The sequence below is a fragment of the Colossoma macropomum genome, unplaced genomic scaffold (assembly GCF_904425465.1).
Source record: "Colossoma macropomum unplaced genomic scaffold, Colossoma_macropomum, whole genome shotgun sequence".
Taxonomy (NCBI): domain Eukaryota; kingdom Metazoa; phylum Chordata; class Actinopteri; order Characiformes; family Serrasalmidae; genus Colossoma; species Colossoma macropomum.
Window position 1 is genome coordinate 37,852,385 of NW_023494805.1, and position 52,517 is coordinate 37,904,901.

At 39.2% G+C, this 52,517-nt stretch overlaps 2 protein-coding genes across 2 annotated transcripts; both read right to left on the bottom strand.

Moving 5' to 3' along the window:
* Positions 1 to 332: 332 nt before the first annotated feature.
* ccdc39 (coiled-coil domain containing 39) lies at positions 333 to 33,832 on the bottom strand. Its single transcript, XM_036597717.1, is given in 21 exon segments — positions 333 to 713; positions 1,224 to 1,312; positions 3,007 to 3,186; positions 6,144 to 6,284; positions 8,458 to 8,564; positions 8,782 to 8,941; positions 10,612 to 10,735; positions 12,796 to 12,827; positions 12,829 to 13,005; positions 16,593 to 16,730; positions 18,224 to 18,388; positions 20,081 to 20,275; positions 22,506 to 22,638; positions 23,016 to 23,119; positions 23,658 to 23,849; positions 26,643 to 26,771; positions 27,200 to 27,292; positions 28,658 to 28,816; positions 29,873 to 30,019; positions 31,429 to 31,548; positions 33,649 to 33,832. Coding segments are annotated over 21 exon segments (2,871 nt in total). The 5' UTR covers positions 33,739 to 33,832; the 3' UTR covers positions 333 to 517.
* A 3,820-nt stretch (positions 33,833 to 37,652) lies between these two features.
* dcun1d1 (DCN1, defective in cullin neddylation 1, domain containing 1 (S. cerevisiae)) lies at positions 37,653 to 50,447 on the bottom strand. The gene is made up of 7 exons (XM_036597457.1): positions 50,383 to 50,447; positions 46,759 to 46,972; positions 43,433 to 43,601; positions 43,161 to 43,291; positions 42,990 to 43,072; positions 41,555 to 41,651; positions 37,653 to 38,371 (listed from the first exon to the last, which is right to left on the bottom strand). The coding sequence occupies exons 1-7, from the start codon at positions 50,383 to 50,385 to the stop codon at positions 38,295 to 38,297; spliced, it is 774 nt and encodes a 257-aa protein (XP_036453350.1). The 5' UTR covers positions 50,386 to 50,447; the 3' UTR covers positions 37,653 to 38,294.
* Between the last annotated feature and the right edge of the window lie 2,070 nt (positions 50,448 to 52,517).

The window sequence follows — 52,517 nt, forward strand, 5'->3', positions numbered from 1 at the left end:
TAAATCAGTGGACTACCCCTTTAACTATGAACTAACCCTGAGCTTTTCGTGTGCAGCAGATTAGTAATGACAATAATCTAAATGACTTGCGGGAGCTGCTGTGTTTTTCCAATGTTCACAGATATTCATGAAGGTTTTCCCAGCTGAAGATTAAAAGTTGAGGCTTTTCAGTCAGATAACGAAACCAGGAATGTCTGAAGGCATGACAGCGCAATCCATAAAAACAGACTAATTTAACTTTTTAGGCCACTTAAAACATTTTTTAAAAAAAAAAGACCAGGGCAGAAAACAAGTAGTAATGCTTATTTGCATTTATTCAAATTTTATAGTCTTTTATAAGCAAACACACCCACAATGCCCACATAAACACCCACAATGCCCACATTAAACCACTTCAGTTGTTTGCATGACACTGTATAATCAAATGTGTAGAACAGTGAATGTGGCTTATCTGTAAAATATGGAGCCCTATGGTCAGGAAACAGTTGCTATAGCCCTATGGAGGAAGAGCTGCTAGTTATGGACTCTTGAGCTGACTGCTCCTGCCGCTACTACTGCTGCTGCTGCTGCCGCTGCTGTAAGAGGCTCGAGGAGAAGTGCTGGACATCAGAGGAGACGAGACGGACAGCCCCAGTCCCAGCTCCACCATCTTTACTGTGGGAGACTGCACTGCTGAGCCTCTGGGGCTGCTGCCGGCTGATGACCCTGAGGATCTAACACAGACAAGAACAATACACAATAAACATAAAGACCATTTGACAAATTCCATTCTGCTTGTACGGCATACAGAAGACGTTTATAACAGGGTTTAAGGGAGTAAGAAAAATGCATAGATGCAGTAAGATGCATCAAGACATGTTGAGCTGGAGATTCAAATGCATCAAACAAAAAATAAAAATGTATTTTAATTTTTTTAAGTCTCTAAAAAAGTATGGATTGTTTTACACAAAAAAATAAATAAAATGTATTTTTTAATTGTTTATAGCTCACTACTGTGTTAATGAGTTTGTGTATTCAGTGCACTTTTAAGAATACTTTTGAATTTTAATTTATTCGAGACTGCATGACGCACTGAATCATTTTGTAAAGAATCGTAATTAAGATGAATTGCGTGGTACAGAGATTTCTATGTGGTAGTAACTGCTTTACAAATGTGCACCGAAAAAAAGTAGAGCTGAGTAGGTGGAGATCTCTGCTGTGGAGGAATCTGTGGAGAGCTTTACCTCAGAGAGATGGAGCTGCGTGCTGAGCTTATCTTTGAACTCTGCCGACTAGATGGGGTGGAGGCAGGAGAGGGGAGGGCTAGACTCGCCTACATCGGAAGAGATACATTGATAAAAATTGACATGCACAGTAAAACTGCTGCTTCATTCTGCAATACAGTAAATTAAAAAGAGATCAAGGATCCCACGTCTATAAAGGCACACTGAGTGCGTTTCAATGCACTTAATAATCTGATAACTGCAGGAAATCAGTTTTTTGTCAGTAATCTGATCAACGCATTTACAGGCATTTGGGTAATCAGATAATGGGGAAACTCCGGGTCTGTATGAGTCAGGCAGTATTCAGATTTCTGCTTTGCAACCAGCCAATAAACTCACAGAAGAAGACGGGACATAAACATAATGTAAAACTTCATGATGCTGCTTTTTAAACACTGCGCCACTTTCATCAAGCATGTATTTGGTTTCAGCATCACTCCAAAAGTGTTTTGCTGCCGTCTTGCGGCAGCGCTGCTTGCTCCTTTCCGGCCTGTTTTCGCACATGCTCAGACTGAGAAAACCGAAAGAAATCAGAGTAAGGGTACACATGCGATACAAGAGAATAAATACGATTATTGAGCTAAAATCCAGCTCTCTTTATTGGATTTCTTAATCGGACTTTACATGCTCATTTGAATAATCAGACAATTGCAGAAATCCGATTATGATTGGATTATTGAGTACATGTAAACAAACTTACTGTTAACAAACAGTGATACGGCGGTTACACACTGAACTTGAAAAAACAACAGGAAAATGCAAAATATTCAGACGTTTTTTTGCATTAAAACTATAGATGTGACGTCGTGTTTTTCTCCGCGAAGAGTATATATATTAATAAAATGTATATTGGCAGAATATATATCAACTAAATCAAAAAAGTTCCCTTGTTCCTCACAAAATGGGCAAAAATGTGGGATGCATTCCACTTCGGAAAAGTGAGAGGAGAATGGAGAGTCTCTCCACCTCATTCAGGAGCTGAAACTTACTACAAGTGCTTTTACTCACAGATGAACTCTCAGCTGAGTCTGAGCTGATTTTGGTGATGCAGCTCCACAAAAGATGAAGCACAAAACAAACAGGTTGAATGTCTTTAAGTGCAATTAGGGTCTAATTCTTTGCTCCCAGCAGAACAGACGCTGGGCTACTGTCCATTCTGGAGAAGTGAAAGTACCATGAAGAGCTTCATCACTTCATTCAGAAGCTGAAACGTTGAGCTCTTCCACATTTAACTCAAGATGTTTGTAGCTCAGTTTGAGCTGCTTTTAGTGTTTGTGAAAAAAGTTCTGTTTGCTGAAACACAGCTGCTCCGTCATCTTGGTTGTCGCCATGCCAACAGCAAAGGCAACCATGATTGGTCAATGAGTTCAGCAAAAATCAACAGTTGCATTTTTGCCATCTGAAAAATCACGTTTGAAGTGCAAGACACTGTCAGTTATGCACATATCTGAATGAATGTACTGTCGTCTGAATAAATCACACGAACAAATCCTGTTGGGTGTGTAAGGGCCTTTAGAGTTAAGAATAGGAGCAGGACCAGGTTTAGAGTTAGAATTAAGTTTTGGTTTGAGGTTAAGAGTAGGGTTAGAGTGAGCGTTAGCTTTGGGATTTAGAGAAAAGTTGCATTTAACTGAACAGAAATTCAGCTGGTTGGAAGTGAAAACAAGGTAAGTATCTACAAAGCTTCTACAGTGGATCCTCAAAATATCGTGTTTTCCTATTTATCATCTATACAATGCACTACCTGCATGAAGTACATCTGCAACGTGGCCTGGAGGTCAGGATGCTCCTCCATGACTTCCAAAAGCATCTTATTGACAGTTTTATTCAAGTCTTTCAGATCTTTCAGCTCAATGTCCCGCTCCTCAAAGGTCTCCTCCTTGGTCTTCTTAGCTGACCGAATTTCTTTCGTGAGTCTGGAGCACTGCAGCAGAGGAACAGTGGGAATATTTCACCAAATTCAACGTATGAATGGCTTTTCAAAGCTTATCATATACAGTACTGTGCAAAAGTCAGAGACCACCCTTTATTTATTTACTTTCCAGTCAAAATGGTCAATAACTAAGTATAATATCATATTTGTGTGTTTTTTTAGTCTTCACCTTCAAACTTTTCAGGAGACTTGCTTGGTTTTTCAATGAAATCTGCAGGGTTATTTATTTTTTCACACCTCCAAAGTTCAGTCTTAGAAGTTGGTTTGGCATTTTCTACTTCTCACCATCCAAGCAATCGCACATTTAGGATGCTGCGGTCAGTCCATTGTTCTAAGAGCACCAGCAGCTTCTTTGTTTTTTATGATGTGCCTGTTTCCCTTTCTTACACTGCAAAAAATGGTATCTTGTCAAGTGAAACGATCTTTAATCTAGTCGATATATCTAATGTTTCCCATTTTGAGATGGTTGTGCACTGATTATAAGAATATTTAGCTTATTTCTAGACATTTTTACTTGTTTTAGGTAATTTTATTAAGTAAAATGACCTCACTATACTGGCAGATAATTCTGCTGGCTTCAAGCACATTTCTTACAACAAGCAAAATGATCTGCCAGTATAGTGAACTATACTAATTTTACTTAATAAAATTATTTAGAAGAGATAAAAAATGTCTAGAAGTAAGCTAAATAATCTTAAATTAAGGACAAATGTTAGATTTATTGACTATAAGATAATTTTACTTATATTATATCATCTGCTGTGAGGGCCTCTTGAACAGCTACACATCCTTTCAGACCCACAGCGCTGAGTCCTCTTCTCACAGTGGAAGGATGGACAAAAACACCTGTGGATGTTTTCAGATCTGAAGCAGCTTGATTTTCTCCTCTCTCTCAAAGATGAAAGCTGTTTATCTGATGGGGACAGTTTCCGTGTCTAGCAGGTCTTTTTACTATTTCAAATCCAGTTTTGGAAACTCTGTTAACCCTTATGCTTCCATCTAATCTCCTCAGAAATATCTCCTGAAAAATGAAGAGCCTGTACTTTTGACTGAAAATGAAATAAATGGAATAAATGGTCTGTGACTTTTGCACAGTACTGTATAATGGTGCTACTGTTGAGTCGGAGTCTGACGAGTCAAGGGAGGCTGGGGTCAGAAGCAGGTCTATAAGGGCAGAGAAGATCTAACAACATGATGATTCAGATGAGTGTGTTTAATGGCATGTGATAGGTCTATTGTCTTCAAAACAGTTTTAATCCTTTCGGAATGCCGTAACTGCATTCTGCACTGGGCGTGTGCAGTTCATGCCACAACAGAACAACTCGCTGGCGTTCAGTTTTATCTATTACATAATATTTCAACTTCAAATGAAATTTAAATGGATCATATCAGATGTTCTAAATTAAGCAATAAAACTTGTTTGTTACTTTACATACTTCTAGTGCATATTCACACATATAATGATTTTTGACTTTGTATTTGTGAAAGTATGTATTAACAAGTATAAACAAAGATATATTTAATAAAAACAAAACTGATGTGGGGCAAAATATTCAGACACCACAAATGAATAATATTAGTACTTAGTAAAGCTGTTGTTGGCTTTGAGACCTCTATGGTAAGAAGTAATTAGGTTCAATTTTGACCAATCCCTCTTGGTAAATCATCTTCAATACCCCATAAAGGATACGAGGGTCCCTCTGATGAACTTGCATTTTTCAAAATCCTCCATACCTTTTCAATGGGATTAGGCGATTGTCTAGGCCAGGCGACTGACTTCAGCCTTTTACAAGAAACTATTCTAGTTTTGAGGAAAAGTTTCCTGCTGGAGATGCAAGAAAAGCAGTTATAGCTAAACTAAAGCTTAAAGCAGAGCAGAGTAAGTCTGTGTTTTTGTTTATATTATATTTTTTAGCCTATACTAGCACATCAGCACATACTGAGACATATTTACAGCCAAGATGGTAAAATGAACATAAAATGTTATGGCTCCCAAAGTGGTTTTTGGTGAGAGGACAAAATGGTTCTTCTTAACATTTGGGTTGCCGACGCCTGATCTAGCCCATACGACTACTTCCACCTGCTTTAGAAACCAGCCTTGAGTTATTTTGGCTGTATGTTTAGGGTTGTTGTCATCTTCTTCCCTTTCTTGACCGATAAGATCGAATTCTAATCGAATATCTCCCAGGACCACATTCCACTCATGTTCCCAAGCAGCCCACATTATGATGCTCCCACCTTCATACTTCACTGCGGGTGAATGTTCACAAAGGATCCCATTTTAATTTCGTCTGACTGAGTATATTGTTCCAAAACAGAATTGTCTAAATGCTGATGTGCAAATTTAAGACGTGCATCTTTGCGCTTCTTTTTTATTTCTACTTTTGAGGAGTTTTGTGTGGGGAGGAATGGAGAAGACTGCGGCACAGTTCATTGCTAATTATTTTATGTGTGTAGAACTGTTGTTCCTGCCGCTTTCAGCTCATCCTGAAACTTTTTCCAAGTGAACTCCTTCACCTTCATCATAATTGCTACTTCCCAACATCCTTCCAGCAAATGGCAATGGCTTTTATAATGACATCAGGTCCCATTTTTATTTTCATTTTTGCAGCATTAACATGTAGAACTTATTATTTTAAACATTTACATATATGTATATTTTTAAATAATGGCTGAATACTTTTTTCCATATTAATTTTATATATTTATCTTTATAAACACTAAGTCGGAAGACATTATGTATGTAAATTCAGTAGATATATGCACTGCAAGTATATCAAGTAGCAAAAACGAAAGTGTCAACCGATAATAACACTAGTGTTCTTATCAGTTGGTTGTATTGTGGTTAAACGAGATAAAACATTACAGGCATGTTTGGTACTTGCTTTCAGTTTCCCAGCAAATAGGTTACCAATGTCTGACTGTGATAATAGTGCAGTGAGTCAGACCTGTTTGGTCACCCTGCCCAGTTTCTCTTGCTGGGAATTGAGCTCCTTGTTCAGAGAAAGAATGCATGCTTGGACGTCACCGTTTTTTTCGCTCTGTGCAGCTAACTCCTGAAGAAGGCTGTTCAGCGAGCTGCTCATGCCCTGAAAAAAAAAAAACACAGAATGTTTTGAAATGCAGATTTTAATCTGGAATTATGTGTAGTGACTGATAAAAAAGCAAGCAAAACTGGCTATGACGTGTATCTAAACTCAATTTGATATCTGACATCAACTGAAATTAAAATATTGCGTTTCAACTATTGAACTGTTTGCTTCTAGTAGTTTCTTTGATTCCGGTTTCTGATAAGTTCACTGAGGATCTTAGATGTACAAACACAGCCTCCTTCAACGTTAATGTTAATCTCTAAAGCATGGCAACAGTGTAAAGAATGTAAAGAATGTTTTTTCCTTTCCAAAGAAAACAAGACTGTGTCCGCAACCGTATCTTCTTATCAGATTCAAATCATAATAAAAGATCTCCTGTGCTTACAAACGCAAATGTGACATCAAGTGAAGGTACTGAATCTGCACTTTCAACAGAATTTGTTTAAATATTTACAACCTCAAATCAGAAAAAGTTCGGATAGTTATGTTACTTAGGTTACAGTGGTGTTTAATAGAACTTTAGGCCTTATATTTGATTATATGAACAGCATATTGTATCATGTTTTACCCCATTAATTGTATTGTTTTTTCAAAATAAACGCATTTTAATTTTGATTCCTGCAACATATTTCACAAAAGGTTGGGACAATAAAGTATTTACCAGTTTGTAATGTTGTCATTGCTTTTCACAACGTTTACAACACGTTTAGGGGCTAAAGACATCATGTGATGCAGCGTTTCAGGTCAAGTTTTGTCCCATTTTGACTGCACACAAGTTTTAAGGTGTGCAACAGTACGTGGTGTTTTGCGTTTTTAAAATGCCATTGTATTGTGTTCAAAACAGCATCCCTGACAAAAGATGTTGTCCTGAAGGCAGCATATGTTGCTCCAAACTGTATGTACTTTTTGGTAATAATGGTGCTATCACAGAAGTGTAAACTGCCTTTGCTTAGGGCACTGACACAACTCCATACCGTGACAGACCCTGGCTTTTGGACTTGTTACTGGTAACAGTCTGGATGGTCCTTTTTGTCTTTGGTCTGGAGCACACAGCATCCATTTCATCCAAAAAAAGACCTAATTCGTCTGAACCCAATACACGTTTCCTCTGTATGATGGTCCATCCCAGATGCTTCCAAGCCCAGAGAAGTCGGCGGTGTTTCTGGACATGGTTAACATAAGGTTTACTTTTGGCAGAGTGTTTTAGTTTTAACTGGCATTTGTGGATGAAACTATGCATTGTAGCGCTTGACAAATGTGGTTATATCGTTTATAAATAAATGACTGTTCTTGATGCTGAATCTTTTAATTATATGATGCACTGTCGAAGGTGAAATATCCTAATCCCTTTCCAGGCCTTTCCTGGATGCTGCTTTTGTATCAAATCATGGATACAATCACCTGCTGGTATCACCTGTTTGAAATCACGTCATTATCTTTTTATTTTACTTCATTACTAGCCCTAAATTTATTTTACAGCAGGGAAAACACAGAGCCTATATAACATCAAATTATATCATGTTGTGAATCAATTCAGTCTTTCACGAGATGCAACTGCGATGCATCTAAGAATTGATCATTTTCCCACCTCTAATGCATATGGGGCAAAACTATATAATTTTAAATGTTAGTTCAGACACATGGTACTGGAATAACATTACATTTTGCATCAGATCTCCAAATTTTAGGTGCTATGAACCGATTATGAACATACAGTCGTAGGCAAAAGTTTAAACACTCCCAGTCAAAGTACGTGTTTTAATGTTCTGTTGTTTTTCAGAGTGAAAATAAGTTAACACGTCCTCTACAGGGAACCTATATATGACATTTTGCTGCAACTTTTAATGCAAACTTTATTTATTTTCTGGGTTTAACATATTGGAAAAAGATAAAACAAAATATAATACAAAATGTGCCATGACTTTTGCACAGGCCACATTTTATGTTTTATTCTTATATTAAATTCAGCAAAAAAACTGTAATTGTGCATTGAAATGTGCAGAAGTGTGTTCTCTGAGGATGTGTTCACTTATTTCTACCTAGAAAATAAACTAAGCTCAGACAGATCAAGTGAAGGCTTAAATACAGCTGAGCATGTAATTCACTCTCTGAAAAGAAAGAAACAGCTCTTAATCCACTACAAAGAGGTGATTGACAACCTGCTACTGACCCCAATGTCTTCCTGAAGTTCCCTGATCTGCCGTCTCTTGTGTTTGTACTTCTCTTCAGCTGCTCTTTTCTGTTCATCTAACTTCATTTTCTCCTGATACTCAGGACCTACCAAAACAAGCCACAACTGTTAATGGGTTCAGCAGAGCTTACACAATTATATGCTCATCTACTGGCAGAGTTTCCAGACAAATGTTAAGCCTAGTTCTGGAATCTCCACTCTGGAATCTGGAGCTGCTTCTTGAAAACACTGGAACAAAACAGCAGCCTTTAATGATTAATTCCTTGAATAACTACAGTCAAGTAGAGAAAGACTGGGACATACTGGACTCTGTGGCCTTGCTGAAGGATTTACGGTAAGTGCCGTTCCGATTATTGACAACATGTAGCGTGTTTTCCAAGGCTTTGATCTCCTTCTCTGTTTTGCGGATCTTGGCGTCCAGCTCGTCCCCCTCACGCTGAAGCTCCTCTTTCTCTTGAGCTGCCTTTAAAAGCCAGATAAAAAACACAGTCTGAGATGTGATATGGCATAAATTTTGTTCATTTGCTGTATTTGTGCATTTATTTTTTGGGACCGTGTTGCTCTTCTACACTTTCATGGTTATTTCTGACCATACAGTATTAAAGACATCTCCAGCACTATGCCAGCAAATGGGATATGGCACTCAGTAAGCTCAATATGCATCAGCACAGTGTTAATGGAGATATTAGTCCAATAAATACAAGCAAAAACTGAAATTCTAAATATTTTATTTAAAAAATCGGTCCTATGTTTATACTGCAACAAACACAATGTGAACTGGGTGCGTTTTCATCTGTTGGGTCAAGGCAAACACATGTAAATAAAAAGAAAACAGGAAAGTCTTAGGAAAAATTGCAGCAGCTATTACTTCTGAACTCCTCTAGGGGGCAGCAGGGAGTAATGTTTGTTTGAGCTGCTGTGTCTGTCATCAGTTATGAGCTGCTAAACCATAATAGCTAAGAAACAAAAAACGTTAAACAGCCAATTTGGCCACTTTAGGCTTGTGCTTTAATAGTTGCATACAATAAACAAAAAAGACACTTCGGCCCAGTCCCATTTCTTATTATTACCCCTACCCCTCGTTTTCAAGTGTCACTTTGCCCCTTGGAACTGAGTTACAAGGGGTAGTGGTTGAAATCTTCCCTATGAAATGGGACCCTCAAATAAAAAGAACATTACTTCATTAACAGCTACCAGCGCTGCTCTGTAGGCGACACTGCCAGTCTGCAGTGACAGCAGAGGAGGGTAAAGTTCAGCTCCTCACTGCTGGGCTTTAGTTACATTTAGGGCATCATATGCCTTCAAAGAGGGGGGGGCAATTATTTATTATGGCCCACCCTTATTTCTTCAGTGGTATGAAGCTAAAGTCAGCTATTCGCCTGCAGTTCGAATATTTAAGGTAAACCATTTAAGGTGGAACGGGGAATTTAGCTAGGTACCGAGACATCAGTTATTACTTGCGATTTTTATGCTTGTTATGAAGAAAAGGATCATAATACATTGAAACAACATTAAACTAAGATAATACAGTGGTTATCGTAATTTTTTATCAGAGAAAATTCTCACATTTGTGGGTTACTTTGGTCTCTTGTTCAGCCATCTTGCCAGTTTTTCCTTTTTTCTCATAACATTATTTGGAGTGTGACTCTGAAGAACCTCTGTTTGGAGGGCCATGTAGCCCAAACACGTCGCCCTACCCTTCTATCTCAATACAACTCGGCACACCTACCCCCTAGACATGAATGCACAAAACACAGGGGTAATAGCTAAGTGGTAGGGGCAAGAAGTGAAATGGGATTGGGCCTTAAATTGTTAATCGCAATTATTCGTATGACCATTAATTATGTGCTAAATCATGATCGTAACAGGCCCACTACATACAAAATGATGGACCTAGTGATGCACCAGGCCACAGGAAAAAGCTATTGCTGCAAATTTATGTGTTGGTTTGTTGAGAGAACTAAATGGCCCACATTGACAAACTGAAGTTTGCTAGTTAGCTCAACAGCACCAACTTCACAATGAAAAAACTGCTCTTTTCTCATGTAAAAAATGGAGGAGTGATGATTGGACTCCAAAGCATGCAGTCATTTCAAACACACTTATTTGTGACTAATATTAAAGATCATCTACCTTTATAATGTAATAGGCCTGTGATTTGTCTTCCTCTCCTTCTGGCGCAGCCATTGCGATGGTCATGATCTCATATCTCTTCCTCATCTTGTCGATTTTGGACAGTCGTTCATGCACCTCAGCACTGTGAAGAGATCATTACCAACCATTGAGCACTCTGAACATCTGGACTACGTCTCCCTGGACAAAAGAATTTAGTCGCATGCATAATTTCACGTTTCTCTAAAACTTGGTTATGCCTTCAATTCAACTGTCGAAGCAGAACACAACACTGACATTCCACAATCCAGGATGACAACTGTAGGGTGTCTGTATGCAACCGGTTGAACAGACATGATTGGACAGTGCGACTGACCAACAAAATCATCAGACCTCAATCCCAATTCTCAGTTTGGAACAGCAGGTGAAATGCTAAAAGTAGGGATGGTTATTGTTAGGATTTTATCGATACTAATATCGATACTGATGCTTATCAATACTTTTATTATAACTTTTTTTATTATTATATGCATATTTTTTATTATATTATTTTATTATTACTATATGCGTATACTACTCTCCATAATTTGGTGCAAAAAAAACATAAAAAGATGTGAAAAGGCTGTGGTCATCTCTCTTCGGCTGAAAATATTAACAACCATAAGCAAAACAAACTTATTTACCATTGGCTGTCAGTTCAAACTTAGGCTACCTAGCAGTTAGCCATGCTAGCTATGGTCTACCGAATATTACTTCAGTACAGACTCAGCTTAATATTACTACCTTCCCCCCGATGAGCTGATTCAGGCTATTAAAATATCCTAATTATTCTTTTAATGCTGGTAACATTTTCTGATAAGGACATTAAGACTATCAAACTACCCTACTATCCTAGTTTTAAAGCAAAGCTGAAGTCAGCTTCCTATTCGAATGGGAAAATCTGGACAAGAGGCTGGCGAATAGGAAGCTGACTTCAGCTTCATAGTTTTAATTCTGATAGCATTTTCTGGTCAGGTGATTTAAGCTATCAAAATATCCTACCTAGAGTTTTATATACCGAAGTACCTTTCATCTTTTCATTCAGTACTTTGGTGTACACACTAGTGTTTGTGATGCCATCTATTAAAGTCACCTGAACTCATATAGCCCCAAATGAACATACTACCTCCACCATGTTTCACAGTTGGCACTTTGCCTTTTCCTTCTTTGTAAGGTTTTACTGTCTGAATTCGTACTCTGGTTTTGTCTGGCAAACAAACGAAAAGCCAAACAGCCATGAATACTTTAATCAAAGGGTGTAATAGGGCTTAAATAATTGGGCTTAATAGGAAACCACATCCTAGCTGTACTCACTTTTTGGTTCGATGACTTTCCACAGTGGAGTATGTAATTTCAATATTGTCTCTCTAACCACATCATTTTTAGTTATACGTAAGAACAACTATCCTGTTTTTCAATTTAACAGTATGTAGTCATTTTAATAAATACTGTTATAAGTCATTTGACATTTAGTGCTACTGAACAGGGATGTACTCACTTTTGTGGTTTTGTCCAACACCCTCCACTTGCAGCATCAGACATTTCCATTTGTTATTTTCACATTACATGCTTGAAATTATACAGAGTGATTCAAACAGATTCATCTGATTTCAAAGCGCCATATTCTTACAACCGAGGCGCCTAGGAACCAATCACAATCCAATTGAAAGAGGGGGTGCAACGTGATTTTCATCGGCAGTGAACCTCCAACAGCTCAGAGCGTTCGTTCTTGGTTCCACAACACTGGATGATCTCCGGAATCGCATTGAAAGAGCCGTGAGTGCAGCGACACCCGACATGCTCAATCAAGTATGGGATGAGTTTGACTATGGCGTTGATGTTGTCCGTACAGCTGGAGGAGGTTCATATTGAGACCTTGTAAAATTACATAATAACTTTATGCTCATTTAAACCATTTACAGTTTACTGCATTGTTCTGTAATGATTTACAAGTGAAATAAAGAAATCGGATGAATCTTTTTGAATCACCCCGTAAATCTTTTGTTTTTCTATGTAAGTCCAGAATACAGAACATTTTGAGAACAAAGCATAATCACAGAAGTGATAATGCACTGGTAAGGAATATCCCTGCTCACTTCAGAACCAAAACAAAACACAGCTCTGATCTACACAGGTCCAGGCCTGCCATCTGTCACTCTGCCTCACCTGAGTCCTTGTCTCTCCTGATCGGTGACTTTTGAGCTGCTTGGTGAGCGTTTCCTTGTGCACGCGGATCTCCTCCTGCCGCTCCTTCATGGCCGCCTGTAGCTGCAGCCGCCTCTTCTCCAGAGAGAGAACGCCGCCCGCCTTGTTGTACAGCAGGTCCCGTAGCCGCTTCACCTCCAGCCTCAGGATGTTATCTTCCACCATATTGTCCTAATGCAGGGAAATGGTTGCAATGGGCTTTATTTCAGAAGAGCTGGATGTTGAGCTGCTTTTTCTGGCTTTGCTAAACCATCCACAACTGATGTGGTCTTAAGAAAAGTTCAGAGGACGTACTGTCGGGGTTACGGGGGAACTAAACTGAACTAAACTATTTATATATTTAAATAAAGACTATTTATATAAACACTGCTATTTATAAAAATGGACAGAATGGACAGCAACAGGAAAGAGCGAAGCACAACCTAAGTACTTTGTTTTTTTGCTAGATTAGTTAGATTAGTTGTGTTTAATCCAAGCAATCTACACACCTCTGCGGCAAATGTAAACCATTTGTAAATAATTCAACAGGAAGTGAAATAAGTACAAACATTACAGTGGCAGTGTTAATAAGGGACAGCGGGACACAAACTAACACATAACGTAGCTAAACGGTCTCAATTTGATGTCAATTTGGTCATATTCCTAAAATCCCATAGTAACGTCATCTGGGAATTTCCACAGCAGTCGGTGAGATTTCTGAAAATCTATCATGAAGACTGTTTCAATGCCATATAACTAACTTACTTACTGCAAGTGTTTTTTTTTTTATTACTGAGTTTCGTATCTAAGTCACAGAATTCACACCTATTATTTTACTCACTCTCTCGGTGGCTGTAATGTAGCACCATTTTGAAGCATGTAAACAATTAAAAGTGAGAGCTAGCCAGGCTAAAGTTCAGCCTCCACATGGCAGGGTTAGTTTTTCTGTAGAGGGATATGGATTCTCTCATTATTTAATTTGAGAGGTTTAGCTGTAAGACTTTACATTACATTAAAACTGCCTCCACCATGCGGAGGCTGTACTTTAGCCTGACTGGCTCTCACAGTGTGAAGCCAAGTCAAGTTTATTTATATAGTGCTTCTTACAACAGATGTTATCACAAAGCAGCTTCACAGCATATCCGGGCCCAGGCCCTGGTCCGCATCACCAAAGGTGACAGTGGCAATAAACCTTCCTAAGAGCAAGGGGAAGAAACCTTAGGACAAACCAAGAGCGGAACCTATCCTTCTCTAGTCAACACTGGATAGCAAAACAAACAGACAAGACAAGAGCAACATGAACAGAGGACAGGAATTATCAATGAATATTCAACATTGAATATAGAGAAAAAGAAAAAAGAAACCAGAAGTATTAAGTATTAATAGAGAGGTATTAAGATTAACCAATGACAACTGATGACTACAGTTTGTGGCCTATCATAGTAATACTGAGAAAGAGATCTATGAAAATCAGTCACTGTTATGAGTGAAGACCACCTCTGCTATATTACAGACACCATGAGAATGATTAAAACAATCTAGGTGTAAATTCCGATGTGAGTTACAGCAGCAGTTGAGGTGAGGATACAAGGTGATCAAAAACAGGTTCTATTCGAACCTGTTCAGCTACATAAAATATTCCTGGTATAATTTACCCTACAGCAAAACGTCATGAGCTTTCTGGAAAAAAAAAAAAAATGCTGACTGGTTTCAATCAAAGCAAAGAGCATATTGGTGGAAGATGGCTGCAAATAATGTGGACGAAAATGTGTAACTGAGGCTGAGCAAACGTCTAAACAGTCAAGTGGAAGTTAAGCTTTCAGTTGTCAGTCTCATAAATATTAATGTTCTTCTCAACAGCAGGCTGCATCATGACAGGTCATGCATGAAAGCTGAGGCTTCCGGGAATTTAATGACCAGCATTCGTCCCATGAAATCTAAAGTGTCTGGGACACGTATGGGAATTTCCTAATCTTGTGTGTGCAGCTCCAAAAACACCCCAAATATGCATTGTCTGTGAGATTTACATGGCTGATCATGCGCGAAGGTGTCTGGACATTTCTGTAAGTTTATTTTGACCTAAAAATACTTACACAAAACTGTGATTTATTAACGGGACGTTCCGTTAATTCCAATAACAATTCATATTTCTATTACACCACTGTTTTGAAACAACACGCACAAGCTTACTCTCAAATAAAATGAAATCATTGTGTTTGAAAATAATTAAGCAACATATTATTTAGGTTAACCTTTATTAACCCCACAACGGGGAAATTCACCTCCACATTTAACCCATCCGTGCGGTGAAACACCCACATACACACTAGTGAACACACACACACACACACACACACACACACACTAGGGGGCAGTGAGCACACTTGCCCGGAGCGGTGGGCAGCCCTATCCACAGCGCCCGGGGAGCAGCTGGGGGTTAGATGCCTTGTTCAAGGGCACTTCAGTCATGTACTGTCAGCTCAGGGGATCGAACTGACAACCTTCTTGCCACAAGGCTGGTTCCCCACCCTCCAGCCCATGACTGCAAAATTATTATATTATGTATGGACGAAAATCTGTTTGGAATAGTTCAAAATGATAGATCTTTTAATATTCCTTCCATTTTTCTGTGAAAGATTTCTATTTATGGAACCTTAAACCCATGATCACTAAGACCAGGGAAAGTCCCCAACATTTTCTACAAAGAACCACTTCCCTCTCAAAATTAACCATGAATAAGTTCTGGTATTTGGATGTGGGTTTGATATAGATAACATATAGATTATGTCACTATATTTTACAAAGTCTGCATGTGTTGGGCAGTGGTGTATAAACTGCTTACCTGCAGAATATGTGCTAAAACCTTCATTACACTTCATCACACTGAAAGCTACCAGAACAGCTAGGGCGATTAAAAAGGCACTTTATGAATGACTAGTTGAGATGGATTTTGGACAGATTGAAGACATTTTAGTAAATGCCTCAAGTGAAATTGTACCATTGAAATCAGACCATTTATATGAAAGGTTATTTGTGCTTTGTTAATGGGCATGTTAGGTTTCCACATTGCGTTAAATCTTACATGTATTTTCGTACATTTTAAATAGCGTCTTTATTGTCAGTTCTGGATATTAAATTAAAGTGTGTTCCTTTTTCAAATAAGCCATGTTAGTCATTTAATATGGTATTTGTTGGTCACTTTTAGTTTCAGATTAACTTTGAAATGAAATGAAGGTTTCAGGCGAGGAAAAAGGGAGTATTACTTTAATTAAAACATTATTTCATGCTATTATTATTATTCTTATTGTTCTTACTATTATTATTATCATCAGCTCATAGATCACATTAAAGTCCTAAATATGAGCTTTGATTGACACTAAATTATAACGAGATAATCAGTAACTTTAATGATGTAGCTACTATTAGACATTATAATAGTTAATATAGATTCAGTGGTCGACGAGGAGAAGTATTTTGGTTATAAATGAACAGAGAATAAAGTTTTAAGCAGCAAAAGAACGAGCAATGAATGACATTCTCAGGGGGTTCTTGAGGTGAGTGGGAGTGTCTTGCTGTCCGTAAATTCCAGTGTCTGAAAAATAGTTTTTTCCGAGCATGCCTGGCAACGTACTGAAGCTGTGGCACCTGCTAAATGTGGCCTACATGTCCATAAACTGAGCATTTCGGGTCATTTCTGGCGCTTCGTGAAGTGATACAGAAAGTAAAAGTGTTGATCTACACTCAAGTTAAAATCTGAAAAGCGAACATAGTTGTGTCACCTGTTTCTTAAGTCGCAGTTTCTTCAGCTCTTTGTCAGAAGTGTCATTGAAAAGATGCAGTTCTTCGATCTTGGTGGTCAGGTCTCTTTCTTCTGCTCCTGTCTTCTCTGTCTCTTTTCTCAGACAGCGGATATCATCCTGAAAATATGCATTCGATATTGTAAAGAGCAAAAAAGCTGCGTTCTCATACATTTAAACAAACATATCAAGCTATAAATTCTTTAATTTAGACTTTCTGGTCAAGTAATAGAGAATTCCTCTTTATAATCTGCAGTTATGAAAATGGTCCAATAGAATCTACAGTGATAAACAGCTGCACATAAACTTTTCTTACTAGTCATCTGATACAGTGGCTTAGGAACATTGTTTGAGGTTTAACCTTTTCAAAAAAGCACCTGAGGGTGATTCTTCTATAAGAGGAACTTTCGTACCTCCTGGGTAGGTTTTCAAAGAATCTGAAACGGTTCCTGTTATTATAAAGGTGTACACCATATAGCCAAAAGTTACTACTTAGTAAGTTACTACTTAATAAGTTCAGGTGTTTCAGCCACACCTATTGCTAACAGGTAGAGAAAATCAAGCACAAAGCCTTGCAGTCTCAATAGACGCTGGCAGTAGAATGTATTGAACTGAAGAGCTCACTTACTTTAAACATGCCGCTGTCATAGGACACCACCTTTTGAAATTTCTGTCCTGCTAGATCTGCCCTAGACAACTGTAAGTGCTATTACTGTGAAATGGAAGCGTCTAACAACGAAGTGGTAGACCATGTAAACACACAGAGTGATGAAGCGCACAGTGCCTGTCCTCTGTTTCATCACTCAGAGTTCCAAACTACCTCTGGAAGCAACATCAGCAAAAATGTGCATTGGGAGCTTCACAAAATGGGTTTCCACGGCTGACCAGCTGCACAAAAACCTAACAGTGAAGTTTGGTTGAGGAAGGATGATGGGCTGGGGCTGTTTTTCTGGGTTTGGGCCCCTTAGTTCCAGTGAAGGGTGATGTGAATGCTACAGCATACAAAGATATTTTATATGCTTCCAACTTTGTGGCAATTATTTGGGGAAGGCCCTTTCGTGTTCCAGCATAACCGAGCCCCTGTGCACAAAGCGAGGTCTATAAAGACACGGTTTGATGAGTATTGTGTGGAGGAACTCCAGTGGCCTGCACAGAGCCCTGACCTCAACCCCACTAAACAAATTGGACGTTGATTGTGAGCCAGGCCTTGTTGTCCAACATCAGTGCCTGACCACACGAATGCTCTTTTGACTGAATGGGCAAGAATTCCTCCAAAATGTTGTGGAAAGCTTCCCAGATGGGTGGAGGCTGTTATAGCTGCACAGGGGGAGGCAACTGCCTATTAAACCTCATGATTTGGGAATGATACTTAAACTAGAGTATAATAACATAACTGAATACTGGTTAACACTGACGTATATGAAGTCTACAGCCCAACTGAAGAATCACTTTTAAATTAAATTTAAAGAGCAGTGAATCCCAAGCCTACACTACTGCTCTCAGTTCAGTGCTGTGAGAAATGATTATAGTATAGACTCCCAACTTGGTGCTCAGCATCACTGTACAACAGACACTGTTACCAGTTTCTGTCTTTTTAGCTTTGTTGGCCTCACCTGGAGCTTTTTGAGCTGTGAGGTGAGCATGCTAGCCGTCTTCTTCTTCTCCTCCAGAGCCTTGCTGAGCTCAGAGGTTCTCTTTTCCAGAACCTGCTTCTCTTCCGTGTTCACCTCACCCCTCAGACGAGCCATTTTCCTCTCCAGCAGCTGGATCTGGAAGTCCTGAGGAGAAGAAAGAAGAACACAGATGCAAAACTTAGAAGAGGATGCTAGCAAATCATAGGTCACTTCTGAATCACAGTGACCAGAGCCAGCACAGTACTGCTTTTTAATTAATGCTGGGTCTTGAAAGAAAAGGGTAATTGGAATAAAAATTGAATAGAATGTGAGATAAATGATGGTATATGAGGACAGCTACAGTCATTGACATCTCTACAGGTTTGGTAAATATCCAGCTGTCAGCAGAGGTGGACGATATGGCAAAATGTAATAATATGTTGCTTGACGTTTTTTTACAACTCATGATATGTCATGATATTTGTTTTTTTGTGGCATCTCATAAGTTAGAACAGACAAAGCAGTGCCACGTTTTAAAAATACTACCAAAAACTATTAATCCATTTACTTGTATTCAACACTGCACACACTGTGCCGCACTAAATCCAATCAAACAAGACTGATTATGCTCTCTTTTTAATGACTTGCAGTTAAAGTGCTGACTACATCCATGATATGCTCAGAAGAACCTATTGTGACATATTGTGATGTAATGTTATCATGATAACGGTAAATACCGTCATATCGTCCAGCTCTAGCTCTCAGTCTGGTCTCAAAGAACTGGCATGGCATAAGTGGCATCCTGTAAACCCCAAATAAAGAAATACACTATTTGGGCAAAGGTATTGGGACACACTTCTTAATCACTGAATTCAGGTGTTTCATTCAGTCCTGTTGCCACAGGTGTATAAAATCAAGCACCTAGCCATGCAGCCTGCCTTTACAAACAATTGTGAAAGAATGGGTCACTCTGAAGAGCTCAGTGAATTCAAGCGTGGTGCTGTAATAGGAAGCCACCGTTGCAACAAGTCGTTTTGTGAAATGTCTTCCCTCCTAGATGTTCCATGATCAACTGTGAGAGGTATTATTGAAAAGTGGAAGCGTTTAGGAACCACAGCAACTCAGCCACGAAGTGTCAGACCACGTAAAGTTACAGAGCGGGTCGCTGAGTGTTGAGGAGCATAGCGCATAAAAGTTGAGTTCAAACCTCCTCTGACATTAACATCAACACAAAAACTGTGCACTGGGAGCTTCATGGCATGGGTTTCCAAGGCCAAGCAGCTGCATGAAAGCCGTACATCACCAAGCACCATGCCAAGCGTCAGACTGAGTGGTGTAAAGCGCCGCCGCTGGACTCTGGAGCAGTGGAAACGAATTCTGTAGAGTGATGAATCACACTTCTCTGTCTGTCAGTCTGATTGACGAGTCTGGGTTTGGCGAATGCCAGGAGAACGTTACCTGCCTGACTGCATTGTGCCAGCTGTAAAGTTTGGTGGAGGAGGGATGATGCTATGGGGTTGTTTTTTAGGGGTTGGTTTAGGCCCCTTAGTTCCGGTGAAGGGAAATCTTAATCTAAACTAACGACATGCCATACAGAGTCACAAAGCACTTAAGCATGTCTATTTGAGATTACTTAACAACTCGAAGCTGTTTGAGACAAGCATGTGATAATTTAAGCATGCAGTTTATTAGCATGTAGTGCTAACTTGTAGGGCCCATTATTTGTCCGCTTCATTAGCTTATTAGCTTCAGCGCAAAGCTAAAGAAGCAGCACCTAAGTCAAAGTCAAAGACTTGGCTGATTGACTACATTTTACTGCGGTCAGTATGGACATTTGGAGGGGTCCCGCTCTCTTACCTGATTGTAGATGATCTCTTGTTGTTTGAGAGCGTGTTGGTCCAGTTTGCTGAGACGACTGTCCAGGTTGGAGAGAGCGGCCCGGCTGCCTGAGAGCTCCGCCGTGGCGCTCTTCTCTTTCGCTCTCAGGGTCTGGAGCTCCTGGCTCTTCCGGAACAGGAGCTCACGCTGCCGCTGCAGCTGGGTATCGATCTCCTGCACATGCAGACACACACAGCTCACATCTCAGCTCAGCTCAGCAACCACTGATTAACCCTTACAAAGGTTGTAAGAGTGTTATTGGTTAGTTCAAACACAACATTTTAAATTTGATTTGATACGACACAAACAAGGTGTGCTTGAATAAGTGTCATGTGGTCGTATGCTAATGTTAATATGTTACCGTTTGCACCCTGCGCACAGCTTAAATGCATGCAGTTACACAATAGGGGTGTAAAGATGCACACATCTTCAGGTTTGATAATGAGTTTCAATTCAGAGGCCTAAATTCATTCGATTTTCAATATTCTGTGTGTTAAAAGTGTCTTTCACTGCCCTTAAAAAATAAACCCAAAATGTAACAACCCCTAGAACGGTTTTGTGATTTAAGTTCAGCGCAGACCTTTGAGTGTGAGTGTGTGCAGGAACGCAGGAAGGTGTTTTAAGATGGGGGCGCTGAAATTTTAAGCAGCATATACGTGACATAAAAAAACGATGTCATGCAAACTGATTTACCTTTTTCTATTTCATCTCTTTCACAATTCACACCAAACAGAACATGTCATAAGGTGTTATTACAAGGTAAGAGATGACAATACACACATATATACACTTTGTTAGGAACACCTGCGTGTATCTACACTCATTTTCTATTTTATCAACTCCACTGACCATATTGGTGCACTTTATAGCTCTGCAGTTACAGACTGTCTCCATCTGTTTCTCTGCATACTTTGTTAACCTGTTCTTCAGTGGTCAGGACCCCCCCAGGACCCCCACAGAGCAGGTACTATTTGGGTGGTGGATCATTCTCAGCACTGCAGCATTCTCAGCTCGGTGAGTGTATAAATACACATAGGGACACAACAGACCGCTGATACAGATCCTCACTCTGCTCTCTCATTCTGGACAAGCTTTATGCAAATGAACTGAGGACCAACCAACCAGATTGTTTATATGTGATGCATTAACTGATTTTGTCATGCCCACCGTCATGGTATGAGACTTAACACCGGAAGGTGCACTGAGCCAGACATATACATACATACATCATCTAAGCCACTTAACCTTCTGGGTCACGGTGGGGTGCTGGAGCCTATCCCAGCTGTCACTGGGCAGAAGGCAGACCCTGGACAGGTCGCCAGTCCATCGCAGGGCAGACAGACAAACAATCACACACACATTCACACCTAGGAGCAATTCAGCATGTCCAATTAGCTTAACTACATGTTTTTGGACTGTGGGAGGAAACCCACACAGACACGGGGAGAACAGGCAAACTCCACACAGAAATGACCCTGGTCACCCAGCCGGGAATCGAACCCAGGCCATTCTCGCTGTGAGGCAACAGCGCTACCCACTGCGCCGCCGTGCTGCCCGCCAGAGATATAACAGTTCATAAAAACGTCATTATGTTATTATATGTTATCAAGTTTAAAAGCAATATACACACTATAATAATAGGCTGCTACGAAGCTTAGAACTGGCCTATAACCCTAATTTCCCTCTTTGCACCCCAACCTGCTTGTGTTAGAGATGTGCTCCAAAGCGGTCAGCAGTAGTTGAGGGAAGCAATTCGGCTCACTGTAATGAACATAGGCGTTACTGCAGGTTTTGAAAATGCCCCTGGTTTTGAGTGTGTGTGAATGTATATGTCTGTCTGTCTGCCCTGCAGACCTGTTCAGGGTGTTTCCTGCCTTATGCCCAGTGAGCGGTGGAATAGGCTGCAGCTCCCCCCGCGACCCAGAAGGATAAGGGCTTAGAAAATGTGTGTGTGTGTGTGTGTGTGTGTGTGTGAATTCAAATTAAAAAACATAAACTCCACTCCAAAACAAGCTCACATGGGTCTTTACTACACTTTCATTTTCATGAAGTCCAGAACTTTTTATTATTATTATTATTATTGTTATTATTATTATTTTTCGCAGTTACAATCCTAAAATCTGGAGGTCTGCAGTACCCTCAGTACCCCCCACTTACCTTCCCCTCCTTGCCCATTTTACTAATACAGGGGTGTGATTTTGGGTGTTTTCTCACACTCTCACATCGTGCAAAGAAATCTCAAGCCTACCAACCATCACCCTCAGAACAAGTTTGCATCGTGACTATTTCATGCTCTTTCGGCCTGCAGCGTTTGCCTTAAGCAGACTCTCTCAGGTGAGAACCTTCGATGCTTTGCCATACGGAGTGCCTCCCCCTTTAGCTGGCTGAATGAAGTGACACTCACTTTGATGTGTAGCTCCTGGTCACGGAGCATCTGCTCCATCTGTTCTGCTCTCTCCTCCACGCTGAGCGCTGCCTCTGTGGCCACCTGAAGCTTCTCCTCCAGAGCAACGTTCTGCAGCTGGGCCTCCTCCAACCTGTGAGACCGAACACAAACTGCTGGTGAGTTTATCCTCCACAAATCCTGAAATAATGGAGATGATAAGCTATGCAAGATCATATGGGAGGTTTTAAAGGAATTGTCTCATGAGGGCCAATTATGTGAGCAAGGCCAATAATCTTGGACTCCTGGTCACGGATTACTGTGGCACCACCAGGGACGGAACTCAAGATCTCCTGATGATAAAGCCAATGCTTAGATGGTAACACTTAGAGCCCTTAACTCTCCTATTTGAATTTATCAAGTCATCAAATGTGGGTCTAGAACTGAGAACCACTGGTCAACTTAAAATATATAAATAAAAAAAACATTAGTAAGGACCTTGTTCTTATGAAACATGTTATGGGGCATTACTTGGTGGTTTTGTCGTTGATCTCCTTCTTCATGCTGGTTAAGTTAGACCTCAGAGATTCCACATCTGTGGCAGCGCGATCCACTGTGCCCTTCAGAGTCTCCAGCTGTGGAAGAGCAACAGCTTCACATTAATGCCAATGCCTCCATATCACTCACAGAGAGAAACATTTAGGTCTTAGGTTACGTTCGCACTAGAGGCTTGAAGTAAAACAAGTCCTATGTTACTATGGTGATTGTAGCCCTCTCGTTTAAATATAGCTTTAATATCTTTTCACTGGGGCCTTCAGAACCTCCTTAGCTGACTACACTGGACAGTGCCGTCTCCATAATCTACGGACTAATAAACAAGCAGCAAACTAACAAAAGCAACAGTAAAGTGGAGCTTCAGATTCCTCTCAAGAGCCTCCACTGTAACAAGAATTCACAACCTATACGAACAAGAACGGGAGTTGAACCAAATCACATGATTTTCATGTTTAGGTTGATATGAATTCTGCATTCACACCATATTACTGCATTATAAGAAGTAAGAATGTGAGTTGTCAAGGCAAAAAGATAAGATCTGAGCAAAAACGCACAGAATTGAGCAACAAGCTTTGTCATGTCAACAAAGTGCCTTCAGTGCAACTGTGTAACACTCACCTCATCCTGCAGGCGCATGCGGTTGCTCTCCTGCTCCTGAAGCTGCTGCCGGAGCCTGGCGGCCTGTCGCTCTGCAACTGCAATCTTCTTCTCGCACTCTTTATTGTTCTCCACCTCGCTGGCCAGGAAGTTCTTCTTCTCCTTAATCAGCGCCTCTCGCTCACGGGTCATCTGGTTCACCTCAGCAAGCATCTAGTAGAGACAAGGAAGTTGACATTACACAACTTACAGCAGTGGGGTCTTCTAGGCCTTCAGAGGAGACCTAACGATTTCCAGGAATTAAAATCTGTAGTTTTTATTTATTTTTTAATAGGATGCTTGTTGTATTTAAACTCTGCGAGTATTACAGCACTTCTCTTACTCTATTGTTAAGTCTTGGTTGGAAAAACAAAAGGGTTCAAATCTTGAAGCGGCCAATGAAAAATTATCCAACCAGATTTTTCCGCATGGCATATAGACAGATACAGCCAGGCTAGAGCTCCCATTGGTTAGGCCTTCAGGAGCCGAACTGAAGGCCTCACGTGACAGATTCGCTACCAATATAATTAGGAATGGACAGTGGAAGCAACCAATCAAGCTCTGATTTATAATAGGTGGAACCAACTCAAGAGCAAAACATCACTCTAGTCCTTCTGGAAGTTCTAGATACATTCTAGATGAGTGGTAGCCTGACCAGTGCGTTTCAGTCAAGGGGGAAAACTGAGGCTGTGAAACTGCTACAAGGTGAAATATATAGTAATATCTGTTTCAAGCCTCAAATAAATTGAGACAGAATTGTTCACAGAGGTGGTGTTAGGAACCAGACTGCTAAGAGCTGCCTCAGAGAAAGTTATTACATGAAATATTGCGAATATGCTGCCTGATACGCTGTTTTACTTCTTTTTAAGCACATTTTTGAAATCCATTTATGGTGGAGGGATGGTGGACGCTGCTGTTATGCAAATTAGTACTCAAAGAAAACTTACTACTATTTTACCATCATCAGCCATTACACACAAAAGCTAAGAAAGCAAGTGTAGACTCACTGGTCATTTTGGATAGTAAATGAAATATTTGTGTTGTAGCCATGGTGACCCCTGGTTCCTATCACCACCACTGCAAAGAACTCTGAGCCTGTGAGTTTCTCTGAAATAACCCATTTCACACCAAACCACTCTGAATGACTTTACATGTCAATGTTTAAATTATGCAGACATTTAGAAAAATCAGAGGAAATTATTAAGTATTGAATCACAATTCTGTATTGACAGGTTTGAGTCTGCACTTTCATTTCAATGTCAAAAAATTGACAAAAACATGATAAAAGTGTAAAAGATTTTTACATAACTTTTACATAATAACTTCTCATCTAACTTGGATCATAATAAAATATCTTGTCTCCTACTTACAAACACTCTTCAAAACTATATGAGTGAAAAATAATGAATATAAAATTACAATATGCTTTTATTATTGCCAGTGATAACAGAGACATCTACAGATGTCCATGGTGGACAAAAATGGTGCTTTGAGGGAACCAAATGTTACATAGTCAGTCCGATGTGCTTTCAGCCCAAATATTACATGGTCAGCCCGATGTGCTTTCAGCCCAAATGTTACAAAGTCAGTCCGATGTGCTTCCAGCCCAAATGTTACATAGTCAGCCCGATGTGCTTTCAGCCCAAATGTTACATAGTCAGTCCGATGTGCTTCCAGCCCAAATGTTACATAGTCAGCCCGATGTGCTTTCAGCCCTACTTCACTAGTGCCTTCAAAGTACATGCGAGGTCCACTGCCTGGCTCTGAACAAAAGCACCATCTACTGGTCAGACAGCTGGGCTGCTTTATGGTGCTGCTTTTTCATGCAGTCTGGGCAAATGTTACAGTGGCTTACAAAATACACCTCTGAACCAAAACTAACCGTAACCATTTTAGAGCAGTGTTATTACAGTTAGCTAAAACTATTACTAAACGAAAACTAGCAGTGAAAAATGTGCTCCTTAACTGTAACAATAAAAAAGTCAGTTTTCAAAAACACAAAGACTAAACAGTTTATGCTGTTTTGACATGTGCATGTGTTTTATCACCTCTTCACAAGCTCTGAATTGGTAATTATATAATGGATAGTTTGGGTTTCAAAACATGCTTGAGGCACGTTTTATAATGAAATCATTATAAAGTACTCGACACAATTAACTGCATACAGAAACGATATAATTAAGGTGCCGAGGTTTCTCCGTTCTGTAAAAACAGTAAGACACTTGAGGCTGTTAGAGGGATTTCGTCCTGCTTTGCGTTGTGCGAAACTACATTAACTCAGGGAGTCTCGTGGCTTATTAGTCTAAAATCAGAAGACAGTTAATACAAGACTTAAACAATGAGCCCAGACAGAACAGAGAACAGCATAACTCAGAAACTTCACAGCTACTGTACGTCATAAAATCTGCCCAATCAGCTTGTTTACATGTTGTGGTTCAGTGTTAAATATGTCAGTGTGGATGCTAAGCAAACCAGAACTAAAATGCAAAAATGCATCATTTTCTGCTTTGGCCTGGACCAAAGAAACCGAACTACAAGTACCAGCGCATCCTAACATTGACACAAGCAACCCAAACTCACCTCAGCTGCCTAGAGATGCTTAACGTACATGTAATCAAAGTGATAAAGATAAACCACACTTGACTTCTGCTTCTTTATGACTGAATGGTTTGTCATTTTGAAATGAGCGTAGAAACAAGGAGGTGGTCATAATGTTATGCCTGATCGGTGTATGTGGACAGTATAGCGCTGATGTGCTGCTAGAAGAGAAAAGCGTTCTCACCAGCTGTGAACCGAACCAGGGTTCACTTAATATCAGCTGAGACTTTAGATTTTTGCCGGACGGTTCATTTGTTCAGTAAGCACCGAAGTAAGAGTGCAGTGTTCACCCACTGCATTAAACAAGGTAGGTGTGAAAATGCCCTAAAAAACAAAAAACGATGATGCTTAAATACAGTTGCTGGTTACCAAAGCGCACTGCTGCATCTCCTGGTCTCTCCTCCTCATCTGCTCGATGGTGTTCTCCCACTGGCGGATCAGCTCCTGCCTCTCCATGTGAGCCTGCCGGAATGTCTCTGCAGTCTTATCCAGGCCGATCTGAGCTCGGAGCACAAACAGAGTGAGATGTTTACAATAGAACAGCCGTTTTACAATCTCTCCTGAGTCGTCTATTTGAACATAACCCTTAGCCCCACCCTCGCACATGTACAGTTATAGACTGTAGCTCATCTGTTGCCGCATAGTTTGTGCTAGCCATCCTGCAGCCATTCATCAAAGGTCCGTTTCTGACCACAGAGCTGCTCTTGTCTGGATATTTATAAGTGGTGATCTGATACTGACAGGTAAAAAGCCCACAACACCACACACACTACCATGTTAGTGTCACTGTTGTGCTGAGAATGATGCACTGCCCAAATAATACCTGGACAAGCCCTGTGGTCAAAAATGGGCCAAAGGGGTACAGGGGGGGCATGATAAACCGTGTAGCAAAAATGGGCTACAGTCTGCATGCCTGTTTAACTGACCTGTGCTGTGATGGTCTCTGTCAGCTCGTTGTCCAAGGCCTTCCTCTTCCGGTTGGCCTCCAGAGTCAATTTCTCAATGCTCAGAGTCAGTTCCTGTGTGGTATATGCAGAAGTCAGCAGTAATGCTACGGTAGCTCATTTCTACAACACAAGAAAAAGTTCACGGGACATAAATGAGAGGGATGGATCATTTCCAGCTGATCTAGGAGGTCAGATCAATGTCTCAGATTCAGCTTTACGTACAGTTCATAATGAGACTTTTCCACGTCTGAAGAAAGGACAAACACCATCCAACTGATCCTAATAACTGCATCATAAGATGAATCAAAAATGTAATTTGAACTATTTTTACTCACAGTACTTTAACTGTTTTTTAGACTAAGGCAGAGAAAAAGCAAATCTACATCGTTCACAGTTGATTGACAGACCATTTTTTGGTATAAATACTTACCTTTGTACCTCTTTATAAAGTGGCACTAACCACTGTGATAGGACGGTGCACTGAGCCTAAAGGTCCTGTGTTCAAAGGAGTTTAAAGGTGTTTACAGCAGCATTTGGGCAAAAAGTGTTCCCCAAACCTCAAATGTAGTTATTCAGCCAAGACCCAGTACTGTACAAAAGTGAGAACACCCTTCATTAATTTATTTTCCAGTCAAAATTGCTTTTAAATACAAGTTACTCATTTATGCAACTTACTTCTGAAAAGAATATAAACTGAAATAAAGGTAAAGAGTGGACACACTAATTACTGAAAAAAGTTGTATTTTCTGTTATTTTTCTCATTAAAATATGTTTTCTTCCTCTTTTGCTAAAAAATGAATAGCTTGTACTTAATGGCTGTTTTGACTGGAAATTAAATAAATTATAGATAGATAGATAGACAGATAGATCTAAAAGGAAAAGTTGTCTATTACAGCAGTAAAGAGTAAAACAAGAGCAAAAGTATTGCGCTATTATACAGATGCGCAAATAAAAGAGGTAAAGATATATAATAAAATATACTAAAACAACCATAAAATATAATGTGCAGTACAAAAATAAGTAAGTAAAATCTCATAATTATTATGCAAGTGACAATGCAGTGGTGCATGTACCGAGTGACTAAACACTGTAAATGATAACATGTTAATAGTTGTGCAATATTCCTGGGTGTATAAACCAGAAGCAGAGCAATATGCAATATTTATGGATATATAACTTGAAGGGTGGTCTCTAACTGCAATATGTATGGATGTATAACATGAACGGCGGTCTTTGACTTCTACACCGTGTTTAGAATCACCAGACATATGTGGTTTCCAACACTATATAACATTATCTGTATACACTGACAAAAGTACTTAGCAGCTACTACTATTTTAGTTATGCAACGTCTATTTGTCCAGTTTGCACCAAACTATCGCTTTAAGTGCTGCAGTCTTCCTGTGACTTGTCTGTGTGACCCCACAATGCACTCACTCGGATCCTGCTCTCGTCCTGCTGAGCGTACTTGATGATGGCCATGGTGTCCTCGTCTTTGCGTGCCGATTCTTCCAGCCAGGCGTCCAGCGTCTGCTGGTCCCAGTTCAGTCGGCTCTTCAGCTCCTCCAGCTTCTGGGTGACTTTGAAGATGTTGTTCTAAAAGCCAGAAAGGCAGGGCAACAATTTTAAAAGATTATGACAGGGGAAACCAAATGCAAGCCACGTAAGTTGGACAACAAGCCACAGACGTACAGGTAAGTAAGGCATACAGTACTCATAGAAGGACACGCTCAGCAGCTTCATTAAGAGCCACCTGTGATGCTTTTTAACAGAACCAAAGAAGTTTCACATTTGTTCTACAACCCCAATTCAACTGAGTAACTGGGCTTTAAGAAGAAACGTCTTCTTAAGAACGGTTGGTGAATGAGGTCCAGTATTTAAGGTTACCTTATGAACTTCACCGTTTTTTGCACATATATGCTCATTCCAAACTTGTCAGCACCTAAAAGTCTGTATATGTTCTTGCAAAACGTGTTCAGCATTAATGGTGCTTCCATAGATGTGGAAGTTACTCACTAACACGCCCCCAAACCATGACAGATGCTGGATTTTGAATTTCATGCTGATAACAATCTACATCTTTTTCTTCTTTGGCCCAGAGAACACAGTGTCCATTATTTCCATAAACAATCTGAAAGGTTGACTCATCAGGCCACGTTTCCATGCCGCATCAGGCCATTTTAGATGAGCGCCAGCCCAGAGAAGTCGGCGGCGTTTCTGGACGTTGATATATGACTTCTGCTGTGCAAAATACAGTCTTAACTTGTTTTTGTGGATGCAGTGATGGACAAGTGGGGGCATTTGACTGTGATAAAAAATTGAGTTCTATAAATTTATATCATGGTATTTTCTACTATTCAGACGATAACAATATGATATCACGATATAAAAAAAGTGATGAATGTATAATAGTAGTTGTAATAATAACAATAAAAAAACAAAATTATTAATAGTAATAACAATAATAATTATCATTGTTATTACTAGGACTATTATCGCTGCTACTATTGCCATTATTAACATTAAAAAAATGTATAGTGTTTAAGCATAAGCCTTTAAGATGATGAAAACTATACATGCACCCAGCCGTGTTCAGTCTTTTGACTGGTGCTGTTCATTCTGAATCACTGAAACAAGGGAATGATTTCCAACCTCCTGTGAGTTCTTCTTCTCCCGCAGTGACCCCAGCTCGTTCTCCAGCTGAGCGATCTCCTGACGCAGGCGGCCCATCTCTCTCTCTGCCAGAGCTTTAAAATGCATCTCAGACTCTGTCTCTTTTTCTCTGGCTCTAATCAGCGCCTGCAGAAACATCAGGAATCAGTCAACCTTAAATCGCTGAGAATGTAAGCAGAATTTAACCATTTTTTCAGAATTTCTGCAGAATTTAGTCTTTGGGGCAAAGTCATTCGGAGTGGCTTGATGTGAAATAGTTCACTGTAGGGAGATAAGGAAGATCACCGACTCAGGAGTCGGATTTACCAAAGCTTTCTTTAGAAAAAAACTTACAAAGGATCCTAAGACGAACACTTAGGCCCAATCCCATTTCTTATTTTTACTCCAAACGCTTGTTTTCGAGTGTTTTCTTGCCCCTTGAAACTGAGTTACAAGCGGTAGTGGTTGAAATCTTCCCTACAAAATGGGACCCTCAAATAAAAAGAGCATTACTTCATTAACAGGCTAATAGCGCTGCTCTGTAGGCGACCCTGCCAGTCTGCAGTGACAGCAGAGGAGGGTAAAGTTCAGCTCCTCACTGCTGGGCTTTAGTTACATTTAGGGCATCATATGCCTTCAAAGAGGGGGGCAATTATTTATTATCACCCACCCCTGACTATATGAAGCTGAAGTCAGATATTCACCAGCTTTTTGCTCGAATTTTGTGTTTCACCTTAAATGGAGCAGCAGTTCTGACGCCTGAGGCACCAGAATGTTAGTTTTTTTTATCAGAACTGCATTTAAGAACATTCTTATGAACTTCTTACTGTTTGTCATTAGTTTTGTTTTCTGTAGGAAAGCTTCTGTGAATCTGGCTCCAGGTGTTGTGATGTCTACAACGCAAATATATCCACATTTTATTTACTATCCAAAATCATCAGTGAACCTAGATGTGTCTTCTATGTTTTATTATGTAATGCTGATGATGGCACAGCAGTGATAAATGGATAAAAACACTTCCTACTATTTCTTAAGACCCTCTACATGAACCTCTCCAGCATTAATGAATTTAAAAAATACACAATTTAGGCCAAAACCTTCTCAAAACAGCAAATTTGTAACCTTTTTCGTTTAATAACTTTCTGCGAGGGAGCTTTTAGAGGTGGACGTCTGGTTCCTATCCCAAAACCAAGTGTTTCTGTTGCTTCCTGATGGTTTTGTAATGTGTATTGGCTTTTTAATGGGTTGATATCACAGTGTAAAGGATCCTAATGGTTTAACAGGTGACCACCGGCTGTTTCTAAATGCATTTGATGGCTTCCTAATGGGATCTAAAGGTGTTCTACAGGAAACTAGTGGTCTTTATTGGAAACCATTTTGCCAATTCCGATTAGAAAGCAAAACCAGGTTTTAATCCTAATACTTTCTAAAGGTCTTTTTTCAGCAGGGTTTGGAAAATCAGTTTAATTCCCCTTTAAGGATGTGGAGTTAACGATGAGAATGTGACAGTGGTCAGATCTGTGAATTTGTCTTCTCCAGTGCTGTTTTAGGGTTACCTGAGTGTGAGAGAGCTCCAGCTGGACGTTCTTCAGATGCTCAGCCATGGCATTTATCCTGTCCTTGTACCCACTCAGTTTGTTCTCGATGCTCGCCTTCTCCTTCTGTTTCCTCTGCAGCTAAAGAGGGGAGAGAGAAGTAAGCTTAAGCTCCAAGCCCAAAACACTTTCATTCTTTTTCCTCATTCAGTTCATTCAGCACAAAGATAGAGCTAATAAGCTGAGCAGAGCATCAACATTCTTATCTACATTTTTCACAGTGACATGAACCGAAATGTGAGCTACGACTTACTATGTCTTAACAATGACTTGTTTCTCAGAACACTGACTTACATTTTGAAAGCAGTGACGATGCCGAAAATACTGATTTATGATTTAATTTACTTACTATCCCCAAATACTTGCTTACTTTCTTGAAACTCAATAAGTCCTGGTATCTCAATCTCCAGAAAATAAGTCCATATTTACAGTAGAATACATAATTATTTGATACAATCAGTGTTTTGAGAAAATAAGTCATCATTTTGAGATATTAAGTCCATATATTAAAAGAATAAGTCATTAGTCTGAGATAATAAGTCCATATATTAGGAGAATAAGTCATTAATTTGAGATATTAACTCCATATATTAGGAGAATAAGTCATTAATTTGAGATATTAAGTCCATATATTAGGAGAATGAGTCATTAATTTGAGACATTAAGTCCATATTTTAGGAAAATGAGTCATTAATTTGAGATGTTAAGTCCATATATTAAGAGAATACATCATTAATTTGAGTTATTAAGTCCATATATTAGGTGAATGTCATCATTTTGAGATATTAAGTCCATATATTAGAAGAGAAAGTCATTAATTTATTATATTAAGTCCATATTTAGGAGAATAAGTCATTAATTTGAGATATTAAGTCCATATATTAGGTGAATAAGTCATTTATTTGAGATAGTAAGTCCATATGTTAGGAGAAAAGTCATTAATTCAATATATTAGGTCCATATATTAAGAGAACAAGTAATTAATTCGATATATTAAGCCCATACGTTAGGAGAACAAGTCATTAATTTGAGATATTAAGTCCATATATTGAGAGAATAAGTCATTAATTTGAGATATTAAGTCCATATGTTTAAATTCTGCTGCTACAGAGGAGATGGAGCAGTGATTTTTCTCCTCTCTCTGGCAGGAAAGTCTTTCTACACATCTCTATACTGGCTGTATTTCACTTTGTAAAAGGTGGGACACAAAGTAAAACAGGTCAATTGTAATTTAACACTGATCTGGCAATCAAACAATCCTGGCAGTGCTGAAAAATCCTGCTCTCTGCTGACAGAGGAGACTCGGGTTCACTCGGGTTCACTTCATGCAGACTCTGTTGGGCAGCTTAGCCACGTTAATTCATTACTGCAGGTCACTGTGTAGCAGCACTAAACTAAACTTGTGGCTTAAAGTTGCCAAACAGGCCAGAAAGATAAGTACTAAAAGACAGACCTATGAGAAGGTCAGTAGAACAGACCGTCACCCTTAAGGTAAAGGGGAATTCCACCGATGTTTCAAAATTCTGTATAATCCAGTCATTGAGACGTAAACTGAACAAATCCACTCAGAGAGGTTTGATGTGAAATCTTGCCAACTCAGATGTCTTTACAGTGATGGTGATGGGAACCAGGGGTCACCATGACTACAACACCAATATAGACATTTTATTTACCATCCAAATGCACCAGTCAACCTACACGAGTCTTCTGGGTTTTTATGTTTAATGTTGATGATGGTAAAAAAGTCATAAATCTGGAAAAATACATTTCTCTGAGGACTATTTTGCCTTATAACGCCCTGCACGTGCCCGTCCGCCATGAATAGCTTTTAAAAATAGATGTTTTAGGCCAAAACCTTACCTGAGAACTTTAGTAAAACAACGTCTCAGGCATCAGGCAGCATATTCGTTACCATATAACTGTTAATGTAGCTAATAAATATCTGTGAGGGAGATTTTAGAGGCATTAAGCTCTTTAGACGACGTCTGGTTCCTGTCACCACCACTGTGAACAGTTCTGACTCTGTAAGTTTCTCTAGAACGGAGCATTTCACACCAAACCACTCTGACAGACTTTGTTTTACATCTTAACCATTTACTTATGTACAAATTTTGACAAATCGGTGGATCCCCCCTTTAGTTAGCATTAACGTTGCTGATTTTCGTCGATAAACTCGCTCACCTTCTCCTCCAGGGCTTTATTCTCTGCGTTGGCCACTGGGATGGCGAAACCTTCGTCCCACTCTACCTCAGATAAAACTGCGCTGGCCATTGTTGTCGCTCTTCACTGGGAAAATGTTAAAATAGGGATTAAAACTTATAGAAAATGCTAACTGTCTACTGGTGCAGCGGGCTGAGCGCAGCCCTCTCAGCCCAGTGTTGTCCTATAGCTACGTTACCTAGCAACAGTGTAGCCAACAAATGTACCGCCTTCCGCCAGCAGAGGGCGCCAAAGTCAAACGCCGCATACAATGAGCTATGTCAAAGGGGAATTCCAGCAAGTTTCCAAAATTCCTGCATAATTCATTCGATGTACGTCATTCAAAGTGGTTTGGTACGAAATGGTGCGTTGTATGGAAACCCACTGGATTATATAGTATATCCATTTTATTTGATTTCCAAAATGGCCAGTAAACATCTTCTGAGTTCATATATGTAATGTTGATAGTATTAAAGAATTATATTCAATTATGTTCAAAAATTTTACATAATTAAACGGTCGAGGTGTAAATAAAGTCATTCAGAGTTGTTTGCTGTGAAATGCTTTGTTCTAGAGAAACTTGCCGAGTCAGAATTATTCACAGTGGTGGTGATAGGAACCAGACGTCTGAAGACTTTAATGCCCTTAAAAAAACTCTCTCATAGAAAGTTATTGCATGAAATGGTTGCATATAAATGTCTGATACATTGTCTTATGATAGTTTCATGATAAAGTTTTGTCTTAAAATGTATTTTCTCCATTTTCTACCCATTCATGTTGGAGGGGTATATGCAGAGCATCGTAAGGCAAAACAGCTCCAAAAGAAAAACATATTATTTCAGATTTACAGCTATTTTACCCTCACCAACATTTAATACACAAATCAGAAGACAAGTGGTGGTTCTGGGTTGTAAATAAAATAGCTAGACTGGTGTTGTAGACATCAACCATGAGCCATTTCATGTCAAACCACTCTTAATGACTTGTTTACATCTCAAGGGACTGAATTATTCAGAAAGTTTGAAAAATTGGTGGAATTCCCCTTCAAACATTGTAGCAAAATAAAGGTAAATCAGGGATTTTTTTTTCAGGAAAACTAGTAAAGCAACATCTCAGGTACCAGGCAACATTCCTATTTCCTCTATTAGAGGGATTAAACACTCTGTGAACAATTCTTTCTCTACAGTGCACAATTAAACATCTGAATTTGGAAAAGTTGGTGGAATGCCCCTTTGACAACAAAGAGAGCCCTTATTCATACTGTTCCACACAACACAACCTTTCCAAACATTTCCAAGCGTGTAAAGAAATAACTGAAGGGCCGCGGCCACCAACCTTCCTTCTGGTGCAATACTTTCCACAGTTTCACCTTCAACCAAAAGACAACCGATGATATTCGAATACAGTTATCAGCTGGATCAGGTTTTGTGGATAAGAGCTGAAACTACTCTGGTGAAAGAAAGATTAGCTAACGGTTGCTAACGCCTGACAGCAGCAAAACTGATTTTGTTAGCATTTAGCTAAACACAGCACTATTTTTCCATCAAAGTTGGACCACACAATGTACCGCATCACCCAAAGGACTCCTGACAGACTCCCAAACGTGCGGCATAGATCTAACGCCTCAGAGTGACAGACTGTTAGCAGTTAGCTTAATACCGCCTCATTTTTCTTCACCTTAAATTAAGTTTAAGGAAAATTGGGCAACATGTACAAATATCATTCTAAAGATGCACTGATGTGGAAGAAATCCGGCTCCCAAAACCTGAACAGATTTTGTTCGACTGGCAAAACTCATTTTGTTAGCGGTTAGCTAAACATTGCACTGCTTTATACACACACACACACACACACACACACACATATATATATATATATATGTGTGTGTATATATATATATATAAACATTCAAATGTTTTTATTGATTTTTCAATGTTTATGCACAAACACTTCCCTAAACCCCCCAACTGTAATCCTTGCATACACATATTCTAAGACCTAGCTAAAGTCAAGAAGAAAGGGGAGAAAAACAAAAGAGGGGAAAATAAGAATAAGATGTTTAATGAGTGAGAATGCTCAGTCTCAAAATGTGTCAAAAATGGTTGCCAGCATTTATAAAACCTCCTGCTTGAACCTCTGGTAATATGCTTCAAGTGTTCAAGTTTAAGATGTGCCATAACCTCTTTGATCCAGTTTAATGGGATGGTGGCTCGGCCCTCTTCCCAAGTTGCTCGGATGTCTTCTGGAACTACCCCAAACAAAGCCGTAAGGGCATTAAGTTCGAAATGTGTGTTCCAAATATGTGAAAAAGTATTAAAGATACCTGGCCAAACATCCAGCAATTTTGGGCATGTCCAAAACATATTGCTTAAGGTGCCTCGGTCCCGCTTACACCCAAGACAAGTTGGGTCTCTATTTGGATTTATTCTTGCCCACTGCTTTATATTTAAAACGGTTGTAAACCGTCAAAAAAATCCGTTACCCAGACCAAATACGTACCACATTGACTTGGTCAGTGTGGGTCATCTAAAAACAATAAATTATTGTAAAGTTATAATTCAGCCACATACAAAAACCACTCTAATGATTAATTTTAATAATTAACGCTTACGTTACCAGACCTGAAAACCTGCAGAATCTGCTTAAGCGGCAAAAGAGATTTTGTTAGCATTTAGCTAAACTGCACTGCATTCATTTCATTGTTTATAAGTTGTAAGCTGACAATAAAACTTGTTGAACGGATCAAATATGTACCATACGAACCTGGTATATAGAACGGATGAGAAACATTCATTAAGTGAACGTCAAATATAGTCAATCTGACTCCAACACTCGGTTAGCACATTGTGCAATTAGCCTAGCCTAAGAGTCGTTCCATGGAAACGTCCATTTTTGTGTAGCTTTTACAGATATATTACAATTGAAAAACATGTTAGGGTTACAATTTTTTTGTATTTTAAAATAAAACTAAGTTATTCTAACAATTACACCTTCCTGAGCCTCAATTCAGCAATACTGGTTTTTAAATCAATCATATAGAATTCCAAGCACCACAGAAGAGCTCGTCCACGCGGTCGTGTGTGAAGGCTGAGGCCACATTTTAAGGTAAAAAAACGTTTTTCTGCTATTTTAACTGCAATAATCTCTACATGACTATGAAACATATTATTTAAATGAACTAAAGAAAACAAATGCCAAATAAATATTATAAAATATGTAATAAAAGTTGTCCCCAGGAGTCGTGTCACTGGTGTTACCGCCTAACAAAAAATCTCTTATTTTGAAATAAAAATCACACTGATGACATCACTTTTCTTCCTTTTACCTGTTTTCTGAGGATCTATGAAGAAAAGCACATGGTGAGTCCACTGTGTCTTTCAGTTATCAGAGATTTTCTCATTTAGCTCATGATTTCATGTGAAGCTTTTAGCTGAAGTCACTGGTGTGACCGACTTTATTCTCAGGTAACTGTGAAAAGATAGAATACAAATGGATTAAATGACATTTTAGTGGATATTTCATGATTGACAACATGTGGTTTGATTCTCTGTAGCAGACGTTTAGTAAAATGCATTTTTCATTAAAAATGTCTCTGGTGTTACCTTTCTTATGTGTAACACCAATGAGGATCGGTAACACCAGTGACCCCTATGGATAGACAGAAAAGTGGACGTTTCTGCAGAATGAACCAGCATCATTTTTATCCTAAATGAAGTTGTTAAGTTTGGCCACAAGCACAAAAATCATTCTAAGCATTACTTTATGTTTAAGTAACCAGATTTCAAAACCTGCACCATTTGTTAAAGCAGCAAAACAGTGTTTGTTAGCATTTAGCTAAACATTTGGACAGCTTTACCCTTAAGAAAGCTGTGCACTGTCAACTATCTAAGTATGATCCACATTCACTTGATTTATAGTAAGGGTAAATGAAGAGAATGCAAAATATAGTTACTCTGACGGAGAAAAACTGATGGAATATACAGATATTCCTGTCATACTGACGATCAAGTTTAATCAAAACCAAACAAGCAGTGTGAAATCATAGCCATTTTCTTAACAGCAACAGAAAATATACAATAAGTCACAATAAAACTAACAAATTTGGGTGTTTCTGTTTTTCTTATAATGTCCCCTAAAAAAAGAGAATACAATCAAAGCTCTGTGTCTCAGATGTTCCATAAAAACTGAAGAAAACAAACATTCAAAGCAGGAATGCACATGGAGTATTAAAATTAAGATTTAATATTTGATGAATTTTGACATTCCCCGACCAAGCCCTGGGTGTGGATTAAGATGGCATGTCTGAGTGTCTGTTGGGTTTTAGCTTTTGCCCGGCTGATTTCGGAGCACGTCTGGGGGGGGAAAGCACTGACGAGGTCCCAGAGCTCGAACCAGCTTCTGTTGACTCAGCCCGACACAAAAGTGGCACACATCCAAAAAAATTTACGATTTAAAAAGCCCCAACCACCACTAGATGACTGAAGAGGAGACGCTTCTTCGAAATGTCTTTGTTGTACACAAACGTCTCGATCCTGAGGGTTGGAAAGGCAATGTAGATTTCAGTTCAGTTCTCTGTGCTCTGGGAGCCAAAGTAGAGGTCCAGACGGCCTTTGTGAAGGCCTAGGGGCCTAGACGGCTGTGCTCTTGGTCCCGATGTGCGGCCGAGCAAACTCCACGAAATCGTCGATAAGTACTGGCCACGCTCCTGGAAGACAAGGAAACAAAGCCACAACCTTATTAAATATAAAAAGAAACAAAATCAGTGACGAAATCAGTGTTTAATATTATCGTAAGTTTTAAGTCTTGACTCATGCGAATAGCGATGTGCCAGGTGCGTGCGTGAGAGCGAGCGGGCAAGCGCAGAGAGAGAGAGAGAGAGAGAGAGAGAGAGAGACAGAGAGAGACAGAGAGAGAGAGAGAGAGAGAGAGAGAGAGAGAAAATGCATGCGTGAGTGCCTGAAATCTCTGTTTAGGCAAATCTGACCCACTTTAACACAATAATCTGTTTTTAGTAACGTAAAATGTAAACTGGCTGCTTTAATATTTCGGTTCACTGAGCCTTTTTAACAGTGATGTAAGGAAACCATAAGAACCTTTGTTTTGTTTTGTTTTTTTGCTTTCTGTTAGGGCTTTTTTTTTTATTTAGTTTGTTTGTTTTTTATGGTTTAGTTGATAAGGTTTAGTTCACCCAATCAACAATGCTAAATCACTGAATGTTTTGTTGATGTGCAAATCTTTGTCAAATTAAAAAAGTAGCTGCACATTTTGGAGGTTAATTAAAATTCTGGGTGATGATCCAGATGCCAGAGTATACAGTTCTACAGTGAACTGCTCTGAGCCCCAGATCTTTACACGCCCAGCCAAGGTATCTTCTCATCTGTACCACTATACAGTGGAAGGAAAAGTGTTTATCTGCTTGTAAATTTCCACCAGATGCATGATGGGGAATAATCTTAAAAATCTAGCTGCAGTCTTGCAAATAGTGCAAGACTTCTAGTCTTTGCAAAATCATAGTCTGGGACTAAAAGCTGTGATATTATCTTTAGGTGTGAGAGGGTGTCAGACTTTAGTCTTTCATAAGTCTTTTCAAAGTCTTTTCAAGTCTTTTCAAAGTCTTCTAGTGTATCGTTAGTATAAGGCTTATTATTCAGCAACTACTAAAAAAGTCATATATAAGGTAAGTCGTTATTGGAGTGATGCTGGGCGTCACTACACGACTTTTAAAATCTTAACAGATTTCTAAAACGGAGAGCGTCACAAACTTGACATCAGTTTGTCACAGAATTTCTTGTCTTTGTGTCGTGAGGCGCTCAGACTAGACAACAGGACAGAGACAGTATAACACACATAACGAGTTTGGGCTACGAATAAGAACTCAAACTCCCAGATCTCCTCAGAAATCACGACACAAACAAAGCTAAACTTGAACCGGACCTGTTTGGGCTTTTATGCACAACAAAAGCACAAACTAGGAATGAATACGTGTTTGAGAAGCGCTGATATGAGAGCTGGAGAAATATTTCACTACAAACTGGCAGCTGAGCTGAAACAGTAAAGAGAGTGTTTTGACGTCTGGATCCAACATTATAAACATGATAACAGCTCTTATCTGACTGTGTGAGACTCTGTCTCTGCTCCGCTGTTCATGAGGTGTTCAAACACGTCTTTTTCTCCACTCTTCCGGCTCTCTGATTGGCTGCTGTTTGAATCGCTCGCTGAGTGCATCTCTAACCTTCTCACACTGCAGGACTCGTTTTGAGTCATAAAAATCAAACATGTCTGATAACATTGGAGGGTCTCAGATCACTTTAGGGCTAAAGATTCACTCGTTTCGCCTCTCACACTACCAGATCGTCTGCACCATCAGTCACTTATGATCGAGCTCCCGACCTGGAAAGGGGCAAATCGGGCCTAAAATCTGACAAAAAAAATCGTGTAGTGTACGCCTGGCTTGAGGAATTTAAATGTGGGGCCGTGACGTATTTCTGATTGAAACATGGTATCAAGGAGGGTTTCTAAGCTACCTGAGTGTTTTCCTCGATGACAGGTGAGGGAGGTGTCTTATAGCTTAATAATATTTGGCTCGTCCACTGGAGCACAACGACGATCAGAAATTGTTTTATAGGTGGACAAAAGAGAACATTTTGAAGGAAGATTATGGGGGAAAAATATTGTTTTACATGGTACAACGAACTGTGCTTAATATGACCAGAGACATGAACAAATGTAAAAAAAAGTCCATTTCTATTTCAGGTTCCCTTTAAAGTTCAAGGGGTTAAGTGATGTATTTTTTTAACGTCTAAACAGACTCGTAGCGATGTCTCTTTTCATCTCACTTTATGCATTTCTAAAATAATATTGGATACTTCCTTAAAATGTGGTTGTAAGGGTTTTACAAAGGCAATCATTTTGACCAGGACTTCACAAATTTGCTCATTTTTAGACGGGGTGAAAACGTAACTTCTTCCAAAATATACATTTCAGTTACTAAATCTATCCAATCTTCTATTGATGGAGAGTCAGGAAGGTACCAGCGTCTAATTATGTTTTCTAAAATAATAAATAATTAAAATAAGTGATTAAAATTGACGGATGAATTTATTACACTGAGGTAATTAATTACTCATTTAATCAGGCGTATTTATTACATTGTGTGTAAAGATTCCATTGATCCTACTCCAATAAACATGAATACTGGACTAAATATCAGTCGTAAAAGCACAAAAAATAAAATGAAAATATGTCAGTGAGCATGACAGCCAGTGAGCATGAGCCTTTTAAATTCTCCTACTGCTCACTCTTTCAGCTCTTTTACTTTTTTATATACATTTTTTTTATTTTTCTTTGTTTAGTCGTGTTCTGAAAGGCTGTGCGTTGTTTGTTCAGTTAAAAGGGCTCACATCATGTACACATGATTTTCCGTCGCTTTTTTAAAATAAAGTTTTAAGTAATATGAAATCAGCCCGTTTTGAATATGCTTTTTTGATGTCAAGACAATAAACTCATATATACATACATACATACATACACACACATTATATATATTATATATATATATATATATATACACACACACACATATCTGCCTACAGCAGTTTAGCCCTGCCCATTCACTTTGAAGTTCTAAGGAGTGTTTCAACTCTCAAGTCAAGTGCTTTTAAATGAGGCAAAATACAGGGCAGCCAATTAAAAGAGTTAAATTACATATACAAGTCCTAAAGACACAGTAACAAAAACATCATGGCCACGTAAAAATGAACTATCATCATTTTTGGTACATAATAAGTGGACCTTAAAGGAAAACAAACAGAGAGGCCTAAATCTGATGTTCTGCTTCATAAATGGATAAAAGTGAAGGGTAAAGTGAAAAATGTGAGCGGATACAGACCCTCCTCGTCGTAGTTGGACATGTCGTCGGTTATCATTGTGCTGAAGTCTAACAAGAGGTTCCAGGTGTCTTTGGGAATGGATCTCTTATGGTGCTCCTGCAAGAGATACAACACACAGCAGAAAGTGTTAAGTGCTGAAACACTGCTGTCCAGTCACACAAATGATTTTAAAAGAAAAATAAACTGAAGTGATGCATGATAACAGAGTCACATTGGTAGCTGCAGATATTTGTTTTAAAAATACATATCTACACTGGACAGATCTTCGATTTGACTAATATTTCAAATTGATATTTGATTATACACTCATTAAACTCTGGATGAACAGAATGTTTAGGAAATGCTGGGCTACTGCACTAAAATGTCTGCATTTTTCTTATTTAACTGCATTTTTAACGCTCTACAAATACACGTTACACTTCTCTGTAGCACTAATCCAGGTGGATGTAGTCCCAGTTTCTGTATAGAGGCATCGGCATCATGCATAAAAATGAGAAAATGTTAGATATCAGCATTGGTATACAGTATTCAACCTACAACAGTTTAGCCCCGCCCATTCACACTTAAGTTCTAGAGCACGGGTCTTCAATTAAAATTCAGTAAGGTCCAGTCAAAGAAAATTTCCTCAAGCAAAGGTTCAGAACATCATAATTTCTAACTTGCATCATGATTCACAGATCTGATTGGCTGAGTAGTGTCATGTGTGATTTTTACAATGCATGCGATTGGTCTGTGAGTTTCCTGGGCCGCTAAAGCTACCGTAAAGTCAAGAAAAGCTACGGCGATTAAAACAGACCACCCCGTCGAAATTAAATAATTCTCCATAGTTTATCGGTTATAGGTCCAGGTCCGCATAGGACAGCGTCTGGGTCTGGACTTGGACCGCAGTCCGTCTGTTAGTGACCTCTGTTCTAGAGAGTGTTTCAGCACTGAGTGCTTTCTAAATGGAGCACAATGCAGGACATCCAATCACAACAGAGCTTATTTACACATATCAGCCTTACAGGCACAGTAACAAAAAAAGCCTGTTTAATTCTAAGAGAAGAAGAGTGGTTAGAAAAAAGGCATGTAAAAATGAATGACGACTGTTTTGGGTGCACAGGTACTCTTTAACTATTTTGCAGCTATACAGAACACGAAACATCGTCATGACTAGAACAACAAAACCTAACCTTTTGTAAGAGAATGACACAGAAATTGTTTTACCTACACATTTAATTAAAATTTTGGATTTTAAAATAATTTTCAATGCATTTTCTTTCAAGTATCTGTACGTTGTAGTGACTAATGGCTTTTTTACGCATTCAGGTTTTAACTGTATAAAGTTAAAAACGGGAATGCTTATATTTATATAATAAAAAGTCTAGCAGTAGGAGGTTTTCTCACAATAGCAGCAACACACTGTACACAGATTAGTAAGATAAACACACTTACCACTAAAAATTTGTTCCACAGGTCTAGGAATTTGAAGCGTCCAGCCAGTACTAAATTCCAGTAAGCAATTGCCATTTCTAAATCTGGAACAACAAAAAAAAGGCTAAATTTAACAAACAGAAATGTGACTGCAAATCTGATCCAATGCATAAGAAATGAACAGATACATACCCAAGCCTTTCTGTCCAGGATTCTTTGCAAAGTTGAAGGTAAACTGATAGAAGTCCTTGAACCTCCCTTGGTCTTTTAACTCCTGCTCCATTTTGGGTAACTGTGCTTTAAGCTTCTCTATGCTGTCGCATCTTGTGAGAGAAAAGGTATATTTAATACAAGGCAACCGTCTGAATGTGTCTCAAAGGGTGGTGAAACTCAACTGCCCCTTTAATCCTTTATCTGTGTTGGACGTAATAATGTGAGTATAAGGAACTATAAAGGTAAATTACCCTTGTTCAGTCATTCCATCCATGAATTCCTGCTTTGAAAACTCGCACTGTGTGGCAGCGCGAAACTTCCAGGCGATCAGTAGTACACTTATACTGGCCGGATCGAGACCCAGGTCATCGCAGAACTGCTGAATGCCATCTATACCAATCTTGTTGTCATCATGAGGGTCTATTGAAAAGAAAAGAAAGAGCAGAAAAGAAAGTTAGTTCCCCATTACATCAGCAAAGACTCGGGCTGGGTAATTTAAAACTTTAGTAAGAGGGGAGAGCGGGCGCCACCCAACACATTTCGTTTTTTTGCTAAAAAATAAACATATTTAAGCAAGATTCATATTTTTAATACAAACAATCTGCACATCTCTGCTACAAATGAAACTTTTTTTTCTTAACAATTCAGCCCGAAAGCGGCCAGTGAGCAAATATGTTACAGCTTCTACCTATGAAAGACTGAGGGGCTGGAAACATTTGCCAGAAAAGTGTGGTAAATCGATGCAAACACAATTAATTCAGTATAATTCTATGTTGTTTGCACCAAATGAGCTTCCCTTAATATATATACAAATAAAATATTCATAAAATTGATATTTAGACAGTGAAAAATACTGAAATATGTTCAAATACTGAAAGAGCTTGTGAAAAGTATTTTTGACCACAACAGTAATTTTGTTTACAGGACATGTTCTATATATATATATATATATATATATATATATATATATATATATATAGACATGTTCTTAAAGCACAGACTTGTTCACACCTTTCTGCTCTTAGCCAAGAACAAATCAAATAAGACAACACTGGTGAATGTCAGAATCTTCACAGAAACTGTCAGTGGGTTTTAAGAAGAGATTTTTTCTTAAGAATGGTTGGTAAATGAAGCCCATTATTATATAATTAGAGAGATTTATTCGTTACAGAGTGTTAAAACTACCCCCGTCATGTGGAGGCTGTGCTTTAGCCTGGCTAGCTCTCTCTGTAAGTTCTTTCCATGCTTCAAAACAGTGCTACATTACAGCCGCCGAGAGGACGACTGAAACAATACAGGTTTGAATTCTGTGACTTACACACACAAATCAGTAATTAAAAAACGTATGATAAAGTTACTTTTATGACACAAAAATGGACTTCAGGGTAAATCTTGAGAAAATCTTTCTGAGTGTTGTGAAGATATGCAGATGACCCTGCTGTGGTAATGCGAGAAACTGACCAAAAGCAGGTTCTACTTCCACCTGTTTAGCTGCATAAAATATCCAGGTTACCTTTTACTCCATATTAGCTTGTGCCCTGCCCACCTGCGCCCCCTCCAGCCAACTAAATCACTTCAGTACTACTGAGTGTTGAAAAATTGTCATTCAAAATCACATTTCAATACCGAAGTAGTCAGTCTTATCAGCATCCATGAACTAATAAGCATTCTTGTTCCAGAAAATCCAGACCACTGATTTGGTGTCTAAATGACATTCTGCATGCACGTTATTAACGTCAGCGCCTCTTGATTTCAGCACTTCACACTCATTTCTGGTTTAAGCCACACTCACTTTCAGTTTTTGATTTAATAGAAGGGAAAACAAGTCAAAGGTATCGGTATTGGAATGAACATTTTTAATGATGCCGATCCTGGTATTATTCACAATATATTGTTGCATATATATTACATTGGCCTTTATACTGATACTGCAGATGGCTGAAATAAGCTAAAGTCTCACAGAGACTAATTCATCTCATGGAGATGTGATAATACCATCTGGCTACGAATGTATGGGAACAACCATGAGAAATTTTGGGCTAAATATTGGTGGGAACGTAGACTTACTGTGAAATTACAAAACCAATCCAACTGTTTGTGAGTGTGGAGCTCAAAGTAGAGGACGATGTCAACACTGTCCCACAGACAACAAGCCTGTCGTTAGCCCAGGGATGTAATGTAAGTTAGCATGGCTAAAAAAGACCTCTAAAAAAACAAATTTCAATTAAGTCAATTAACGTGCTGCATGTGCAGAGAACATGCGGTGAAAATGAACATTCTCTCTTACAAGGGATAAACAGGTTCGTTAGCTAACGATAAGAGCTTCGCTAGCTAGCTTTTTTTTGCTTGTGTTATCAATCGTACTCTGGAGAGCACCGATCAGAAAAATTTGGGGTTGTGAGCATCCTGACCAATCACAGCTTCAGATGAGTTTCTGTGGGTGTCCTGATCAATCAAGATGCTCATGTTATCCCACAAAAGAAAATTATTTTGGCCAAACAGTCCTTATAATGATCTCACATCAATATTTCAACAAAGCTTTGTTAATACATCGCAATCTCAGTACACAGCAGCATAATTTTGTCCATATTTTGCAGCCTTAACAGAATATTAAACAGGCCTGCTTCAAAGAAGAATTAGGCCCAATCCCATTTCACCACTCGCCCCTACCTCTTAGCCCTTAGCCCTCTGTTTTGCACATTCATGTCTAGGGGTAGGGTGTGCCAATGTTTGTTGAGATAGAGGGGTAGGGCGAAGTCTTAGGGCTACATGGCCCTCCAAACAGAGGTTTTTCAGAGACTCCAAACAGTGTTATGAGGAAAAAAAAAGAAAAACCCGCAAGATGGCTGAGCAAGAGACCAAAGAAACCCACAAACGTGAGAATTTTCTCTGTTAAAAAATTACAATAACTGTTATATTATCTTTAATTTAATGCTAATAGCATGCTAATGTTTCAGTAGCTAGCTAGCTAACTTTCCCCGTTCCACCTTAAACAGTCCAGCAGTTCTGACACCTGAAGCACCAGAATGTAACTGCTGCACTATTTAAGGTGGAACAGGAAAATTCAAACAAGAAGCTGGTGAGCAGCCGATTTCAGCTTCATATCACCAAAGAATTAAGGGTGGTTGATAATAAATAACTGCCCCCCCCCTCTCTTTGAAGGCACATGATGTCCTAAATGTAACTAAAGCCCAGCAGTGAGGAGCTGAACTTTACCCTCCTCTGCCGTCACTGCAGACTGGCAGGGTCGCCTACAGAGCAGCGCTAGTAGCTGTTAATGAAGTGATGCTCTTTTTATTTGAGGGTCCCATTTCATAGGGAAGATTTCAACCACTACCGCTTGTAACTCAGTTCCAAGGTGTTAGGGTGACACTCGAAAACAAGGGGTAGGGGTAAAAAGAAGAAATGGGATTGGGCCTTAGTGGTCATTTAAAATAATCGCTACACAACAACTAACAGTGAATGAAAATTAATAAGCCTTCAGGGTGGAGTTTTCTTTTAAACCATACCCTTGACAACCTAAGTCTGTATGTGATCCACTTAAATAATGAGTTTTCCCACACTCTGTACTCCTTACCTCTGTACCGATTGTAGAGCTGTTCTAATTTTTTCTTGTCAAACGATCCCTTTAGGTTTTGTACGTAGAGTTCAGGATTCTGGAAGAAGTTGTCTGTGGCGACGTCTAGTTTCCAGTCATTCTGAGACAAACAATTCAGTGCTGTTTTCTCATTAGACTGGGTGAAAATCATGAACTGGCGAACTTTATCCTTCTGTGAGGATTTCAGCTTGTTCTGTTGGGAAGAGCACAAACAATATTAAGCGACTAAGATGTATTCATTTGAACAGAATGAGGAAAGACTACTTAAGTATTCAATAGCTTTACCTAGAGGTGGGCAATATGGCAAAAAAATGTAATATCACAATACTTAAAGTTTCTCACAATACACGATAAAGTCACGATATTTATTTTTCTGACCTTTGGTACATTGAAACAGCCACATTTGAAAAAAAAAAATTATCAAAAACTATGTTTGAATGTAACATTTCACACATTGTGCTGCACTAAATACAATTAAAAATAACTAATTATGCTGTTTTGGTAATCCAGCATGCAGTTGGGTAGTGCTTTTAAGTACTGACGATATCCACAATATGCTAAGATAAGCACACTGTGAGGTCATTTATCACGATAATGACAGATACTGCCATATTGCCCAGCCCTAGTTTTACTCAAACGCAAGTACACTTGTGAGGAAAGGACTTTTTACATGCTGTCATTTTAATAATTCACATTAGAAACCCCTTATGGGTTTAATTTCATTTTCTTCAGTTGGTTCAGCTTCTGGGAAGCCTTTCTGTTCGACACATCTTTTTTGCAGCTTTAGCACTTTATTCTAGACCAAATGAATCCCTAAAGGAGAAAAAAAAGGCCCAACAAACTTCAGGCTCTATGCTGATAGATGCAGGAGGCAGTAAAAAGTTCCAATGCAGTTGTACAGGAAACTCCTCGGGCAGTTTTTGACCTGATTTTGACCAAGTGGGTGTCTGGTAGCCTCTGTATCTTTCACTTGAGCATTATTTCACTGAAGTTACAGCATTTTTACTTTTCAGTACTTTTCAATCTGCTCTGTTACAGATTACAGATGGCATTTCTGTATCGGGCCAATATCAATACAGGAAAAAAAAGACGAATGTGATCCGATCCTGTAACAAATCTGTCCTGAAATAGCACTCACACTGTGTGACGTCACGCTGTGTATTTCCTCCTGTGGGGTAGCGAGTGTTTGAGTAGTTTCAGCATGATCATCTACTTTTAGATGCACTTTTAGAAGCACTTTGTAAAAAGAAGTAAATATCAGTTTCGGCGAAGGTATGTCTGTAAATGATCAACTGATTAACTGTTAACTGACAATTAAACCAATGTTTGTCCAATGCACTGGTAGAAAACATTAAATTTTACTTAATTTCCAATAAACAACAGTCCCTATTTGAACAGGCTATCATTTGAAGTTGAGGAACGTTTCTGAATTGCATGCATGAGGGCGCAGAAAGCAATTTGGTTCTGCAAAATCAGCCTACTAAAAAATAAGCACACAGCCAAAAATAGTGATATTCGGGACCACAGAAGACAACAGCACAGCTACAACCGTATCAACAGCAAACAGCCGCAAGCGATGAGACTGACAACTATTTCTATGTTCTCAGAGAGACAGTGTGACGAAATCACACATGGGTGTACAAAATTACAGAGAAGGCCAGGTTGGACAGTGACAGCTTTCCGGGCCTCCTGAGTTGCCCCAGTTATGGGATTTATATTCATTTTACTTGGGCCACTCATGAGTTGTAAATATAACTTCAAGACATCAGAATACACTGTATACTTCAGTTATTTAATCTACTTTTTTAGCTTATGTTCAAATACTCACAAATATATATAGTTGTCAGACCCTCAGTTATGACACAGGTCATGTTTAGTACAGTTTCAAGCTATTTACTTACTATATATACAGTTATTCCTGGCCCCACCCATCAGCACTACCTTCCACTGTCCATAGAAGGAACAGTTTTTAGTCGCTCGGTGCATTGATGCAGAACTCATGTACAAGCTCATTAGTGAGTGTATATTAAGTATTTAACACTGGCTTTAAACGTGGCTCAGTCAATTAGATCTTAGAATCAGAAATGACTGATATTTTGATGGACGCATCCTTGATTTTAGGCTTGTCAGTAACCGAATATGAATTTGATGAAATTTGCATCCCTAGATGACATTCGAGGTTTCAATATTGGAAAAGAGAAAAGGTGGTCTTCTGTCTTCTGTCTGCCACTGGTCCCTTTTTTATTGTTATTTATTATTTATCCACTTTCTGTTCTCCTTAAAAGGGAATTCCACCAATTTTCAGAAATTTTCACAAAATTTCTGAATAGTTCCATCCTTGAGATGTGAACGGAGCTTTCAGAGTGGTTTGACGTGAAATTGTTCATTGTAGAGAAACTTACAAACTCAGATTTCTCACAGTGGTGGTGACAGAAACCAGGGGTTGCCATGTCTACAACACAAATATGGCCATTTTATTTACTATCCAAAACCAACAGTGACCCTATACCTGTCTTCTGAGTTCTTATATGTAATGTTGATGATGATAAAAACAGCCATCAATCTAAAAAATCAGTTCTCTATGGGGGCTGTTCTGCCTTAAAACACCCTGTGTGTACCCCTCCGCCCTGAATGAATTAAAAGAAATGTATTACAACAAATTTTGAGCCAAAACTGTATCATAAAAGAACGTGTCAGACGTCAGGCAGCACATATGTAACCATCTCTAATAATAAACTTTCTGTGAGGGAGCTTTTAGAGGTGGACGTCTGGTTCCTATCACCGCCACTGTGGACAACTCTGACTCTAAGTTTCTCTAGAAGGGAGCATTTCACATCCAGCTACTCTGAATGACTGTTTACACCTCAGCCACTTAATTAGGAGTTTATAAGTGAAAAACGGGCTATGAGAAACACACCCTGTCCTATGTCACAGCACACTTAATTGAGATTTCTTAGCACTCACTCGTTAACTAGACAACGAAGTGCACATTCAGAACCATCACAAACGCGAGCCACCGCAAACCAGTCTGTTTACACTGGAGAATGAATGACTTCACCGACTTTGGCTGCCACTCAAACGGGTCCCAACTCCCCACACAGTGCACTGCATAGGTCATCCAAGAGCACCTTCTGTGCCCTAGATAGTGCACTACGGCCCCAAATCAGCGCGATTTAGGACGCAGCCGCTGAGGGTGCTTTTGGTCCAGTTTCAGCTTTCTGAAAAGGTGGCAACGTTTTACTGCGGACGCTTTAATCTAAACCTAACGAAGGCCGGTCCAATTCAGCCGCCTTTCGGCCTCGTGTTTTGCTGACCACCTCTACACGTCAGTCAGCTTTTATGAGCGCCACAGCTGAGGAACAACCGCGGCTGGACAGCGCCGTTCGGCTGTGAGGAGCGTTAGCCGGCTGGCTAACTCTGAGCACTCGAGCTGAAGTGCAAAGAGAGCCGCTTTCCGACAGTTACTCACTCTAAAGCGAGCCCCCCGCCGCCCTGACCCGAGCGAAACCGACTCGACGACGGCGATAAGGCCTCTAACTGCGGTCCGCCATAAACCACCCGGTTATAAAACGAACAAAAACACATATTTTTGTCCTCATTTACCATGTTTGTGATCTCCAGACACCCTCTTCCGCTCTCCCTCTCGGCTCTTCATCTACTTCCGCTACTGCGCACTGAGGCTTCCACCGCAGGTAGAGGAGAGAAAAAAATAGAGGAAAAAAAAGTTTTATTTAAACGATCATTTACATCTTAGAAACATTAAACATATATATATATATATATATATATATATATATATATGTGTGTGTGTGTGTGTGTGTCTGTATATATATATATATATATATATATATATATATATATATATATACACCGATCATTGTCCATTTTATCAGTTCCACTTACTATATAGGTGCACTTTGCAGTTCAGTGCTCCAGCAGCACTGCTGTGTCTGATCCACTCAGACCAGCGCAACACATCCTAACACACCACCACCACTACATCAGTGTTACTGCAACGCTGATAATGATCCACCACCCAAATAGTACCTGCTCTGTGGGGGTCCTGTGGGGGTCCTGACCACTGAAGAACAGGGTAAAAGGGGGCTAACAAAGTATGCAGAGAAACAGATGGACTACAGTCTGTAACTGTAGAACTACAAAGTGCACCTATATAGTAAGTGGAGCTGATAAAATGGACAATGAGCGTAGAAACAAGGAGGTGGTCATAATGTTATGCCTGATTGGTGTATGTGCATGTATATATGTATAGATAGATAGATAAATAGATAGGTAATAGATAAATAATACAAACTAAAAAAATGATAATTAATTATGATTATAAAAAAAGAGAAATAAAAAGGTTGTCATTTTTTAATGATCATGTATGGGGTAAATATACCAATTACATCTGGGAAGAATTAAACATACAGATTTATATTGAACATATTCAAATGAAAGGACTATACATATACCCACACATAAATAACAAACTAAAAATAAAAATTAGATAAATAAAATAAAAAGCTAAATAATGATAATTAAATAATAAAAAAATAATAATAATAATACATTTGACTGTATGTTTCTTTACAAAAAGAGCAAAGTTGGTCCTGTTTAACTGGATTTAGTGCCAAATATTGAATAAAAATCACTGTATTCACAGTTTCTGATAGTGTTTTTTCTTTTTTCTCAGTTCCAATTGATCAGATATCTGAAAAAATAAATATCATGAAGATAATTTATTAAAAAGTATTACAATATTAGATTTTTGCCATATCGCCCACCACTAGCCTCTTTTATTCTACTTGAATTAGTATCGTTGTTTAGGAACAAGACCATCATCTGATTTAGAGAAATGAATTTGTGAGGGGACGTGAGGACCACTAAAGAAAATCATCATCATCATCATCTTCTTAGCCGCTTATCCCCCTAGGTTACTGGGTGGAACGGCCTGGACAGGGCGCCAGCCTGCCATTACAGGGCAGACACACAGATTCACACACACATTCACATCTAGGGGCAATGTGACGTCTGCAATCAGCCTGACTGCAGGTCTTTGGACCCCCCCGACTGGGGAATCAAACCCAGGCCCTGTGAGGCGACAGAGCCACCCACTGCACCACCGCCTCCTTTGGAAAATGATTAAACATGAGACAAGGACTTCTTTAGGCCCACCTCCAATCTATTCTACCAGATATGGCAGTGGCCGATGGTACAGGAGCTGAAAGTGGGCTTTTCCATCTTCATAACTGGGTGAAAGCTGACCATTCATGAACCTTCAACGGCGTCAATGTGCATAAGGGTCTTTGAATCTCACCAGTGACACTGTGTTTAGTTTAGTTTCTGAACCAGTTCAAGTCTGCATTATAGTAGCTTTTGATTGTGTAATGATGAACCAGTCTAGTTTAATTAAGTCTGTGTTAGGCGGGCAAGATAGCCCGCGGGTGCTCTCAGCCCCACCACCCTTTCTCTCAATATCTCTCTCTCTCTCTCTCTCTCTCTCTCTCTCTCCTTTTAGAGCTTTAACCTGTTGATTTTCTTAGTGAAGACATTGCATGTGAGGTTATGTGTTTTTGTGAACACGATGACCAGTTGAGATTATTTTGCTCTATTTTTATCCATTCTTTTATATTTCTTTTTCCTTTTTTTGTGTTCCTGCAATCCTGAAAAATGTATTGCAGGTACAAAATCTGAATGGCAAAAAAACATTTTAAGCATAAAACAGGAAACATTACAAG

Bases quoted from the DNA above. Each gene is read 5' to 3' on its own strand.
- dcun1d1 (XM_036597457.1), bottom strand. The intron at 43,292-43,432 runs GTAATTTACCTT...TTCTCTCACAAG, and splicing joins GATGGAATGACTGAACAAGG to ATGCGACAGCATAGAGAAGC. The intron at 43,073-43,160 runs GTATGTATCTGT...TTGTTGTTCCAG, and splicing joins TCCTGGACAGAAAGGCTTGG to ATTTAGAAATGGCAATTGCT.